Genomic DNA, 60,948 nt, shown 5'->3' on the forward strand with positions numbered 1-60,948 from the left:
GTAGAGAGATTATATTTTATTCAAGCAAATCTGAACTGCCCTAAGTGGTCCTCACAGTCACACACCACTGAGACCTGCTGAGACATGTATCCATATACGTTTTATGCATGTATCACATTGTGGTTGGTTGGATTTTACAATACATAATTCTGTATCATGCATCATTCTAGCCGGCATTCAACTGACATGGGAAACAATTTAATAAAGATACTAATAATGTCTGTGTAAAAAGCATACCAATTATAAAATATAGTTTAACACATTTTGAAATATGCGTTGTAGCCATCTGATATGTTGTGGTGAACAGCTCTTCCCGACAGAGCTACTGTAAGTTGCTATCCAGGCACCAGGTGGTGGCATTTCATAGTTTAGAGATTTCATCCCACCCTAACTTCAAATACTGGTAGTCAATGTTTGACCACTAAGTGACCACTCAATTTGTATTTTAAAAGCATATAATGAAACTAATTATTGTACAGCCATATAACCTAAGGGTACTACTATGCCATAAGAAGGATTAAACTGTGAATAGCTTTCATACACCATGAAGATGAAACCCACTATTTCCCATTACCTATTGATGAACGTAAGGCACCAGCACCACTTGACATCTCACCACAGAGATGTAATATTGGTTTATGCACATCACATGTGAGTCCTTCCCCATAGAGAACCTATGCACTGCAAGTCCGAGTGATTCAGCCACCCCCACCCCTCCTCTCCCAGAGTGTTGCCGTCTGGACGTCTACTTGAGTGCAGCGAAGATGAGTTCATGTGAAATACCTGGTCGGTTCTGTTGCTGCTGGCTTCTTTCTTTCGTTTGCTTTTCAATCTCTCCTCCATTTTGGCGCTGTGGGTGATGCAGTAGGACGGGTGGCAGTGAGCAGGTGGCAGGAGCCACAGTGAGGTTTGGTGGTCCTGGGACCATTGTCATCTGTGGAACGACTTGAGTTTCTCCACCTGCCACTGGGCTTCTCAGTACAATGGTAAGATTCAGCTGTGAGTATGTTCACTTTGTCAAGTCATTCATTTCTATGTAGTTGTTCATTGTTTTTAAGTTTATAAACAGTACCAGTCAAAAGTTTGAACACACCTACTCATTCAAGGGTTTTGCTTTATTTTTTAAAACTATTTTCTACATTGTAGAATCATAAAGAAGACATCAAAACTATGAAATGGCACATATGGAATCATGTAGTAACCAAATAATAATAATTTATATTTGAGGTTCTTCAAAGTAGCCACCCTTTGCCTTGATGACAGCTTTGCACACTCTTGGCATTTGAGCCAATCAGTTGTGTTGTGACAAGGTAGGGGTCTTATACAGAAGATAGCTCTATTTTGAAAAAGACAAGTCCATATTATGGCAAGAACAGCTCAAATAAAAAAAGATAAACGGCAGTACATCATTACTTTACAGTACATCATTACATGAAGGTAATGAATGAATGAAGGAAACTTCTGACTGGCACTGTATGCTCCTACATTGTGTGTGTGTGTGTGTGTGTGTGTGTGTGTGTGTGTGTGTGTGTGTGTGTGTGTGTGTGTGTGTGTGTGTGTGTGTGTGTGTGTGGACCACCACCATTGTGGAAACTGTTGACAAAACCCTTTCAAACATATTTTTTTAATTAAGGGCATTTCACTCATTCAAAGTTCTGGTCCTAAGCCGGAAATGGCATCTAAACGGCTTGTATCAGATCACGTATCAAAGAGCAGACAGCGTGAGACAAACTTGCTTCTTGTCAGGCAACAGAGCTCTTCCTGCACTAGCTAATCCCCATGTTCCTTTGGAAACATCACTCATTTCGCAACCATAGACAAGATTCTCAATTGTTATCAAAATTATGTTTTTAATATTGTTAGGGGGTAACCCTCTCTCAAACAGCACTACTATACTACTATCATAATCCATGCCTGGAGAGCATGACACCCGGTGGCAGGTAGCCTAGTGGTTAGAGCATTGGGTCAGTAACTGAAAGGTTGCTGGATCGAATCCCCGACCCTGACAGGGTCATTCTGTCCCTGAGCAAGGCAGTTAACCCACTGTTCCCCAGGCGCCAAAGACGTGGATGTCTATTAAGGCAGACCCCCGCACCTCTCTAATTCAGAGGGGTTGGGTTAAATGAGGAAGACACATTTGAAGGCATTCAGTTGTACAACTGACTAGGTATCCCCCCTTACCCAGTTTGCAGTAATGCCAAGTCTCATAGAATGGTTTCCTTATTTGCAGTGGCACATCTTTCGGGGCTCCCGAGTGGGGCAGCGGTCTAAGGCACTGCATCTCAGTGCTGGAGGAGTCACTACAGACCCTGGTTTGAGTTCAGGCTGTATCACAACCGGCCGTGATTGGGAGTCCCATAGGGCGGCGCACAATTGGACCAGCGTCGTCCAGGTTAGGGTTTGCCCAGGGTAGGCCGTCATGTAAATAAGAATTTGTTCTTAACTGACTTGCTTAGTTAAATAAAATAATAACAAATCTTACTGCAGTGTGTACAGTGGCTTAGTGGGTATCACAACCATTCATAAAGGTCAGAACAGATCCAGTATATGGTTTGCAGGAAGAAATCACTTTAAGATTCACTCAAATGTGTCTATATTTGTTATCTGTATTTTAATGGCCATCTGACTATACTGTCATGTGTCCCTGCTTGTCTCCTCTAGCTCGGGCACGCCTCTCCATGCCACAGTGTCCGTGTGAGCCACAGCCACACCCTGGAGGTGCTGGGGACCAGTCCGGCAGAGGAAGGCAGTTTGTAGACTCTGAGATGTGTTTCGGGTGTAGGGAAGTCCAACAGAATCCAAGAAAACCAGGTAGGACAGTGCAAATGGAAGGTTTGAGTGTGGAAGTCTCCTTACTCGTCTCTAGTATACAGTCCCTTGACAAGTCAAAATGTTGAATAAACATCATTTTAATTTACTCTACCTGTTGTCTGCTAATTTTGTTCTTCTGCCGTTGAACATTTTAGCCAAAATATCAACAGGAAAGCATTATTAAACCAGCTTCAAAACGCAGGTCTCCAAGTGTGGCTCTCACAATTTGTTTGAGGCACATGCACAAGATGTAAGTGTATACTATTGGAAGTCTTGCAGGTCTCCAAGTGTGGCTCTCACAATTTGTTTGAGGCACATGCACAAGACGGAAGTGTATACTATTGGAAGTCTTGCAGGTGTTTACATGGTTTTGCACGTGTCAGGTGATAGAAATCTCAATGGCAGTACCAGTGTTTTGAAAAGTCAGTTTAATAATTCTGTGGATATTTTCTCTCAAATTTGTAGATGCATAAGGACCAAAAGCACAGAAAACAGGTAGACAACCGGTAGTTCAAATGACATTTATTCAACATTCGGGCTTGTAGATCTTGTGAGAGAACATTTTCCAGACAAATGTACAGCATTGTCTCAGACAGCGGTATCACAGTCTGATGTATTAGATTTGTGTATAACGCATTATTCCTAATGCTTGGAGAGAGAAGTGTATAGCACTGAGCAGAAGGGATTTATCTCTGTTGACGGGCCCTGTCTGAAATGTTATTGTTGGCCTTGGGTCTGCAGAGACCATACATACTTACTATGAACTGTATGTAAAGTATGCACATATTAATATACAGTGGGGCAAAAAAGTATTTAGTCAGCCACCAATTGTGCAAGTTCTCCCACATAAAAAGAAGAGAGAGGCCTGTAATTTTCATCATAGGTACACTTCAACTATGACAGACAACATGAGAGAGAAAAAACCCAGAAAATCACATTGTAGAATTTTTAATGAATTTATTTGCAAATTATGGTGGAAAATAAGTATTTGGTCACCTACAAACAAGCAAGATTTCTGGCTCTCACAGACCTGTAACTTCTTCTTTAAGAGGCTCCTCTGTCCTCCACTTGTTACCTGTATTAATGGCACCTGTTTGAACTTGTTATCAGTATAAAAGACACCTGTCCACAACCTCAAACAGTCACACTCCAAACTCCACTATGGCTAAGACCAAAGAGCTGTCAAAGGACACCAGAAACAAAATTGTAGACCTGCACCAGGCTGGGAAGACTGAATCTGCAATAAGTAAGCAGCTTGGTTTGAAGAAATCAACTGTGGGAGCAATTATTAGGAAATGGAAGACATACAAGACCACTGATAATCTCCCTCAATCTGGGGCTCCACGCAAGATCTCACCCCGTGGGGTCAAAATGATCACAAGAATGGTGAGCAAAAATCCCAGAACCACACGGGGGGACCTAGTGAATAACCTGCAGAGAGCTGGGACCAAAGTAACAAAGCCTACCATCAGTAACACACTACGCCGCCAGGGACTCAAATCCTGCAGTGCCAGACGTGTCCCCCTGCTTAAGCCAGTACATGTCCAGGCCCGCCTGAAGTTTGCTAGAGAGCATTTGGAGGATGCAGAAGAAGATTGGGAGAATGTCATATGGTCAGATGAAACCAAAATATAACTTTTTAGTAAAAACTCAACTCGTTGTGTTTGGAGGACAAAGAATGCTGAGTTGCATCCAAAGAACACCATACCTACTGTGAAGCATGGGGGTAGAAACATCATGCTTTGGGGCTGTTTTTCTGCAAAGGGACCAGGACGACTGATCCGTGTAAAGGAAAGAATGAATGGGGCCATGTATCGTGAGATTTTGAGTGAAAACCTCCTTCCATCAGCAAGGGCATTGAAGATGAAACGTGGCTGGGTCTTTCAGCATGACAATGATCCCAAACACACCGTCCGGGCAACGAAGGAGTGGCTTCGTAAGAAGCATTTCAAGGTCCTGGAGTGGCCTAGCCAGTCTCCCCATAGAAAATCTTTGGAGGGAGTTGAAAGTCCGTGTTGCCTAGCAACAGCCCCAAAACATCACTGCTCTAGAGGAGATCTGCATGGAGGAATGGGCCAAAATACCAGCAACAGTGTGTGAAAACCTTGTGAAGACTTACAGAAAACATTTGACCTTTGTCATTTCCAACAAAGGGTATATATTGACCAAATACTTTTTTTCCACCATAATTTGGAAATAAATTCATTAAAAATCCTACAATGTGATTTTCCAGATAAAAAAAAAAAATCCTCATTTTGTCTGTCATAGTTGAAGTGATGATGATGAAAATTACAGGACTCAACTTTTTAAGTGGGAGAACTTGCACAATTGGTGGCTGAGTAAATCCTTTCTTGCCCCACTGTATGAAATGTAAAATATTGTGCATGAATGTGTTTGTATAATATTATGTATATGAGTTGGGTCTTTATACGAGCTTGGTCTATAAGAGTCCACAAAGAGCATGCGTATTTGTGTAGTGTGTGTGTACTTGTCTGTGTGTGTGTGTGCTTGCTTGTTTGCGCCTGTTCATGTGTGTGCCTTGTGTACGCTGATGCGAAGACTGATGTTTCTGGGTTAATGAATACATAAGGTAAGTTAGTCAAGCAGAAGAAGAGAGATGCAACCATGCGTTTCCCCAGGCATTAGCTTTCAGCTTCAATACAGAACAACCCATCTTGATTTTTACTGTGATGCCAGTAGAAGTCAAGCTCAACCCGGATAGTTTGAAGGATGCCTTTGTGTGATGCTAACATCACATAATAGATACTTAGTCCACAGTATCCTTAACTGGGGTGTGTTGTCTTTAGCACATGTGCTGTGATGTGCCCTTCTAGATGTGTTTATCATGGGACTTATCATCTGCTATCTGTTAATTTAGCCCCTGACATTCTGTACCTGTTACTGTGGCCCTGTTTTTCAATTCCATATTTTCCTGTTTGTTTATGGTTTACAGTTTTGGTAAATTGCTACTTTGTTTGTGCTGTGTTGTTTTTGTCCCTACCGAGGAGGATGGAACTCATTGAACCAGGCAGAATTCTATGGAGAGCGGAGACATTAGCGCTAACACACAGCTTATCTCGGAGGCTTTAATTGGCACATGAACCATGAAGGGACCCCCACTGACTCTCGCAGCACTTAGACAGGCTGTATTTAGCATTTTGATTGCTGGTGTTGACGTTGAACTGACAAAGTAGACGTTGCTCAATCATAGATAACACAGAGGGAAACATGCCCTGGAAGAGTGTTACTTGTCATGACCATCTTGGATTGAGCGTTTGAGGGTTCCATCTTTCAGACTGCTGGGCTCAGAGGTGGCCTCTGTCAGGGAATTGATTGGCTCTGGAGGCTGAGGTCAGGTCATGGGTCACTAGGGCATCTTTGTCTGTCTATAGCTGGTAGGCTTGGTCTGGTGTGAGGAGGAAGTAATTACAGTACATTTCAAACACATCCATTAACCCCCCCCCCCCCCACACACACACACACACACGTAATGATTTCACAGATTCAAACTTTTCACATGATTTTTGAGAAAGATGCTGTATTTAAAAATACAAGATTAGTGTTTGTATTTCCTATCCACACAGTGTAGGATTGGAGAATCTCTCTGACATCAATGAGACTACAGCGTTTGCTACAGTACATCATTAATTTATCTCCTCATACAAGTATTTGCTAGACGGTAGAGTTAGAGTTAAATCTAGACTTGGTGTCTTCTATCGTAATCGCTCCTCTTTCACCCCAGCTGCCAAACTAACCCTGATTCAGATGACCATCCTACCCATGCTAGATTACGGAGAAGTAATTTATAGATCGGCAGGTAAGGGTGCTCTTGACCGGCTAGATGTTCTTTACCATTATTGTCGACACAGAGCCCCGCCGATCCATCACGACTGAACTGTCGACGTGATCGCCCGATGTGGTCTCAACAGGCTATTCTGTTACGATATCACAAAGAACCATCTACTAGCCCCGACCCGCTAGCTTTTCTGAACGCTGTGTCCCCCGCTCGCCTAGCATAGTAGTGACCGAACAGCACCCTGATTCACCTATTGCTGCTCTTTTGACCCTATTATCACTCGGCTACGCAGCTGTTGCCCCCTGGACTGTTTCAATAACACGGTACCTCTTTTTGTTTACCTGTCGAACCCAGCTTCGAACTCAGGTCCTGTATGTAACTAACTGACCCGCTCTGCCCATTCATCACCATTTACCCGCTGTTGTCTTAGCTCTCCTGATCAACACCTGTGATTGCATTATGCCTCTCTCTAATGTCAATATGCCTTGTCTACTGCTGTCTTGGCTAGTTTTTGTTTTTATTGTTTTACTTCACTGTAGAGCCCTCAGTCCCGCTCAAAATGCCTTAGATAGCTCTTTTATCCCACCCCACACACATGCAGAGACCTCACCTAGGTTAACTGATTCCTCCAGAGACGAAACCTCTCTCATCGTCACCCAACACCCAGGTTTTCTACACTGTACTCACCTCCTACCATACCCTTGTCTGTACATTATGCCTTGAATCTATTCTACCACGCCCAGAAACCTGCTCCTCTTATTCTCTGTCCCCAACGTACTAGACGACTAGTTTTTATAGCCTTTAGCCGTACCCTTATCCTACTCCTCCTCTGTTCCTCTGGTGATGAAGAGGTTAACGCAGGCCCTGTAGTGCCTGGGGAATAGGAGCGGAACTGGGGGCTATCATTTGTTGGCTTCTGTAACCGTAAAAGCCTTGGTTTCATGCATATTAACACCAGAAGCCTCCTCCCTAAGTTCATTTTTTTTCACTGCTTTAGCACACTCCGCCAACCCTGATGTCCTAGCCGTGTCTGAATCATAGCTTTGAAAGGCCACCAAATTTTTTTGTAATTTCCATCCCCAACTACAACATTTTCCGCCACGATAGGACTGCCAAAGGGCGTGGAGTTGCAATCTACTGCAGAGACCGCCTGCAGAGTTCTGTCATGCTATCCAGCTCTGTGCCCAAACAGTTCGAGCTTCTACATTAAAAAAATCCACCTTTCCAGAAATAAGTCTCTCCCTGTTGCCGCTTGTTATAGACCCCCCCCCCCCCAGTCCCCAGCTGTGCGCTGGACACCATATGTGAATTAATCGCCCCACATTTATCTTCAGAGTTTGTACTGTTAGGTGACCTAAACTGGGATGTGCTTAACACCCCAGCCGTCCTACATTCTAAGCTAGATGCCCTCAATCTCACACAAGTTATCATGGACCCTACCAGGTACAACCCTAAATCCGTAAACACAGGCACCCTCATAGATATCATCCTGACCATCCTGCCCTCAAAAAAATCAAAACCCTGCTGTCTTCAACCGGGATCTCAGCTTAAATATGCATGGCCCATTCAATTAAAAAAATAAAAATAAGAACAGATATAGCCCTTGGTTCACTCCAGACCTGACTGCCCTCCCAGCTGCCCTCTGCACTGAGTCTGGGAAACAATGATACACTGATAAATCTACGACAATCGAGAATTTCAATAAGCATTTTTCTACGGCTGGCCATGCTTTCCACCTGGCTACCCCTAACACGGTCAAGAGCTCTGCAACCCCTGCAGCAACTTGCCCAAGCCTCCCCATTTCTCCTTCACCCAAATCCAGATAGCTGATGTTCTGAAAGAGCTGCAAAATCTGCACCCCTGCAAATCAGCTGGGCTAGACAATCTGGACCCTCTCTTTCTAAAATTATTCGCCACAATTGTTGCAACCCCTATTACTAGCCTGTTCAACCTCTCTTTCATATTGTTTGAGATCCCCAAAGATTGGAAAGCTGCCGCGGTCATCCCCCTCTTCAAAGGGGAGACTCTCTAGACCCAAACTGTTACAAACCTATATCTACCCTACCCTGCCTTTTCTAAGGTATTCGAAAGCCAAGTTAACAAACAGATCACCAACCATTTTGAATCCCACCGTACCTTCTCCGCTATGCAATCTGGTTTCCGAGCTGGTCATGGGTGCACCTCAGCCACGCTCAAGGTCCTAAACGATATCATAACCGCCATTGATAAAAGACAATACTGTGCATGCGTCTTCATCGATCTGGCCAAGGCTTTTGACTCTCAATCACCGCATTCTTATCGGCGGACTCAACAGCCTTGGTTTCTCAAATGACTGCCTCACCTGGTTCACCAACTACTTCTCTGATAGAGTTCAGTGTGTCAAATCGGAGGGTCTGTTTTCCGGACCTCTGGCAGTATCTATGGGGCTGCCACAGAGTTCAATTCTCGGGCCGACTCTTTTCTCTGTATACATCAATGATGTCGCTCTTGCTGCTGGTGATTATCTGATCCACTTCTACGCAGACGATACCATTCTGTATACTTCTGGCCCTTCTTTGGACACTGTGTTAACAAACCTCCAGACGAGCTTTAATGCCATACAACTCCCCTTCCGTGCCCTCCAACTGCTCTTAAATGCAAGTAAAACTGAATGCATGCTCTTCAACCGATTGCTGCCCGTACCCTCCCGCCCGACTAGCATCACTACTCTGGACGGTTCTGACTTAGAATATGTAGACAACTACAAATACCTAGGTCTCTGGCTAGACTGTAAACTCTCCTTTCAGACTCACATTAAGCATCTCCAATCCAAAATTAAATCTAGAATCGGCTTCCTATTTCGCAACAAAGCATCCTTCACTCATGCTGCCAAACATACCCTCGTAAAACTGACTGTCCTACTGATCCTTGACTTCGGCGATGTCATTTACAAAATAGCTTCCAACACTCTACTCAGACTGCATCCAATTTGCTATCACAGTGCCATCTGTTTTGTCACCAAAGCCCCATATACTACCCACCACTGCGACCTGTATGCTCTCGTTGACTGGCCCTCGCTTCATATTCTTCGCCAAACCCACTGGCTCCAGGTCATCTATAAGTCTTTGATAGGTAAAGCCCCACCTTATCTCAGCTCACTGCTCACCATAGCAGCACCCACCCGCAGCACGCAGGTATATTTCACTGGTCACCCTCAAAACCAATTCCTCCTTTGGCTGCATTTCCTCCAGTTCTCTGCTGCCAATGACTGGAACGAATTGCAAAAATCACTAAAGTTGGAGACTCATATCTCCCTCACTAACTTTAAGCATCATCTGTCAGAGCAGCTTACAGATCATTGCACCTGCACATAGCCCATCTGTAAATAGCCCACCCAACTACCTCATCCCCATATTGTTATTTATTTTTTCTCCTCCTTTGCACCCCAATATCTCTACTTGCACATTCATCTTCTGCACATCTATCACTCCAGTGTTTAATTTCTATATTGTAATTATTTTGCGACTATGGCCTATTTATTGCCTTACCTCCCTAATCCTACTTCATTTGCACACACTGTATATATTCTTTTCTATTGTGTTATTGACTGTACGTTTGTTTATTCCATGTGTAACTCTGTGTTGTTTGTGTCGCTTTGCTTTATCTTGGCCAGGTCACAGTTGTAAATGAGAACTTGTTCTCAACTGGCCTATCTGGTTAAATAAAGGGGAAATTAAAAATTAATTTAAAAAAACATTCGGCCATCAGAATTTCTACCAGTGGTCCTTATAGGACACATCACTGCACTCCATAGTCCTCTATAAACGGGTCATCTCTGTATACCTGTCGCAAGACCCACTGGTTGATGCTTATTTATAAAACCCTATTAGGCATCACCCCCCCAACCTGAGGTAGCTACTGCATCCCTCATCCTCCACATACAACACCCATTCTGCCAGTCACAATCTGTTAAAGGTCCCCCAAAGCACACACATCCCTAGGTCGCTCCTCTTTTCAGTTCGCTGCAGCTAACGACTGCAACAAGCTGCAACAAACACTCAAACTGGACAGTTTTATCTCAATCTCTTCATTCAAAGACTCAATCATGGACACTATTACTGACCATTGTGGCTGCTTTGTGTGATGTTTTGTTGTCACTACCTGCTTGCCCTTTGTGCTGTTGTCTGTGCCCAATAATGTTTGTACCATGTTTTGTGCTATTACCATGCTGTGTTGTTATGTGTTGCTGCCTTGCTATGTTGTTGTCTTAGGTCTCTCTTTATGTTATGATCAAATTTATTTATATAGCCCTTCGTACATCAGCTGATATCTCAAAGTGCTGTACAGAAACCCAGCCTAAAACCACAAACAGCAAACAATGCAGGTGTAGAAGCACGGTGGCTAGGAAAACCTAGGAAGAAACCTAGAGAGGAACCAGGCTATGTGGGGTGGCCAGTCCTCTTCTGGCTGTCCCGGGTGGAGATTATAACAGAACATGGCCAAGATGTTCAAATGTTCATAAATGACCAGCATGGTCAAATAATAATAATCACAGGCAGAACAGTTTAAACTGGAGCAGCAGCACGGCCAGGTGGACTGGGGACAGCAAGGAGTAATCATGTCAGGTAGTCCTGAGGCATGGTCCTAGGGCTCAGGTCCTCCGAGAGAGAGAGAGAAAGAAAGAGAGAATTAAAGAGAGCATACTTAAATTCACACAGGACACCGGATAGGACAGGAGAAGTACTCCAGATATGACAAACTGACCCTAGCCCCCCGACACATAAACTACTGCAGCATAAATATTGGAGGCTGAGACGGGAGGGGTCAGGAGACACTGTGGCCCCATCCGATGACACCCCCAAACAGGAAGGATATAACCCCACCCACTTTGCCAAAGCACAGCCCCCACACCACTATAGGGATATCTTTAACCACCAACTTACCATCCTGAGACAAGGCCGAGTATACGTGTACAACAGGCCTTGAGATGTGTAATTTAGCAGACGCTCTTATCCAGAGCGATTTAGTAGCAATTAGGGTTAAGTGCCTTGCTCAAGGACACATCAACAGATTTTTCACCTAGTCGCCTCAGGGATTCAAACCAGCAACCTTTCAGTTACTGTCCCAATGCTCTTAACCACTAGGCTACCTGCCTCCCCTACTTCTGAGTATTTTGTATATTGCATTACACTGGGCTGAATCTGTACCGGCACCCCCCTGTATATATTGTTATTTTTACTGCTCCTCTTTAATTACTTGTTTCTTTTATCTCTTATTCTTATCTGTATTTTTTGAAACTGCATTGTTGGTTAGGGGCTCGTAAGTAAGCATTTCACTGTAAGGTTGTATTCCGCGCATGTGACTAATTAAATTGGATTTGAACTACACTCCATTGTATTTTGTAACAAGATACTTTCGAAAGCTGTACTTTAGTATTTTCAAAATACAAAATCATTTTCAAAACCATTTCGATATAACGGTTCACAATTTTGTGGCTGTCACGACTTTTGCCGAAGTCGGTTCCTCTCCTTATTCTGGCAGCGTTCGGCGGTCGACGTCACCGGTCTTCTAGCCATCGACTATCCACCTTTCATTTTCCATTTGTTTTGTCTTGTTTTCCCACACACCTGGTTTACATTCCCTCATTACTTGTTGTGTATTTAACCCTCTGTACCCCCCATGTCTGTGTGTAAAATTGTTTGTTGTAAAGTGCTTGTGCACTCTGACTGGTTTTGCGACGGGTTATTTTTGTACCCATATTTTGTTGTTCTGGGTGCCGTTGGTTTTGCATATTAAACTGCTCCGGTTATTACCCAGTTCTGCTCTCCTGCTCCTGACTTCCCTGCAGCCAGTCATGCACCCCTTACAGTGGCTTCCTTTCACCCTGCATTGGTATTAAAAGTCTGATGGCACTATGGTGTGATAAGAGCATCTGCTAAATGGATATGTAAAAATGAACAATTGCAAAGCATGCAGAGTATTACTCTGATGAGCTCCGCCCCAAAACAAGGTCAATGACAATACCCAGTGTGCTTTGCAGTTGTTAATTTTCACATACACATTTACATTTGTCATTTAGCAGATGCTCTTATCCAGAGTGACAGTGCTCCCAGATGTCTTGCTCCCAGACAGACTAACTTTTTTGCTCGCTTTGAGGACGATACAGTGCCACTGACACGGCCCGCTACCAAAACCTGCGGGCTCTCCTTCACTGCAGCTGACGTGAGTAAAACTTCCTGACGGGCTGCCCCCAGGTGGTGAGGGTAGGTAACAACATCTCCACCCCGCTGATCCTCAACACTGGGGCCCCACAAAGGTGTGTTCTGAGCCCTCTCCTGTACTCCCTGTTCACCCACGACTGCGTGGCCATGCACGCCTCCAACTAAATCATCAAGTTTGCGGACGACACTACAGTGGTAGGCTTGATTACCAACAACGACGAGATGGCTTACAGGGAGGAGGTGAGGGCCCTCGGAGTGTGGTGTCAGGAAAATAACCTCACACTCAATGTCAACAAAACAAAGAGATGATTGTGGACTTCAGGAAACAGCAGAGGGAGCACCCCCCCTATCCACATCGAAGGGACAGTAGTAAGTTTAAAGTTCCTCGGCGTACACATCACGGACAAACTGAGTTGGTCCACCCACACAGACAGCGTGGTGAAGAAATTTGGCTTGTCACCAAAAGCACTCACAAACTTCTACAGATGCACAATCGAGAGCATCCTGTCGGGCTGTATACGGCAACTGCCCCACCCACAACCGTAAGGCTCTCCAGAGGGTAGTGAGGTCTGCACAACGTATCACCGGGGGCAAACTACCTGCCCTCCAGGACGCCTACACCACCCGATGTCACAGGAAGGCCATAAAGATCATCAAGGACAACAACCACCCGAGCCACTGCCTGTTCACCCCGCTATCATCCAGAAGACGAGGTCAGTATAGGTGCATCAAAGCGGTCCCCGAGAGACTGATAAACAGCTTCTATCTCAAGGCCATCAGACTGTTAAACAGCCACCACTAACATTGAGTGGCTGCTGCCAGCATACTGACTCAACTCCAGCCACTTTAATAATGGGAATTGATGGAAATTTATGTAAAAAGGTATCACTCGCCACATTACACAATGACACTTAATATAATGTTTACATACCCTACATTACTCATCTCATATGTATATACTGTACTCATTTAAACTGCTGCATCTTGCTGCATCTTGCCATCTTTATGTAATACATGTATCACTAGCCACTTTAAACTATGCCACTTTATGTTTATATACCCTACATTACTCATCTCATATGTATATACTGTACTCGATACCATCTACTGCATCTTGCCTATGCCGTTCTGTACCATCACTCATTCATAAATCTTTATGTACATATTCTTTATCCCTTTGTGTATAAAGTAGTAGTTGTGGAATTGTTAGATTACTCGTTGGTTATTACTGCATTTTCGGAACTAGAAGTACGTGCATTTCGCTACACTCGCATTAACATCTGCTAACCATGTGTATGTGACAAATAAAATTTGATTTGATTTGCATTCAACTAATGTAGATAAACAACAACATATCACAGTCAAAGCAAGTAAGAAGTTTTTGAGAATGTTGTTGATTTTCGTCCGGCTACTTGCAAATGTATTTTCGTATTTTTAAAATACATGTATTTGAATTAAATACAATACTTTGGTCTTTAGGGTATTTTGTAGTTGTATTTTGCCATTTATGCTCGTCCTTGTCTGTGTCCTATTTCCTGTCTAAGGGGAGGATGTTCTGGCAGGTGTCTGGTCCTGGTGGATGTGCTGACCAGCAACACCTCAGTGCCCTGCTCCAGGAGCTCATCCAGGTCCCACGGCAGCTAGGAGAGGTGGCCGCCTTCGGAGGGAGCAACGTGGAGCCCAGTGTGGCCAGCTGCTTTCGCATGGTGAGCTAGGATTTACGTTGGTCAAAATAAGCATTTAGCTATTACTGTTAAGTACAGCCCAAGGTTTTCCCCATGTTAGTCGCTGTTATATTACAAGAAGGGTAGAAATAAAAATCCAATCTGTGTTAAAAACTCTCATTGGATTATCTCCAATCTTGATGTGTGATGTTTGAACATTCTTTATGCACTTGTAAGGTGTACTTTAATCCATTATGTGAGCAGCAGACTAATGTCAAGAGAGGATTTGAGGCTATTTATACATCTTTGAGAGTAGCTCTGAGACCATGGTGGAGAGATGCAGATGCCTGAGATCTATTAAACTGAGCATCTAATTTATGATGACAGTTATGCTAACTCAAACCTTATGTCAAACATTCATGATGAATACGGTGAGACATCAGTGCCTTGTTTCTGATAGACTCTTATAGATGAGTCAGTCATATGTCTGCTGCCTCAGTCCCATCTTGACGTGTCTGAGATTAGTGTACACTAAATTGTTTGAAGGGGTCATGGCATTTTAATGGGCTGTGTTATCCGAAAGGGCTAATCACCACAGGGTCTCTGACCTTGTGCTGTCTGGCGCTTATGTGTACGTTGTGTATTTGTACATGCACACACGTTTTGCATGTCTTTGTGTAGTAAATATGTGATTTGTTCTCTGTTATGTACCACTGAAAGATACCCAGCAGTCTCTTACTCCAGGAGAATTGGGATGCCACTATAGTAGACAGGCTTTATCAGGCTCCACAGCTGGATGGAACCCAAATGGGAATAGCAACTTAATTATGTCATTTCTCTCATGTAGACCCTTAAGAAATTAAACATGGAGTGACTTTCAAACCCTTTTAATGAGAATTGTGTCCAATAATGAACATTAGTGACTCATGAGAACTTTCTTTAACATTTCTCATCATCAATTTCATGACTTATTTCTGGAAATAAAGGACTGAGACTGGAGTAATTTACTACAGCTCTACTAAGTCAGTCTCTGAAGGGAACTACTGTCCCCAGGCTGCCAGAGAGCATATGCCCTGCCTCTGGATCTCTGCTGGTCTCATGGTCCTCCTCTCCACTCTTCCCCACCATGTGGCTATAGGCTCCTGGGAAAACCTCCATCCAGCTGTCCCACTTCCTGGAGTGGATGAGCCTGGAGCTCCAGTCCGTGGTGTGGCTGTCTGTGCTGCAGCGAGTGGTCCAGGCAGAGAACGCCTAACACCAGGCCAAGTGCTCCACCTGGAAACAGTTTCCCATCAAGAGCTTTAGGTGAGCCACAGGGCCTCGACAGGTGAATGCTATTTCAACCATATAGGGAATGTCAAAGCTGCTTCCTGTCCTGGCATACTACCAAGGGCAAGGCTTTAATTTACCCCATCATTGAGTACTACAGTACACCCCAGTAAAAATTATAAATCATAGTCCACAGATGCTGAGATACGATTGTCTCATGTCCCATCTGAGACCACCAAAGTGGGGGATGTACATCCACACAATTCCAACACGTCTCCGGTACGTATGTGTCCTCTATTCATTTGAATGTGTTGACAGTTGGTGAAATTCCTTGAGCTGTGCTGAGAATTCGAAAAGTATAAAAGACAACGGTCCAATGTTGGAGAACACTGCTTTGCGTACGCATACACATTTTGGACTCTGATAAACCCATAAGACTAATTTCATTATGTCATCAGTATTTTTTGTCACTCTCAGCCCATCCCAGCTATCACCATAAACCACCCTCATTTGGTTTCCATGTGTCATATATTTTTCAATTGTGATATTTTACATACATTGAACCTTTCTAATCGTATATTTGTTATTTTTATTTAACATTTATTTAACTAGGCAAGTCGGTTAAGAAGGCATTTTTATTTACAACGACGGCCTACCAAAGGGCAAAAGGCCTCCTGCGGGGACGGGGGCTGGGATTAAAAATAAAATGTATATAGGACAAAACACACATCACGACAAGAGAGACAACACAACACTACATGAAGAGAGACCTAAGACAACAGCATAGCATGGCAGCAACACATGACAACACAGCATGGTAGCAGCAGAAAACATGGTATAAACATTATTGGGCACAGACAACAGCATAAAGGACAAGAAGGTAGAAACAACAATACATCATGCAAAGCAGCCACAACTGTCAGTAAGAGTGTCCATGATTGAGTCTTTGAATGAAGAGATTAAGATAAAACTGTCCAGTTTGAGTGTTTGTTGCAGCTCGTTCCAGTCGGTAGCTGCAGCAAACTGAAAAGACGAGCGACTCAGGGATGTGTGTGCTTTAGTATCCACAGATTGTGAGCTAAAGATGAAAATCTTTTCTGCGAGTATTATTTGACTGACTATGGCTTTCTAAATCGCCCAACACTGCTATTTGTAAGGTTCATTTTAAGAGATTTTTTTTTACCAGAATAAATGGGATCCCACTGCATCTCAGTGCTTGAGGCGTCACTACAGACTCCTTGGTTTGATTCCAGGCTGTATCACAACAGGTCATGATTGGGAGTCCCATAGGGCAGCGCACACTTGGCCCAGCGTCGTCCGGGTTTGGCCGGTGTAGGCCGTCATTGTAAATAAGAATTTGTTCTTAATTGACTTGCCTAGTTAAATTTAAATGTCAAATTAATCTAGGGATTCTGTCTATTCGCAGCAAAATCTACAGAGCTGAGATTGTTGTACGGCGGAAATAATAGTTGAAATTGAAAAACATCAAGTGTTGTTTTTGTACCAGTTCATAAACCATGTAATCGGTATGTCAAATCTCTTCCCATTTATTTTGAAACCTGTATGGTGCTGCTGTCAACATTTTTGTCCTCAAACGAAACTCTTATATTTTTCTATTTGTGCCAAATCCTTACAGCCAATTTGCATCTTTAATATATGGCAGGCAAACAAGTTCCCTACCTTCTCCCTTTTCTACTTGTCTCCTCCATTTTTTGTGGGTTATGCTGCAATCAGTTGGTTGTAAATTTGGATTGAGCAGACATTCCCATATATTTCCGATAGCTACATATTATGACATAACTCCACCGTTTCTATTCATAATATCATTAATAAATATAATGCAGTTTTAAAATAAAAAATCCATAAAGAATGTTGTTTTATTAAGCAGTATATTTGAGTTTAACCATAACATTTACTGTCTTTTCTGGAGGATATACAGAAATTGTAACCAGCTTTGTATGGCTTGTTTAAGAAAGGGCGATACTTTAAACAAAATTTTATTTTCAATTCGTCGGAAATTAGAAGTTGTAATCTGTATAAAGACAAAAAGGCCATTTTTGAACAAATCTATTGGAGAACCATTTTATGTTTAAGTATAATTTATGTATGAGTGAAGCTTTTAGTGAGAGGTTTAAAGCTTTAATATTGAATAATTTTAGCCCCCCAAACTCATATTCATTATATAAATAGGCACGTTTAATTTGTCTGGCTTAGCATTCCAAATAAAAATAAATATTGTTTGCTCATATGATTTAAAAAAGGAGTCATCTGGAGTAGGCAGTGCCATTAGTAACTAAGTAAACTGTGATAGGACCAAAGAGTTAATCATTGTGATTTTTCCATAAATAGACAAGTGTTTACCTCGCCATGGTTGCAGAATCTTATCCATTTTTGCAAACTTTCTATTGAAATTGATTGTGATAAGTTGATTTATATTTTTTGAGATGTGAATACCAAGTATGTCTACTGCACCATCCGCCCATTTTATTGGTAAACTACAAGGTAGTGTAAACACTGTCTTTTAATGATCCAATACGTAATATGGTACACTTGTCATAATTAGGTTGTAGTCCAGAAGCTAAAAAAGTGATCAAGATCTTCAATGAGACTGTGCAGGGATCCAGATTGCAGACTTAAGAAAAAACTAGAGTCACCGGCATACATTGACACTTTTGTTTTTATCCCCTGGATTTCTAACCCCTTGATGTTCTTGTTGGATCTAATTTTAATAGCCAGCATTTCAAATGGTCATAATAAATAGATATGGAGACAACAGACAGCCTTGTTTTACTTCTCTTAAAAGCTCAACACTTTCTGAGAAGTAACCATTATTTACTATTTTACATCTGGGGTTGCTGTACTTAACTTTAACCAATTGTAATTGAGATGCACTTAAATTAAAGTAATTCAGGCATTTATAAATAAATTATAGTCGTACTTTATCAAACACCTTTTCAAAATCTGCTTTGATGACCAGGCCTGGTATATTTGATGTTTCATCATGTTCAATTGTTTCAAGTAATTGTTGTATATTATCTCCAATACGTTGTCCATGTAAAAAAACTGTTTGATCAAGATGAACAATATCTGGTAAAAACCATTTTTTATTCTATGTGCTATGCATTTCGCCAGGAAGTTTGCATCACAACATTGAAGTGTAAGAGGCATCCAGATTTTTAAATGGACTGGCTTTTTATACTTACCACCTGGGTCCTGTTTTAGTAGTAATGAAATCAGACCTGGTTGAGTACTTGAAAGTCTACAATTTTTATAGGAGTAATTAAATCATGCTAATAATGGATCTTTAGGTACATCAAAAAAGGTCTGATATACCTGGTATACCATCAAGCCCTGGTGTTTTTCCAGACTGAAAAGATTGAATTGCCTCAAAGTTCCTCTTTCTGTAAATTAGTTAATTTTATGCCATCATTGTTTACTACACCTAAGCATGGATTCTAGAATATTTCCAAGGAATTGAAATGTCTGTTATTTTCTGATCTCAGAACTAACCACTTCAGGGGAGAGGATGTGATTTTGCCAAAACACTGAAGAACAAGTTCAAATGTACAGCCTGTCTTGGGGGCAGGGAGTGAGGATTATTAGTCCTAAAGCCTGGGAGGTCTTATGTGATGGAACATCTAGAGACTGTCAGCACAGATTGACACTACTTATTTTGATAGACATCTCTGTGCTTCCGTCAGGTCCAGCTCGTCCCCAAGGCTTCCCCTCTGACACACACTCCAGAATTGAGCACTATACCTGTAGTTATGAGTCAAGAAATAATTTTATAGCATCACCTGCCTGCTGATGCCCACTAGTTGAGTAGGCTTCACCCCAGGGGTATTGATCAGTTGTAACACATCTGTGAATAAGGCTCAGAGAAGTCAGAGAAGTGGGCCAGCCCTCCCAGACAGCACAGGAGAGCACACTGAAGGTCAGCAGGGTCCGCAGAACTTCATAACCCAGTTTTTATCAGGCAATGACTCCTGCAGACTATACTTTGAACAGCTGGGTTGACATCAGCAGACTGTGCATAGTGAACACTAACTTTTCCCCCTGACATTTAAGTAATCTGTAGTAGGCTAACTCCTTCATTTTAATTTGTACATTATACATGCATGCAGTCTTTATATGTCATTATATTCTGCCCTCAGCAGCACTGCCCACAATGTGCCTTTTCTCTGAAATGATCTTCTCCACACAGATGAACATGATGCCACTAACGAGTATGGTGGAGTGGCGTGACTCCTTTGTTTGGGTTTAATCATATTAAAACATTTGGTCTGGCGTGTCCTCGTTCTCTGCCAGATCATGTTTATAAAATGTAAGCAATGAGTGAAGAAGGCACAGAAATGTAATTCTGACAAAGAAAAGCACATAAACCTGACTTAGCAGCAACAGCTAGGGTTTCCCTTTTGTAATGTTAAGACTGCTGGATTTGCACTTCTTGGAATTCCCTCCCATGACACATTTAATTTTACAGTGAACTGTTTTTACTCTCTGCTTCTGTTCAAGACTCGTTGAGATGGAGAACTGCTCCTTCTTCACTGAGAGCCTGTGAGTTTATCATATAAAGCTCTTACGATACAACAAGATGAGACTGTGTTAGAAAACATTAGATTAGCTTCACTCAGGTTTCCTCACGTCCGCATGGTTCATTCTGTCCTTCCCTCTGTTCTGGTTGAGGATTCTGGTTGAGGATCAGTATCTTGACCGCCTGGAGCAGGACTCCCTGGCATCCTATGACCATTACCTGGGTTATACAGGCTGTGACTGAGGATGAGCTGCAGAAAACACTGGCCATGCTGTAAAATGAGAACAGGTGAGAGGTCACGAACCCTCATGTCCTTTTCATTTTATGAGTACCAAAGTCAGTCCAATCACACCCAAATAAAAATATTTCTGGCAATGGTTATCTATCTGGATTTTGCCTATTGGATAGGATTAAATGCATAGAAACATAATGATTAGAACAGACAAATCATTGACTTTAATGGGAACCCCCGTTCTAATCATTCTATTTTTATGAATTTAATCCTATTCAATAGGCGAAATCCAGATAACTTTTGAAAAACCGGGCCCAGAGTATCTAATCATTATGGGTTTACCTCAGATCTACGAAAGAAAACAAGTAGGTGGCCAGTACGATGCAGAAAACTTTAGTTAACTATTTACAGATAATATATACATCATTTAGGAGCCAATCAGCCTATAGTTTATATCAGTACGCACAACTACAACACGTTTCGAGTACTACAAGAGTATTCTTCAGGCAGTGTTTACCTTAGATCTGCCATCATATCAGAGCACAGTTGCAGACATAAAACACAAAGTACCTTGGGTCACAAAAGTGTAATTCCCCCCAAGGTACTGCAGGGGGAGTACTGACATCTAGAGTGGCAGCATGCTGTGGCCAGGCCTGACCACATCTGAGGGAGGGCTCCGTGGAGCAGTAGGACTACCAGAACCAGGCCTTGCTGGCTGAGGCCAGGGACCTGAGGTACCATCAGGGCAGGCTGGAAACCTGCATGCAGATCCTGGAGTACCCGAACAAGGAGCTAGAGTCAGCTCCACCGGCTAAAGGATATTCTACAACGGGGAGTCCCAGTCAGAGGTTAGCAGACAGGGGGATGCCTTGAATGCAGTCCTATCCACATGAAGGTGCATCCTTTTATTTCCTCATGATATTAGTATATGTTTAGAGAGAGAGGATTCCAAGGACAATGTATCGACTGGAACCCCATCATCAGTGTTACAAAGAGACCAGCTGGGGAGACAGCTAAGCACAGGAGCCAGCAACACTGAACCCCCAGGTAACATAGTACGCTCGTTTGATATGAGGATTAACTGTCAAAAGGCATTAGTGGCCTGTCTAAAAGGAAGCCCTCATGCCTTTGTTTTCCCTCTGTGTAAGCAGGACAGGCCTTAGGCTGGATCACCCTGCTCCAGCTCCATCACCTTCAACAGGCCATAGAGCAACTGAAGAACGTCTTTCCCTTACACAGAGCCCAAACCGGCTGCGCGCGTGCCCCATCGTGCATAAATGTATTTTGTCCCCCCACACAATGTGATCATGACACGCAGGTTAAAATATCAAAACAAACTCAACCAATTATATTAATTTGGGGACAGGTCGAAAAGCATTAAACATTTATGGCAATTTAGCTAGTTAGCTTACACTTGCTTACTAATTTGTCCTATTTAGCTAGCTTGCTGTTGCTAGCTAATTTATCCTAGGATATAAATATTGAGTTGTTATTATACCTGAAATGCACAAGGTCCTCTACTCCGCCAATTAATCCACACATAAAACGGTCAACTGAATAATTTCTAGTCATCTCTCCTCCTTCTAGGGTTTTTCTTCTCTCGACTTTATATTGCGATTGGCAACTTTAATAAATTAGGTGCATTACCGCCACTGACCTCGTTTGTCTTTCAGTCACCTACGTGGGTATAACCAATGAAGAGATGGCACGTGGGTACCTGCTTCTATAAACTAATGAGATGGGAGAGGCAGGACTTGCAGCGCGATCTGTGTCAGAAATAGAACTCATTTCTATTTTAGCCCTTGGCAATGCAGACGCTCGTTGGAGCGCACAAGCAGTGTGGGTGCAATAATTGAATAACATAGATTTCTAAATTTATTTTGCAACACATGCGACGCGAGCGGTGTGGTCAGCCTGTTAGAGAGAGAACTGTGAGTTTCCTTTCAGTCAACTTTCGTACAACATACTATGGGGAGTCACGCTCTCGTGACTTCGGTTGAAGCATCTACAATCACGCCAGACAAGGCCAATGAAATCCGCACCTCGTTGGAAGCCCCGCCTTCCACAGGTGATAAGCGTGAGGCTTGGATTCATTCCTTCCATTATTCCACATTTCACCTCTCAGGGCTGTAACCAGGGTTTGAGTTTTAGTGAGGTCCAGAACGGGGCTCCCATGATATTTTCTGAAAGTTGAAGCTCATTTTATGCATTTCTATAAAATAAAATAAAGTTAAAAATGCTATTTGGAGAACAGCAAAAACAAGCAAAAATGACCCCAGCCATTATCACCTTGGCTGCTGTAGGTTAATTCACCTCAGTCGCTCTACAAACACATAGCCTATTAGCTATACAATTCTAATGTTATATCCCTGAAAGGGGATATAACATGCCTAGTATTGTGTATTGTGTTCCCTACAGGTTGCAGAAAAGAGCAGAAGGACAACATTTGCTCTTTTAATATTTCTTCAGTACACTATAAATACTACAGTAATATCTGCAAAAACTCTACAGTAAATACTACAGTATACTACAGTCTGCAAAAACAACACATAAATACTACAGTATACTACAATCTGCAAAAACATTACACTAAATACATTATACTAGAATCTGCAAAAACACTACATTAATTACTATACTTTATACTACATTGTTATATTACTACAGTATTCATACTATAGTCAACTATAAGTACTACAGTAAATACTACAGTGAATACTACAATGAATTCTACAATATTTATACCACAGTATAATATAGTATTTTTTTGTTGAAGCACCTTTGGCAGCGATTATAGCCTTGGGTCTTCTTGGGAATGACGCTACAAGCTTGGCACACCTGTACTTTCTCCCATTCTTTTCTGCAGATCCTCTCAAGCTCCGTTAGGTTGGATGGGGTGTTTTGCTGCACAGCTATTTTCAGGTCTCTCCAGAGCTAAGCAATCGGGGGAGACGGGCCTTGGTCAGGGAGGTGACCAAGAACCCGATGGTCACTCTGACAGAGCTCTAGAGTGCCTCTGTCGAGATGGGAGAACTTTCCAGAAAGACAATCATCTCTGCGGCACAGATGAAACCTACGGCGAAGCACGGTGGTGGCAGCATCATACTATGGGGATTATGTTCAGGGGAAGGGACTGGGAGACTAGTCAGGATCGAGAGAAAGATGAACGGAGCAAAGTACAGAGTGATCCTTGATGAAAACCTGCTCCAGAGAGCTCAGGACCTCAGACTGGTGCGAAGGTTCACCTTCCAACAGGACAACGACCCTAAGAACATAGCCAAGACAACTCAGGAGTGGCTTCGGGACAAGTCTCTGAATGTCCTTGAGTGGCCCAGCCAGAGCCCGGACTTGAACCCGATCGAACATCTCTGGAGAGACCTGAAAATAGCTATGCAGCGACGCTCCCCATCCAACCTGACAGAGCTTGAAAGGATTTGCAGAGAAGAATGGGAGAAACTCCCCAAACACAGGTGTGCCAAATATGTAGCGTCATACCCAATAAGAATCAAGGCTGTAATCGCTGCCAAAGGTGCTTAAACAAAGTACTGAGTAAAGGGTCTGAATACTTATGTAAATGTGATATTTCAGTTTTTTATTTTATTAAAATTTCTGAACATTTCTAAAAACCTGTTTTTGCTTTGTCATTATGGGGTAATGTGTGTAGATTGATGAGGGAACAAAAACGATTTAAATAATTTTAGAATAAGGCTGTAACGTGACAAAATTTGGAAAAGGTCTAGGGGTCCGAATACTTTCTGAAGGCATTGTATATATTGGAATAAATAAAAAAGTATACGGACCAAAAATTGACAGCTGCGCCATACAGGTTGAAAAATAATTGGGAGATTTTCAATGTACTGATTCCATGACACGTGGTCTATGAACTGATACACAAAACGACGCTGGATTCAAACACGTAGTTTTTAAATGTAAATTATCATACAACATTTTTGCAACTAATACAATTTATATATATATGGGGGATACAACCATCCCATCTCTTCAGATTTTGCTGCGAAGAGAGAATCATTAGATCACTATATATGTAGCTTGTTTTCGGTCACAGGTTCAGAAATAGCAGAAACATTTGTACATTTACTTGAAGCTAACTCTGCAAATAGCACTGCTGGGTGATATGAAGTCATAGTAAATTGATCAATAATATGATAATAATCTTAGCAAAGGTGTTTATCTTTCATTTGCAATCTGTAAAAACTATGAGAATAGAAAGGTTCAGAACTTCTGTGAAACTTCACAGCACAGTGGAAAAATATATGGCAGCTAGAATTCAAAACTGGATGTTCTTCAGAAATAGATGGGAGGGGTTGAGGGTAGCTAAAGGCTGGGACTAAAAACAAACAAGATAACTAATGTAAAATATACTATCCATGAAATGTATGTAGTATGTATATGCTGGAAGTGGAAGCCTACGTATTGTTGTCCATTAGTTTAGGGGAGAGGTGTATTATGGGACGTTGCAAGAACATTCATGTGTCTAGTTTTCTGAGAGTTAGGGAGTGAACGTTATTTATATTAAGGGTTACATGGAGAATATCCATTGCAGTGTGTAATGCAGCCTAGTTGTATTTACATCATCGCAGCAGCTATTTTAGAAACATAACCTTGCTCTGTGCTTCTCCAAGCATGCACTTTGTAGCCTATAGGTTATGGATCATTTGATTGAGACCACACTAATAGCCTTTAGGCGCACTTGATATTGCGCATCCAGCGGAGAATCAGAGATGGGGGGCGGCGTCAGGCACACATCGATATATAGCCTAATAAGCAACTAATTCTAAAACACTGAGAAATATTGAAATTACATGACCCTCCCCATGACTAGATTTAGTAAATACTAAACCCTCCCCTTGAAATTGAAAAAGCATGTCCCTCCCCCATGTAACCATTCTGTACATGTTGATTCATCCTTTAGGAAAATATTCCATCAATGTCACATCAAACATACACAGAACATGGTGGCCATGTTCTCAGAACATAATACGTTTAGTTCTAGACACATTTGATGGGACATTGAAATGTGTCCAGTTTTCTGAGGGTTAGGGAAATATTCCATCAACTTCCCACCAAACATTTTTATTTTACCTTTATTTAACTAGGCAAGTCAGTTAAGAACAAATTTATTATTTTCAATGACGGCCTAGGAACAGTGGGTTAACTGCCTGTTCAGGGGCACGACAGATTTGTACCTTGTCAGCTCAGGGATTTGAACTTGCAACCGTTCAGTTACTAGTCCAACTCTCTAACCACTAGGCTACCCTGCCACCCAACATACTCAGAACATGGTTGCCATGTTCTCAGAATGTAAGATACAGTATTAAAGTACAGTATTAAAGTTCTACACAAAACGTTCTCCCCCCCAAAAAAATAAATGTCATTACATATCACAACTTGTTACTGTTGCCAAGACCATCAGGGCCCTGATCCACAGTGCTTTTAACATAGTGTTTTCAACTTACATGACACTTTGACTTACATGATTACATTGTGCATGTTAATTTATACAGGAATTATTATTCAACATGTCCTCACCTGGGATTTGGACTCACAACCTCTTGGTTCACAGCATTTAGATATTTCTGCTATGCCACCATGTCTGTGTCAGTTATCAGTTAATTTGACGATTCTCTCTTCATTGACTTTACATTTCAACAATTTAAGGGCTTTCGGTATAGTTGTCTAATGTTGGTGGGGCATATTAACCAGTTTTAATTATACTCCTGAATCTCTATGATCAATAAAGGTTTTTGTTGAGTATACTGTTAATTTTCTTAAAAGTGCATTCACCCTATTGCTTACTCCTATCAAGATGTTTCAGATCTACACAAGTACCAAGGGAGGAGGGGTTAGGTTTTCTTCTGGCCAGTGCCTAACTATACTGGCCCAATAAGCACATGCCCTAGAGATATCCCTTATTGGACAGTAGTTAGGGTGTTTGTCATTGGTGCTGGTGGCCTGCGTTCAATACCCACTAGAAGAGTCACCCTACTCTCAGATTCTTAGCAATATATGTTAATGTCATTATTTGGCATAAATTACACCACACCTATCTGTTCTAAGTAAAATGAGTTTCACATTGAAAGATGTGAATCGGTAGAATTCTATATAGCTGAGCATACACACCACATACCATGTAGAACAAAGTGTCTCATTAGGAATCACATCAGCTCTCATCATTGCATTTTTATCTGTAACATTCTTAAATTATTGCTGAAACATGGCCCAGGAGGTAGTGTTGCTTCTGATAGAAACATACCCAGATCATGGTTGCCATATTCTCACAATATCAAAAATGTGTTTACTTCGAGTAGCATGTCTGTACTTTCTCACATTTGCACTTTTAGCAATGAGGATGCCAGTTATGCAAAAACATTACACAACAAAGTTCCAAAAACAGATTCTGTTCCAAAAATAGAATCACTCGGGACCAGTGTTGAGTGTAATATGTTACTTACATGAGTAACTGAGTAATTAATATAAGTTCCTGTCTTTAAATATTGTAATATAAGTTACTTTTTCAAGTAACCCGTTTATTACTTTGAAGCATATCTCTACTGCCATGTTATATACAGTATAAATGTTTTATGCCTTGTCTCATGGTAATGTAATTCATGCTGTAGGCTAACTTGTTCCCAATAGGCTATCGTATATACAGTATACATGTTTAATGCCTTGTCTCATGGTAACGGAATTCATGCTGTAGGCTAACTTGTTCCCAATAAGAAACAAGTTACAAGAAAGATGGCAGGAAAAGATGGCAGCTGTGTTACCCTGCTAAATCTTTTCCTTGTGGAAATGCTCCCATTATTTTTTGTTAATCGAGGAGATCAGTCAAATACAAACTCTGGAAAGGCAGCATTGATCTCTTCATCCGGAAACACCACATCAAACTTGAAAAAACATCTGGAGGTCGTGCACAAAGCTGGTAGCCAAAGTTCTAGAAATGTGTGAAATAGGAGAAATCTACACTGAGTGTACAAAACATTAGAAACACCTTCCTAATATTGAGTTGCACCCCCTTTTGCCCTCAGAACAGCCTCAATTTGTCGGGGCATGGACTCTTCAAGGTGTCGAAAGCATTCAATGGGGATGCTGGCCAATGTTGACTCCAATGCTTTCCACTGTTGTGTCAAGTTGTCTGGATGTCCTTTGGATGGTGGATCATACTTGATACACACAGATAACTACTAAGCGTGAAAAACCCAATTCTTGACACACTCAAACCGGTGCGCCTTCCACCTAGTACCATACCCCGTTCAAAAGCACCCTCTGAATGGCACACAATCCATGTCTCAATGCCTGTCACCTCCCCTTCATCTCCACTGATTAAAGTGTATTTAACAGGTGTCACCAATAAGGGAACATAGACTGACCATGTGAATCCAAGTGAAAGCTATGTCATAGAAAGAGCAGATGTTCCTAATGTTTTGTACACTCAGTGTATTGGTCTGGACAATCTATATACCAAAAATGATTAAGATCTGATTATTTGAACGTGTATTCACTTCACTTGATTTGTGAAATGTGTAAAAAAAAAAAGAAAAGAAATTGACCTCGTGTGTCCAAAGACTAAATATAGAAAAAATATAGAAACAGCTATAGTTCAAACAACAATGAGTTGAATCATATTTGGCACAGGTACAACACTATATGCTTTTAAACAAATACATTCTGAAAAGTATTTTAAAATACATATGCTGAAGTCATTTTAATGATTTAAAAAAAATTTTTCTCAAAGTCCCAACTTTGATTGGCAGTGGAAGTATGATAGATAATGACAATCTTAATATTTCAATGTGGCCTGTGTAGACACTTGTACTATGTTGACACCAAATGTCATGCAATAACACCAAACATAATTTGTTCAGTGGTGCATTTTGATATTGTATTAAATACCGTACCCTGGCGTGAATGGGTTAATACACATTAAAATGAATAAACAGGCTAATGATGAGAATCATGACCCCGTTTTACAAAATCCATCTAACGTTACTGGATGGAAATCTGATGTGCTGTTTTATGGTATCAGGCCAGTACTATTGGTCCCATATACTATATATGTTGACGTAATATTTCATGATGTTGATATTTTTTACATTTTCAATAATTAATACATTCATAATTCAATGTTTCTAACATAATTATTTTCCACAATAGTACATTTCCACATGCAGTTATCCATGTCAATATTACATATTCTAATCTCTCAGTAATGGTTTCAGTAAATGAAAGTCAGATTCCATTGTCACAATGTAGGCTTTACAAGTCATTTCTTCATTCTTACATCCGTGAACTGGGAACAGCCATAAAAATGACTTACCTGTAAACAAAGATGGTTTAGTGTGGGTTTAGAAACCCTGTGCCAGTAATGGGTTTAGAAACCCTGTGCCAGTAATTTCCATTAAATGATTTTATCTTCTGCTAGGCGGACTTAATCCACAGGACGGCACTATTGTATTGCACAGATCTCTTCTGTTCAGCTCACTCACGTATTTCCGGTTTCATCTACATGTGGTCTCCTGACTTATTTTTCTTCCTTTGACCTCCTGCATCAAGAGTGTGCAGTCATGGTACGTTTTCGCTACCAATTGCTAATTTGTAACCCACAACTATTTAAAAAATGTATTTAAGCTAGTTTATATTGTATGTAGGAGATAATGTGTTGCAACTATTGTTCTCCCTCCCGGCCCTAGAGCGTATTAACAGGAATTGGTTAGTGAACGTTAGCTAAGCAAACACTTCCAATGCAATGTGGTTAAGCTACTTGGCAACTAGTTAACGTTACTGAAATTGCTAGAACGCAACGGGGCACATGTTAAATCGGAGAGAAGCCTTAACTATAGTATCTTTGGGACAGTCATTTACTTAATTTTTTATAATTTATCTAGGTAAACGTACCGAAGACCCGCAGGACTTATTGCAAGAAATGTAAGAAACATCAAACTCACAAAGTTACCCAGTACAAGAAGGGGAAGGATTCTCTGTATGCACAGGGTAAGTTTCTTATAGTCTAACCACAAATAGAACAACGAGACAGATATCACCGGATGTATAATTGTGAATCATCTGCATTTTGTTTCCACTCACTACCAAATATGGTACTGAGAGGAAGCCCAGTGGCAGGCAGTGGGAGGAGATGGATTTTGGCTGACATTCTGAAAATTCTCATCCATGAAACATTTGACTTGAATAGTTATCTGTTCCCACAACTATAATCTGTTATGAACAGAGTCGACTACATTTTGTGGACTTTACCTTTTGTAAAAGTAAAAAATTATTTTAAAAAAGTGTTATTTAGAAGTACTAAGGTAAATTGAGTTATTGCACATGCACCTCACAGGGTAGGCTATGCAGATACATGCTAGTAAGGGCCAGTAGGATCTCGCTAGCTCGTGCTTGGCTCTGCTCTCCTTGCATGATATGACTAATTTGTTCCCATTGGAAACAACAGGCTGTGGTCTCTTGGTTTAGTTAGAATAAATCTTTGGTCTAAAGTTACTTTCCTTGTCTGCTTGAACATTCACATGTATAATGTGTGGTATCTACCTTGGCATGCATTTATCAGGTAACTGTTTTTCAGGCAAAAGGAGATATGACAGAAAGCAATCTGGTTATGGTGGCCAGACCAAGCCTATTTTCAGGAAGAAGGTATGGAATAATCATAATGGGAAAATATTTACAAATTCACCTTGTCTTCCCCTCCTACAGATGGGACATGTTTGTTTGCAAATTGCCACTGTCTTCAGGTTTATTCTCCATGTCAATACTCAGTCTATTAGTCAGCACACATCATTTCCATCTTTTTATGTTACTTGCTCAAACCCTTGTGATTTCTCCTGCAGGCTAAAACTACAAAGAAGATCGTGTTGAGGCTGGAGTGTGTGGAGCCCAACTGTCGGCAAAAGAGAATGGTGCCCATCAAGAGATGCAAACACTTTGAACTGGGAGGAGACAAGAAGAGAAAGGTAAGCATACTGGTTCTCCCCAGTTTTGAGAGCCAACAAACTTGGCTTCTACTCTAAGCCTAATGGCAAACCAGAACATTGTTTGGAAATAAGGCAGTAGGCAGACAGTGGTGTTAATGAGATTGAGTTAATAGGTGGTGATTTGAATTTCTTTGCAACAATCTGAAATACCAATTTCTTATGTCTTTTTTTCTCACTCTTTCAGGGCCAGGTCATCCAGTTTTGAGCTCTCTTTTCTTGGGTCACTTGTCAATAAAATATGTATTCTAACTGTACCTGAACTTGTACTGTATTTACTGTCAGTTAATAAACCTTTATGCGTTGAAACATTGGAACCAATCAGATAAGGGATCTTGAGTTGTCTGGCACATGTAGTTATACATTAAAGGTGCGATATGCAGAAACTGCGCTACAATTTCCTGGTTGCTAAAATGTGAAAAGTTTGCCTAATTTCATTTTGACAAATCATTGTACCATAACTGAAATATGTTTTCCGTATCCTAAAATATTGTGTTTGAAGCTGGTATAGAAAAATGAAACTTAGGATCGGGAAGCATAGAAATAGCACACATAAAACTGATCTACTGCTTCTTAGACCTGTTTTCAATGAGAGCGACTGATCTATAACTCACATTTCTGTGAAATTTGGTCGGGTTGCCCAAAAAGATACATTGCAGCATTAAATGTGTAGTGAGGCTTGGGGATGATACCTTCGCCCGAATTGACTTTCAATGGTGCGAAGCAAATGCTACGTAGTCATCTTGCTTGGGGGCAGAATGTTTAGTTAAATAGCTCTGAAGGAAAACAAACTAGATAATGCCTATGTATTATTCAGTGTTTCTAATGGAATAGTTGTGGATTTTACATTGACTCGGGAAGATGTACTCTTCATCCTGAACTTTCATTCCGCTCTTATGTATGTTTTCATTCACTGACTTATAAATAAATACTTCCTCAATGGAAGCAAGCTTAGAAACATTGAGACATCTGCATGAATTTGTAGTGGTGACAACAGCCATGGTTTTATATTTAAACAAATTATTCATTTTCACACTAGCCATTGACATTGGAAAAAAAACATCCAAGACGAGGTGCATAAAGAAAAGAAAGACAATTAACGAAGAACATCGTCTAACTAGACAATTCAAAATGTCCAGCATTCACTTCTGTTGATTCATGTACCAATAGTACTGTCCCATTTCATAGTATTCCATATTAGGTTGAAATCATTTGAAGGGATTTATTAACAATTTGCCAATACTGTAATGTGGCAGAAACGAGTACAAAATACAATTCCGGGGAGGGGAATCCAACATTTCCATGCAGTCCTGCCTCAATATCTGGGCTTGTGTTTGCTCCATGAGTGACATTAAAAGTATCCATAGTACAAGGACTACAATATTTGTGCTAATTAGTGCATTCCATTGGAATTGTAAAAAATAGAAAGTTAAAGGGGCAATATGCGTTTGGCACATATTTTTGGCCTTAATTTAGATATACTCATTTGATTCTTAAAGCACTAGCCTAAAAAAACATTCTTAAGTTTATCATGGAGGGTCATTAACTGCATCCATAGCGGTCTACACATTTGAGTGGTTATATCTCTCCAGCCTAATCCCATGGTTGTTTACCAAATCAGTGGCGGGGTGGAAACTGCAGATTGCCCCCTTAAGGATGACACTTGGACTACATCAGGTTTGCTAACTTTAGTGAAAAAATGAATGGAACTGGACATGCAGTCAATTATTTTTCCATTGGCACAATGAATGGATTTGACATTGTCTGTAAAAGTGTTCTGTGGAAGACTAGGTTCAACTCCGTATTGGTTTTTAGTGCTGTAATTCAGTCCTCGTGTTGGTTTGTCACAGAGTAGCTCGGATGGCTTCATTCCGCAGCACTTTGTAGGTGAGCCAATAGAAAACATTGAAGCAGAGAAAACTCAGAGGGAACACAGCCCTAGATATGGTGTCGATCCTTTTTGCCCGATCTACAAACTGCCTGCGGATGTCATACAGTGGGAACCCATGAGGTAAGGCCTGAAAGATCGGGGCGTCCATCTCTGGTGGTGCATCGCCTGCTACTCCATAACTATGGAGAAAATAGGCTTGGCTCTGCTCCACCAGCTCCTGCTCCTAAGAAAGAACAAAAGGAAAAGGGCCAAATGTCTGTCACCTCAGTCATAACCTGCAATATTTTCTCCACATTACTTGCTGCATACTGGATTATGATTAAACTCTTGCAAAGTCAACAAGGCCTTTGTAAGAATTGGATTTTGTGATAAATACATTTCACGAGGTTAAACAGACAACCTTAACACTAAGTGAGATCTACAGAGCCTTCAAAGTATTCACACCCCTTAACTTTTTCCACAATTAAAGTGTGATAGAAAAAAAATATTTAATTGCAATTGTCAACACAATACTCTGAAATTGGAAGATTTTTATTTTATTTTTAATTAATGGAAAATAAAATGTCTTAGATAAATATTCAACTTCACTGAGTCAATACATGTTAGAATAACTTGTGGCTGCGAATACAGCTGTGAGTTTCTCTAGGTAAGTCTAAGGGCTTTGCTCATTGGGATTGTAAAATTTTTCAAGTTAGTTGTTTTTTCAAGTTAGTTGCTAGACAGCCACTTAATTCTTGCCATAGATTTTCAAACCTAAACTTTATAAACTAGGCTAGTCAGAACCAGTCAACATTCAATGATTTTTCCTGTGCTTCTCTATTCCATTTATTTGTTTAAAAATAACTCCCTAGTCCTTGCTAAAGAAAAGTATACCCGTAACATAATGCAGCCACCACCATGTTTGAAAATATGAAGAGTGTTACTCAGTGTTGTTGGATTTGCCCCATACGCAATTCTTGCTATTCAGGACACAAAGTACATTTTCAGTTTTACTTTAGTGCCTTATCGCAAACAGGATGCTTGTCCTGGAATATTTTTATACTGTACAGGCTTTCTTTTCACTCTATTTATGTTAGTATTGTGGAGTAACTACAATGTTGTTGACCCATCCTCAGTTATCTCCTATCACAGCCATTAAACTGTTAAAATCACCATTGGCCTTATGATTAAATCCCCGAAGGAAGGGCACCTGTATCTTTGTAGTGACTGGGTGTATTGATACAGCATCCAAAGTGTAATTAATAACTTCACCATACTCAAAGGGATATTCAATGTCTGCTTTTTTCTTTACCCATCTACCAAAAGGTGCTCTTTTTGCGAACCATTGAAAAACCTCCCTGGTCTTAGTGGTTGACTCTGTGCTTGAAATGCATTGCTTGACTGCAGGACCTTACAGATAAGTGTTTTTGTGGGGTACAGAGATGGGGTAGTCATTGAGCCCATGCAACTTGTGACTTAAGCACATTTGTACTCCTGAATTTATTTAAGCTAGCCGCAAGGGTTGAATACTTATTGACTCAAGACATTTCAGCTTTTCATTTATTAATTTGTAAACATTTCTTAACAATTCCACTTTGATATTATGGGGTATTGTGTGTAGATCAGTGACACAATCTCAATTTAACCTCAGGCTGTAACACAATGTGGAAAAAGTCAACGGGTGTCAATACTTTCTGAAGGCACTACCATTTTGTTTTTCTAAGTGAACAAACAGTGGAATACCCTATTAAACTAAACTCCAGTCAGCATGAGAAATGTAGGAGTTTTTACCCTGGCACAGACGCTGCATTGCTGAGGGCCAGGCAGGGTCCCCTGGGAGGAGTTGTTGCCTGGCAAGTTGTTACCTTTCACTTGGCTGCTCTCCCCACTTCCACTTCTCTGCTAATAAACCCAGAGCAACATGGAGGTCTATCAGGCATACATGAATACTGTGATTCAATCTAAACAACATGCAATGACACATTACTGATTTACATTCATTTTTCAAATGTACATTTAATAAAGTTGTAATAACATGTAACTGGTGGTATTTGCGGTCTGTAATTACAGAGGTGTAACAACAAATGCTTGTTACCATGCTTGTTACAAATCTGCAAGTTTCTACTAAATTCACCTATTTAGTGTTTAGTTTCTTCCCTGCTCCATCGGATTTAGTGATAACTGTCACAAGGACTATAATCTCTTGTGCACTGGGTGTCTGAGATTAAAGATTGGAGGCTCAATAGGCTCCAATTACCTACCCATGAATGTGCACTCTTCAACATTTTTGCTAGCACTTGCCACAAAAAAGTACCATCTGGGTTGACCTGGTTAAATTTACAATTACAGATCAGACATAGGTTCACCTTACCGACTAGGGTCTACCATACAAGTGTCATCCCAGATTATTTATTTACAGTTGAAGTTGGAAGTTTACATATACTTAGGTTGGAGTCATTAAAACTCGTTTTTCAACCACTCCACAAATTTCCTGTTAACAAACTATAGTTTTGGCAAGTTGGTTAGGACATCTACTTTGTGCATGACACACATTTTTCCAACAATTGTTTACAGACAGATTATTTCACTTATAATTCACTGTATCACAATTCCAGTGGGTCAGAAGTTTACATACACTAAGTTGACTGTGCCTTTAAACAGCTTGGAAAATTCAAGAAAATTATGTTATGGCTTCAGAAGCTTCTGAAGGCCGTCATTTAAAATAAGAATGTGTTCTTAACTGACTTGCCTGGTTAAATAAAGGTCAAATTAAATAAAAAAATTGGCAAATTGACATAATTTGAGTAAATTGGAGGTGTACCTGTGGATGTATTTCAAGGCCTACCTTCAAACTCAGTGCCTCTTTGCTTGACATCATGGGAAAATCAAAAGAAATCAGCCTAGACCTCAGGAAAAAATTGCAGACCTCCATTAGTCTGGATGATCCTTGGGAGCAATTTCCAAACACCTGAAGGTACCATATTCATCTATACAAACACTAGTATGGAAGTATAAACAGCATGGGACCACGCAGCGATCATACCACTCAGGAAGGAGACGCGTTCGGTCTCCTAGAGAATAATGTACTTTGGTGCAAAAAGTGCAAATCAATCCCAGAACAACAGCAAAGGACCTTGTGAAGATGCTGGAGGAAACAGGTACAAAAGTATGTATATCCACAGTAAAACGAGTCCTATATCGTCATAACCTGAAAGACCACTGCTCCAAAACCTCCATAAAAAGCCAGACTACGGTTTGCAACTGCACATGGGGACAAAGATCGTACTTCTTGGAGAAATGTCCTCTGGTCTGATGAAACAAAAATAGAACGGTTTGGCCATAATGACCATTGTTATGTTTGGAGGAAAAAGGGGGAGGCTTGCAAGCCGAAGAACACCATCCCAACCGTGAAGCACAGGGGTGGCAGCATCATGTTGTGTGGGTGCTTTGCTGCAGGGGGACTGGTGCACTTCACAAAATAGATGGCACCATGAGGCAGGAAAATGATGTGGATATGTTGAAGCAACATCTCAAGACATCAGTCAGGAAGTGAAAGCTTGGTCGCAAATGGGTCTTCCAAATGGACAATGACCCCAAGCATACTTCCAAAGTTGTGGCAAAATGGCTTAAGGACAACAAAGTCAAGGTATTGGAGTGGCCATCACAAAGCCCTGACCTCAATCTTACAGATATTTGTGGGCAGAACTGAAAAAGCGTGTGCGAGCAAGGAGGCCTACAAACCTGACTCAGTTACACCAGCTCTGTCAGAAGTAGTGAGTTGGGAATGAGTTGGGAATTCACCCAAATCATTGTGGGAAGCTTGTGGAAGGCTACCCGATACATTTGACCAACGTTAAACCATTTAAAGGCAATGCTAGCAAATACTAATTGAGTGTATGTAAACTTCTGACCCATTGGGAATGTGATGAAAGAAATAAAAGCTGAAATAAATCATTCTCTCTACTATTATTCTGATATTTCACATTCTTAAAATATATTGGTGATCCTAACTGACCTAAGACAGGGAATTTTACTAGGATTAAATGTCAGGAATTGTGAAAAACTGAGTTTAAATGTATTTGGCTAAGGTTAATGTAAACTTCTGACTTCAACTGTATATTTTAATAGAACTTGTGTACATTACCCATTATGACAACCTGAACCTCCTTGCCATCCAAGTGAGAGGATAAATCCATAAGTACAATGTAACTTCTAGGTGTGATACAGGATTTAGCTGTTTACAATGAAGTGTATTTTGAGGTGAACTTACATAGTACATTACCCATCCTGACAACCTGGTCCTCATTTTAAGGCTTCCGGAAGCACCATCCAAGTGGGAGGATAAGCACACTAGTACACCAGAATGCATGTAATATCTGTAAGTCCAATGCAATTACTAGGTGCTACACAGGATTTAGGTAGTTAAAATTTAGAGTATGTTGGGGGGTACTTGTAATTAATGTGTACTTATATTGTACGTTACCCATCCTGGCCCTCATTTTAAAGCTTCTGGAAACCCCATCAACGTGAGAAAATAAACACAAGTACACTACAGAGTACATGCAATATCTGCATAAGTACAATGTAATTACTAGGTGTTACACAGGATTTAGCTAGTTAAAATGAAGGGTATCTTGATACTTGTAATAATACTTGTACTTGTACTTGTAATAATTGTGTACCTACAAAGTACGTTACTCATTCTGACAATCTAGTTGTGAGAAAATAAACACACTAATAGACCACAGACTACATATCTGTAATGATTACATGGTTGTTGATAGTTCTTACACGGGATGTAGCTATTTAAAGTGATGTGTAACTGTACCTATAAGCAATTTCTATATAATTACTTATTACCAAGTGAAAATACCTACCAAAGAGCTTCTACTTCAGTCAGCTTTATTGCAAAATACCCTTACAATTTTTAAAAACCTTTTGTGAAGGAATTGTGCAGGTGTCCTGCAGGAATCCTGTAGAATTGACAAAATCGTGCAGTGGTATGACTGGTCCTGCAGAAATGTTGAACATTCTGCACAAACATGACAATTCCTGCAAGAATCCTGCAGTACCAAAACCTGCAGGATATGGCAATTCCCGCAGGACCAAGTAAATCCCAGCACGAATCCTGGCAAACCGCCCTTAGAAAAAAAGATTACAGTCAGAGTGCAGTATAACTGCAGTATGTTGCAAATACTGCGTAAAGTTTTTTTTGCTGCAGTACTTTAACAGTGTAACTTCAGTTACGGTGCAGTATAACTGCAGTTATTATGCAATTACTGCATCCAAAATATCATAGTTGACTGCAGTTACTGCACTTTTACTGCAGTTTTAAAATTGCAATCTTTTTTTGTAAGGGTGAATCCTGCAGGATTTTGATATTCCTGCAGGGTTTATGGCGGCGCACAATTGGCCTAGGGTCATCCTGGTTCGGGGAGGGCGGCGCACAATTGGCCCAGCGTCGTCCGGGTTAGGGGAGGGTTTGGCTGGGGTAGGCTGTCATTGTAAGATAAGAATTGGTTCTTAACTGACTTGCCTAGTTAAATAAAGGTTAAATAAAATTTAAAAAATTCAATGGCAATTCCTGAAGGACCAATTCCAGAACGAATCCTGCAGGATTTTGATATTCGGTAAGGCCATATCAGATAGTCAAACTACTGGAGGAGATAAAGTGTGTGTGTGGTGGTGAGTGCACATCATTTTGTATATAGCTAGCTAGTTTTTGATTACCCAAAAATGTGTTTTAAACTTTCCTTTACAATCTACAACAAGAAGATGCAGGGTCATGTGACATCTTGGTCACCATAACAACAGTTGAGGAAATGGCTGCCAGGAAGTTTAGCTAGCTAGTTCAAGTACTGCTAATATAACTTTTCTTTTTTTTAACAGGTAAAGAGTTAGAGAAACATACTAAAACTGCAACAAATGCCTATATAAACATGTTAGGGTTCGCGTAGTTATTTTTGAATGTTGTTTGAGGAATATTTTATGAGTAAAATAGCTATCTTAGCTAGCATGTGCTCTACATAGTGTTGACAAAACAAAACATTTAACTTTTGCTTCCATGGAAAGTGACAAATGAGGTTTGATATCCCCCTGCTCTGTCTCTTTAGTACTGTTGTCACAAGTTAAGCTATAATGTTTCATTGCTTATTGGCTTGCACTTGACGACGGTAACCAAGTCACAAGACTGATCATGACATAGGAAGTGATTGAATTTAAGTGGTAAAGGGGGGTTAAAAGCATTGTTTAAAACAATGTTCCAAATTGCATACTTGCGTTTTCCCGTTCTTTCAAGGGTGATCTTCCAAGAACACCTGAGAGATCATACCGTCTAGTATAGGAGAACACAGAGCGCTTAAAACGTACTTCGACATGATCTCTAACCTAAATAGGAAACTGCATCATCATGCAGCCGACACCAACAAAGCTAGCTTTTATGCTAGCTAGCTACATCTGTTTACATTGTAGCAACTAGTGCTAGCAATTCAGTGAACAACTATCCCAGAATGGAAATATTGAACATGAATAACAAGTAACAGAATCGAATTTCTCTGTACCTGTTAGTGAATTAAGCTGACACCAACCAGAATAATTTTAGGTTGTGTCCTCTTCTCACAAATTGCTTGGTCTGCTGCTACATCATTATTTTCTACGGCTACATTATTGTGGACGTATGACAGGTAATCTTTCAAATCAAATCAAACTTTATTAGTCACATGCGCCGAATAGACCTTACCGTGAAATGCTTACTTACAAGCCCTTAACCAAAAGTGCAGTTCAAGAAAGAGTTAAGAAAATATTTACCAAATAAACTAAAGCAAAAAACAATAAAAAAGTAACAACAAAATAATAACAAGGCTATATACAGGGGGTACCGGGTCAATGTGCGGGGGTACAGGTTAGTCCAGGTCATTTGTACATGTAGGTAGCGGTGAAGTGACTATGCATAGATAATAAACAGCAAGTAGCAGCAATGTACAAAACAAATGGAGGGGGGTGGGAGGTCAATGTAAATAATCTGGTGGCCATTTGATTAATTGTTCAGCAGTCTTATGGCTTGGGGGTAGAAGCTGTTATGGAGCCTTTTGGTCCTAGACTTGGCTCTCCGGTACCGCTTGTCGTGCGGTCGCAGAGAAAACAGTCTGTGACTTCTGTGACTGGAGTCTGACAATTTTTTGGGCCTTCCTCTGACACCGCCTAGTATATAGGTCCTGGATGGCAGGAAGCTTGGCCTCAGTGATATACTGGGCCGGATGCAGTAGCACCTTACGGTCAGATGCCGAGCAGTTGTCATACCAGGCGGTGATGCAACCGGTCAGGATGCTCTCGATGGTGCAGCGGTATAACTTTTAGAGGATCTGGGGACCCATGCCAAACCTTTTCAGTCTCCTGAGGGGGAAAAGGTTTTGTCGTGCCTTCTTCACGACTGTCTTGGTGTGTTTGGACCCTGAGCCCCTAACTCTTGACCCGCTCCACTACAGCTCTGTCAATGTTAATTGGGGCCTGTTCGGCCCGCCTTTTCCTGTAGTCCACGATCAGCTCCTTTGTCTTGCTCAATTTGAGGGAGAGGTTGTTGTCCTGGCACCACACTGCCAGGTCTCTGACCTCCTCACTATAGGCTGTCTCATCGTTGTCGGTGATCAGTCCTACCACTGTTGTGTCGTCAGCAAACTTAATGATGGTGTTGGAGTCATGCATGATCACGTGGGTGAACAGGAAGTACAGGAGGGGACTAAGCACACACCCCTGTGGGGCCCCAGTGTTGAGGATGAGCGTAGCAGACGTGTTGTTGCCTACGCCTTACTACCACACTGATGAGTCTAAACATGTAGGTATTAGACTCGGTCAGGGAGAGGTTGAAAATGTCAGTGAAGACACTTGCCAGTTGGTCTGTGCATGCTTTGAGTACACGTCCTGGTAATCGATCTGACCCCACGGCTTTGTGAATGTTGACCTGTTTAAATGTCTTGCTCACATAGGCTACCAAGAGCGTTATCTCACAGTCGTCCATAACAGCTGGTGCTCTCGTGCATGCTTCAGTGTTGCTTGTCTCTCAGCGAGCATAAAAGGCATTTGGATTCAATCTTAATCCTGTATTGACGCTTTGCTTGTTTGATGGTTACTCTGAGGGCATAGCGGGATTTCTTATAAATGTCCGGATTAGCGTCCCACTCCTTGAAAGCGGCAGCTCTAGCCTTTAGCTTGATGCGGATGTTGCCTGGAATCCATGGCTTCTGGTTAGGATATGTATGTATGGTCACTGTGGGGACAACGTCGTCAATGCACTTATTGATGAAGCCGATGACTGATGTGGTAAACTACTCAATACCATTTGATGAATCATGGAACACATTCCAGTCTGTGCTAGAAAAACAGTCCAGTAGCGTGGCATACACGTCATCTGACCACATCCGTATTGAGTGAGTCACTGGTACTACCTGCTTTAGTTTTTGCTTGTAGGCAGGAATCAGTAGAATATAATTATGGTCAGATTTGCCAAATGGAGGGCAGGGGAGAGCTTTGTATGCATCTCTGTGTTAGGTATGCGTAACTGGCTGTAAGGGAGTCAGGCGCAGGAGAGCAGAATTTGGGTAGCAAACGGAGCCTTTTATTTAGGCAAACAAAACACAAAACACACAGCACAAAGAACACTAAACACAATACGGGTCGACATAACCCAGCGCAACCAGTCTAACGTGCGCATACACAAAACAATAAACAATTTCACACACAGACATGGGGGGGAACAGAGGGTTAAATACATGACAAGTAATGAGGGAAATGTAAACCAGGTGTGTGGGAAAACAAGACAAAACAAATGGAAAATGAAAGGTCGATCGGCAATGGCTAGAAGACCGGTGACGTCGACCACCCGAACGCCTCCCAAACAAGGAGAGGAACCGACTTCGGCGAAATTCATGACAGTACCCCCCACCCCCCACCCCTCTTGATGCGTGTCTCCAGCAGCGCGCCGACACCGGCCTCGGGGACGACCCGAAAGGGTGAGACGCAGGGCGATCTGGATGGAGGCGGTGGAACTCCCGCAGAATTGAAGGGTCCAACACGTCCTCCACCGGAACCCAGCATCTCTCCTCCGGACCGTACCCCTCCCAGTCCACGAGGTACTGAAGGCCCCTCACCTGGCGTCTCGAAACCAGTATCGAGCGAACGGAGTACGCCGGGGCCCCCTCGATGTCCAGGGGGGGGGGCGCGGAGGAACCTCCCGCACCTCAGACTCCTGGAGCGGGCCAGCCACCACCGGCCTGAGGAGAGACACATGGAACGAGGGGTTAATACGGTAATCGGGGGGAAGCTGTAACCTGTAACTCACCTCGTTCAGTCTCCTCAGGACTTTAAATGGCCCCACAAACCGCGGACCCAGCTTCCAGCAGGGCAGGCGGAGGGGCAGATTTCGGGTCGAGAGCCAGACCCCGTCCCCCGGTGCGAACACTGAGACCTCACTGCGGTGACGGTCTGCACTGACTTTCTGGCGCAGCACGGCACGCTGAAGGTGAACATGAGCGGCGTCACATGTCTCCTCCGCACACCGGAACCAGTTGTCCACTACAGGAGCCTCGGTCTGACTCTGATGCCAAGGAGCCAGAACTGATACCCCAGTACACACTGGAAGGTGGAGAGGTTAGTGGAGGAATGGCGGAGCGAGTTCTGGGCCATCTCTGCCGAGGGCATGAACGCCGCCCACTTGCCTGGCCGGTCCTGGCAATAAGACCTCAGAAACCTAACCACATCCTGGTTAACTCTCTCCACCTGCCCGTTACTCTCGGGGTGAAAACCCGAGGTAAAGCTGATCGAGACCCCCAGACGTTCCATGAACGCCCTCCAGACCCTCGACGTGAACTGGGGACCCTGATCAGACACTATGTCCTCAGGCACCTCGTAGTGCCGGAAGACGTGCGTAAACAAGGCTTCCGCAGTCTGTAGGGCCGTAGGGTGACCTTGCAGAGGGAGGAGATGGCAGGACTTGTGGTGTTACCCTGTGAGGGAGGAAGATCCGTAAGGAAATCCACCGTCAGGTGCGACCAAGGCCGTTGTGGAATGGGTAAGGGGTGTAACTTACCTCTGGGCAGGTGCCTAGGAGTCTTACACTGGGCGCACACCGAGCAGGAGGAAACATAAACCCTCACGTCCTTAGCCAAAGTGTGCCACCAGTACTTCACACTCAGACAGCGCACCGTCCGACCGATACCTGGATGACCAGAGGAGGGTGACGTGTGGGCCCAATAGATCAGCCGGTCACAGACTGCAGACGGAACGTACAGACACTCAGCGGGACACTGGAGGGGAGTGGGCTCTGCACGTAGCGCCTGCTCAATGTCCACGTCCAGCTCCCACACAACCGGCGTTTCCAGGCAGGAGGCCGGGAGTATGGGGGTGGGATCCATGGGCCACTCCTCTGTGTCATACAGCCGGGACAGTGCGTCTGCCTTCACGTTCTGGGAACCTGGTCTGTAAGAATGGGTGAAAAAACATGCCCACCTTGCTTGGCGAGGGTTCAGTCTCCTCGCCGCCCAGATGTACTCAAGATTGCGGTGGTCAGTCCAGATGAGAAAAGGGTGTTTAGCCCCCTCAAGCCAATGACCCCACGCCTTCAAAGCCTTGACAACATCTCCCGGTCCCTCATGTCATAGTTTCGCTCCGCCGGGCTGAGCTTCCTCGAGAAGGCGGCACAGGGGCGGAGCTTCAGTGGCATACCCGAGCGCTGAGAGAGCACGGCTCCTATCCCAGCCTCAGACACGTCCACCTCCACTATGAATGCCAAAGAGGGATCCGGATGGGCCAGCATGGGAGCCGAGGTAAACAGAGCCCTCAGGTAACCAAAAGCCCTGTCCGCCTCAGCCGACCACTGCAACCGTACCGGTCCCCCCTTCAACAAATTGGCAAGGGCACTAGAACAGTATGCAGCACTCACTTCTGTCATCATGAAGTGCTTTGAGAGACTAGTCAAGGATCATATCACCTCCATCTTACCTGCCACCCTAGACCTACTTCAGTTTGCATACCACCCCAACAGGTCCACAGACGATGCAATTGCCATCACACTGCACACTGCCCTATCCCACCTGGACAAGAGGAATACCTATGTAAGAATGCTGTTCATTGACTACAGCTCAGCATTCAACACCATAGTACCCTCCAAGCTCATCAATAAGCTTGAGGCCCTGGGTCTCAACTCTGCCCTGTGCAATTGGGTCCTGGACTTTGACGGGCCGCTCCCAGGTGGTGAAGGTAGGAAACAACATCTCCACTTCGCTGATCTTCAACACTGGGGCCCCACAAGGGTGCATTCTCAGCCCCCTCCTGTACTATCTGTTCACCCATGACTGCATGGCCATGCATGCCTCCAACTCAATCATCAAGTTTGCAGACGACACAACAGAGGTGGACTTGATTAGCAACAGCAACGAGACAGCCTACAGGGAGGAGGTGAGGGCACTTGCAGCATGGTGTCAGGAAAGCAACCTCTCACTCAACGTCAACAAAACAAAGGAGATGATCGTGGACTTCAGGAAACAGGAGCACCCCCATATCCACATAGACGGGACAGCAGTGAAGGTTGAAAGTTAAGTTCCTCAGTGTACACATCACGGACAAACTGAAATGGTCCATCCACACAGACAGTGTGGTGAAAAAGGCGCAACAGTCACCTATAACCCTCACAAAGTTTTACACAATTGAGAGCATCCTGTCGGGCTGTATCACCGCCTCAACCGCAAGGCTCTCCAGAGGGTGGTGCACTCTGCCCAACACATCATCGGGGGAAAACTACCTGCACTCCATGACACCTACAGCACCTGATGTCACAGGAAGGCCAAAAAGATCATCAAGGACAACAACCACCCGAGCCACTGCCTGTTCCCCCCGCTACCATCCAGAAGTCGAGGTCAGTGCATCAGGTGCATCAAAGCTGGGACCTAGAGACTGAAAAACAACTTCTATCTCAAGGCCGTCAGACCGTTAATCAGCCATTACTAACACAGAGAGGCTGCTGCCTACAAACAGACTCGAATCATTGGCCACTTTAATAAATGGATCACTAGTTACTTAAATTAATGCCACTTTAATAATGTTTACATATCTTACATTACTCATCTCATATGTATACACTGTATTTCATACTATCTATTGCATCTTGCCTATGCCGCTCGGTCATCCATATATTTACATGTACATATTCTTATGTGTATTAGGTAGTTGGTGTGGAATTGTTAGATTACTTGTTAGATGTTAGATATTACTGCAATGTCAGAACTAGAAGCACAAGCATTTCGCTACACTCACATTAACATCTGCTAACCATGTGTATGTGACCAATAAGATTTGATTATCACCCAGCCTCACCCAACTAGAATCTGAAGTAAAATGTCTACTGTTTGCTGATGATCTGGTGCTACTGTTCCCCACCAAGAAGGGCCTACAGCAGCACTTCGATCTTCTGCACAGTTTGTCAGACCTGAGCCCTGACAGTTAATCTCCAAAAAAGGTCCAGTTGCCAGGACGACAAATACAAATTCCATCTAGACACCATTGCCCTAGAGCACACAACAAACTATAACTAAACATCACCACCACAGGTAACTTCCACAAAGCTGTGAATGATTTGAGAGAAAAGGCAAGAAGGGCCTTCTACGCAATCAAAAGGAACATCAAATTTGACATCCCAATTATGATATCTCAATCAGTTGTAGAACCCATTGCCCTTTGTGGTTTTGAGGTCTGGGGTCCGCTCACCAACCAAGAATTCACAAAATGGTACAAACACCTGCGTGTACAACACCAAATAATGCATGCAGAGCAGAATTAGGACGAAACTCAGCTATATCCAGGAAATAGAAGCTGTTAGAGTCTACAACCACCTAAAAGGAAACGATTCCCAAACCTTCCATAACAAAGCCATCACTTACAGAGAGATTAACCTAAAAAGAGTCCCCTAAGCAAGCTAGTCCTGGGGCTCTGTTCACAAACACAAACAGACCCCGCAGAGCTCCAGAACAGCAACAGAATTAGACCTAACCAAATCATGAGAAACAAAGATTATTACTTGACACATTGGAAAGAATTAACAAAAAAAAACGAGCAAACTAGAATGCTATTTGGCCCTGAACAGAGAGTACACAGTGGCAGAATACCTGACCACTGTGACTAACCCAATATTAAGGAAAGCTTTGACTATGTACAGACTCAGTGAGCATGTCTTTGCTATTGAGAGAGGCCGACAGTAGGCAGACCTGGCTCTGAAGAGAAGACCGGCTATGTGCACTCTGTCTACAAAATGAGGTGGAAACTGAGCTGTACTAACCTCCTGCCAAATGTATGACCATATTAGAGACACATATTTCCCCTCAGATTACACAGACCCACAAAGAATTCAAAAATAAATCACATTTTGACAAACTCCCATATACATTAGGTGAAATACCACAGTGTGCCATCACAGCAAGATTTGTGACCTGTTGCCACAAGAAAAGGGAACCAGTGAAGAACAAACACCAATGTAAATACAACCAATATTTATGTTTATTTATTTCCCCTTGTTACAACACTGTACATAGCCATAATAAGACATTTCAAATATCTCTATTCCTTTGAATAGATTATGTAATTTTTTTGTTTATTTCACTTTTGTTTATGACCTATTTTACTTTTTTATCAATGTAAACACGTTTCCCATGCCAATAAAGCCCTTTGAATTGAATGAAATTGAGTGAGTGAGTGGGTGGGTGGGGGGGACGTTGAGAATGAGCACTGAAAGCAGGCAGCTGAGCCACATGAGTGAGAGGAGACAGAGCAGCATATGTGTATGTTGTTTTACCAGTTGTATGTAGGCTATATAGATTGTCATTATGGAGACACCTATTTCCAACCCTTTTTCCATAAAACTAAAACTAAATGTGCATACTACCTCAATCAGCCTGACTAAGCGGTGTCTGTATGTAGCCTCACTACTTTTCTAGCCTCGCTACTGTATATAGCCTGTCTTTTTACTGTTGTTATATTTATTTACTTACCTATTGTTCACCTAATATCATTTTTGCACTATTGTTTAGAGCCTGTAAGTAAGCATTTCATTGTAAGGTCCACTACACCTGTTGTATTCGGCGCACGTGACAAATAAACTTTGACTTGATTTGGCCGTTGGTTGATGCCAATCCACCACTGCTTTCACTTTTCCAGGATCCATCTGAACATTGCCCTCAGCAATGGCATATCCCAGAAAGGTGATTGCAGAGCGGTGGTACTCACACTTTTCGGCTTTCACGAACAGTTGGTTCTCCAGGAGGCGCTGAAGGACCTGTTTGACATGAAGAACATGTTCTTGTGCAGATCGGAAAAAAAACAGGATGTCGTCAAGGTATACGAACACAAACCGGTTTAGCATGTCCGGAAGCACATCATTGACCAAAGCCTGGAAAACATGACCTGGTACTCATAATGTCCACTGGCTGTGTTGAAGGCTGTCTTCCACTCATCCCCCTCGCATATCCAAACCAGGTGGTAGGTATTTCAAAGGTCCAACTTGGAAAATATGGTGGCCCCCTGGAGAGGTTCAAACGTTGAGGAGAGGAGAGGTAGGGGGTAACGATTCTTGACAATAATGTCATTAAGTCCCCGGAAGTCAATGCACGGACGCAGGGTCTTGTCCTTCTCCACAAAGAAAAACCCTGCGCCGACAGGAGATGCAGACAGACGGCCCCAGTGGCAAGAGACTCCTCTATGTACTCTTCCATAGTTTTGGTCTCTGGTCCGGACAGAGAATACAATCGATTCCAAGGTGGTGTAGTGCCTGGGAGAAGAGCAATGGCACAATCGTAAGGGCGATGTCATGGTATTCTGTGGGGATAGCAGAGACATCCACAGTCTTGCTTACATCCAGAGGAAGGCGACTTGAGGAAGGCTGTGCTGCTTGAAGGCAGTGGGAATGGCAAAATGGGCTCCAACCCAGGATGGAGCTTGTGGTCCAATCAATCATCGGATTGTGCTTTTAAAGCCAGGAAAATCCCAAAACAACCGGAACATGGGGAGATGCAATGAGGAGGAACTGTATTGTCTCACTGTGGTTAACAGAAACCCGTAATTGAACGGGCACAGTACAGACAACAGTTATTATTCAACCTTCGTGAGCATTCCCCAATTGATAACCTAGCTCTTCCCAACTGCATAGGCTCAGGAGTATCCAACTCACCCGTTGTAGATTCCTGAGAGGGCTCTGTTGGCTTCGAATCCTCTCTGAAGAGCTAACATCGGAAACTTCCGGATTCCCTCGGAGGTGAACGTGCCAAAGCGGGTGCACAAGTGTGCCCGAGACCAGATCTCCTCTCACTCTTGCATTCCCTTAGGCATCCATCAATTTTAATGATAAGGGTGATAAGGGAGTCCAGATCCATTGGCAATTCCCAAGTAGCTAGCTCATCCTTCACCTCCTCAGATAATCCGTGCAAATAAGTATCAAAAAGAGACTGCGGGTTCCAGGTACTCTCGGCGGCCAAAGTGCGAAAATCAGTCCGCGTAGTCTGCCACACTATGGGAGTTGACGTAAGTCAAGCAGTTTACTGGCCGCCTTTCTCCCAGAAACCGGAGACTCAAATACCTTTCTCACATCTGCCATGAATTCCTCCAGATGACCACAAATGGCAGATTGTTGCTCCCAAACTGCCGTAGCCCAAGAGAGCACCCATCCCGACATTAGGGTAATAATATACGCTATCTTCGATCTGTCTGAAGAAAACAAAAATGGCTGTAGCTCAAAAATAAGCGTGCACTGAGAAAGAAAACCCTGTCAGGATTCACAGAATATCGCTCCGGAGGAGGTAAGCGGGTTTCTCAGGGAGCGGGTTTCACGGGGAGCCGGGATAGGCTGTACAAACTCACCACAGATAGGGGGAAAATACCTGGGTGATTACTGGGTGATTGGGTTTTTTCCAGAGGTGGCAGGTAGCCTCTGAGCTAACTCCCTGATTTGCTCCATAATAGCTTTTAACCCATGGTCATGGCGTTCCGTCAAGGACCTGAGCCCTTCCAAAAGGCCCTGTACCAGCTTCTCATGTCTCCTAATGGTGGCTTCCTGCAGGGGGAGAGTGTGGCGGAGCTGGTCCATGTCTGCTGGTCTGTCATGGCCAGTTCATACTATCAAGGCACAAGGCGAGACCCAGATGCAGACACAGGAGGCAGATGGTTGGAGTCTTAGAATGTTTAATAATCCAAAGGGGTAGGCAAGAGAATGGTCGTGGACAGGCAAAAAGGTTAAAACCAGATCACAGTCCAGGAGGTACAGAGTGGCAGAGAGGCTTGTGGTCAAGGCAGGCAGAATGGTCAGGCAGGCGGGTACAGAGCCCAGAAACAGGCAAGGGTCAAAACCAAGAGGACTAGAAAAAGGAGAATAGCAAAAGGAGTACAGGAAAAACATGCTGGTTGATTTGACTAAACATACAATACAAACTGGCACAGAGTGACAGGAAACACGGATAAATACACTGGGGAAAATAAGCGACACCTGGAGAGGGTGGAGTCAATCACAGGAAAAGGTGAAACAGATCAGGGCGTGACACCTGGAGCTGTCAAACGGATTTCATCAGTGGTGGAAAACGTATCTGTGAAATTCACCCAGTAAAATACTACCTGAGTAAAAATCTAAAAGTATTTGGTTTTAAATATACTTAATTATTAAAAGTAAACGTAATTGCTAAAATATAAGTATCAAAAGTAAAAGTATAAATCATTTCAAATTCTTTATATTAAATTAAGCAAACCAGACGGCACCATTTTCTTGTTTTTATTTATTTATGGATAGTCACGGGCTATTGCCGTCACTCAGACATAATTTACAAATGAAGCATGTGTGTTTAGTGAGTCCGCCAGATCAGAGGCTGTAGGGATGACCAAGGATGTTCTATTGATAAGCGCAGGATTTTGACAAATTTCCTGTCCTGCTAAGCATTTAAAATGTAACGAGTACTTTTGGGTGTCAGTGAAAATGGATGGAGTAAAAAGTACATACTTCACTACATTCCTAAAAAAGTAAAAGTTGTCAAAAATATAAATAGTAAAGTACAGATACTCTGCAAAAAACTACTTAAGTAGTACTATTACTTCAAATCAAATCAAATGTATTTATATAGCCCTTCGTACATCAGCTGATATCTCAAAGTGCTGTACAGAAACCCAGCCTAAAACCCCAAACAGCAAGCAATGCTGGTGTAGAAGCAAACTCATAAAAATGCAGCCTTCTGATTATGTAAGGCAAAATTATATATAAAACCAAATGCTCAGTATACATTCAAACACCATTGTCTACAGATCTCAAACAAATTTGACAATAGATGACTAGATCCTCATCCAAAGATGTCTTTGGTCTCAGATGACAGAAGAGATGACTCGGGAAAAGAGAAAATAGAGTTGTTAAAAGTACTTAAGTACTTTACACCACTGGATTTAATAAATAGGCTATTTTATAACTTCAGTTTATTGTTGTTGGAGACTTGTGTTATTATGCTATTATTAATGCCAATGTTTAGTAAATTAAATTGAAAGTTATTTAATTGTGATCATGGTTACAGTTCTATCGCAATTTTTGATATTATTTTTAATAGAATGCATTAGATTGAAGGTAACAGTTAGTCAGATTAGGCTACGGGTAAAGAAAACACTGGCTGTTGTTGACAAGCATAGGCCTAGTCAGTTCATATTATATAATTAAGTGATTGAAATGATGACCCCATTCCAGCAGGCTATTGGGCAATGGAAGCACTTCTTACGTCAATCTCCTTGCTATTCATGTTGAATAAATTAGTCTGTCAATTTGAACTAAGCATCTTGCCTAGGCTACTGTAGGCTATCTGACATGAGATGTAGGCCTATCAGGCGTTATCAGGCGTTATAGGCTACCTGCATCTAGCTAACCAAAGCATAGCAAAGTTAAATTACAATCATAAACCCAGATTTTAGTCAGTATGCCTAGCCTATGCCTGTGGAAATGACAAGTCAATCGTGCAAATAGGCCATTTATAGCGGTTTGTAGTCATAACATCTGGCACATAATAAGGGCACAATGGCTAGAAAATAGCGTAACATTTGTTTTTTGAAGTTTAATAAGGGCAAATTATATTTTCTCTTGCAACATATTCAAATTCCTTTATTAGTCACATTATAGCTTACAAGAATTATTATTTTGATGGAAAACCTTCTTAGGTTGTTAGAAGTTAAGTCGATATCCCTTCTTATTTCACTCGATAACGTTGTTGAAAAAGGGTTTATTGGCTAAATGTGGCAACTTCTCTCTTGCTGTGAAAAAAAAACATTTAGGCTAGCTTTCAGGGCATTTTGAGTAGTCATTGGGCTAGAAATTTTAACTAGACCGGGTAACTATGGGGCAAAACATACGAGGTTGGCTTAGATTATTGACATGTAAACTATATTTCATTTCCAATGTTTATTAAAAACATAAAAACATTTGCACAATGAGGACTTGTTGTCCCTCATGTTGTCAATGAGGTGGTCGGTTTTCAATTGGCTTACACTTATCACATGGTTTGTGCAGGCTGAAATATGATGCGTTTGGATGCTATCAGAAACTTTAATATTTGTAATGAGCATTCGTTGTTACACCCCTGTAATTACAGACTGCAATTACCACATGTTGTTATTACAGTGTAACTATGAATTATTACAATAAATTACAATACTTGTTACAATGTAACTATTACACTATAAGAAGGACTACTTGAAATGAAGTGTTACCAGAATTGTCATAATATTGTGGGCAGGCTCGCTCTGGAGCTACACACAAACTACTACCACAATTCAGTTAAATAATTCCTGACAAAAAAATGTTTTAGATCATTCTCTTTTGCGTTACTTGTTTACTTTCATATTTGTCTCATTATTTTGAGATGCAAAGGGAAACGGCAAGCTAAGCTGTTGTACAGAGCCCATATAGACAGAAGAAGAAAGAAAAGGACTTGAATTTAGCACAGGCCAGTGGATCTGTGGATCTCCCAGCATGAGATACGACAGCCAGCTGAACTGTATAGCTGCTGCATAACTGGGCTTAGATGGAATAGCAGGCGACAGCAGCCTGAGGGGGTGGGCTGCACAGGGGCTTGTACCAATGATTTATACACTAGATGACGGATAGGGGAGCACTGAGTTGAAGCCACCATGCCGCCACCTTGGCACTCCCCCATTGTTGTAAAAAAAAAACATCTTGGAAGCTATAGAAATGCATTTATTAATGTCTACATTTGTTTTTGCCAAATGTATTCTATTACAGACACCTAAATGCATACTTTTTTGTATAACTAACCTTACTGACACTCTACCACATTTAAATACTTTTTTGTCCTTGAAACATTTAATTGAAATACTGCACAATTCCATTCATTCCTATGGAGGATTGCTTTTACTGGGGAGTGCAAATATGGCTACCCAGTGTCGTCAAAGCCTCTCAATGGCCAATACATGGCATCAGCAATGCAATGTTTATATACATCATTGTACTGTACTCACAGTTCTCTGCCGCTGTTGTTCTTTGATCCTTTTCCTCAGTCTGAAGAACTCTTTGTGCTGCCGTGAAACAAAGTTTACTGCTGCATACTCCAGCAGTGCAGCAAACACAAAAAGAAGACACACAGCCATCCAGATATCAATGGCCTTCACATAAGACACCTACACAACCCACAAAATAAATTAATAATGGTTAGAATCACAACTTTAACATAGAGGTAAACAACATGGTGATGGTGCTCTTAGTATAGGAACGTTCCCACCACTGAAATAATGTGGGGGCCTCCCGAGAGGCTCAGTGGTCTAAGGCATTGCATCGCAGTGCTAGCGGTGCCACTAGAGATCCTGGGTTCGAGTCCAGGCTCTGTCACAGCCGGCTGCGATTGGGAGACCCATGGGGCGGTGCACAATTGGCCCAGTGTTATCCGGGTTAGGGGAGGGTTTGGCCGGCAGGGATGTCTTTGTTCCATCGAGCACTAGTGACTCCTGTAGTGGGCCGGGCGCAGTGCACGCTGACATGGTCGCCAGGTGCACAGTGTTTCCTCCGACACATTGGTGTGGCTGGCTTCCGGGTTGAGTGGGCTTTGTGTCAAGAAGCATTGCGGCTTGGTTGGGTTGTGTTTCGGAGGATGCACGGCTCTCGACCTTCGCCTCTCCCGGGTCTGTACGGGAGTTGCAGCGATGAGACAAGACTGTAACTACCAATTGGATACCACGAAAAAGGGGTAAAAAAATAAAATAAATAATGTGTGGATTGGGAATTACGTATAGAACTGGTAGCTTCTGAGTTAAAACATATTTTTAAATAAATGTTTATTGACTATATGTTGGTTGTCCAGACAAAACACCTGAGCAGAATACAATACAATTTCTCTCTGACCTTAGGCAGGGATGCCCTGGACCCAGAGCTTTGGGTTGTCATGGTGAGCACTGTGGTGATACCAAGGCCCACTCTAGCTGGGGCGGCATCCATGTTGATCCAGAAGGAGACCCAGGAGAGGATAACGGTTAGCAGGCTGGGGATATACATCTGGATCAGGTAGTAGCCCATCTGTCTCTCCAGGTGGAACTTTACTTCAATGCAGGCAAATTTACCTGCCAGCATACCAGATGGTTGGAGATGACATTTTTTGTTTTATATTTATTTCACCTTTATTTAACGAGGTAGGCCAGTTGAGAACAAGTTCTCATTTACAACTGCGACCTGTGACACTATCATAAGGATTGGACCCTTTAAAAAAAATGTTTTGCCTAAAATGACATACCCATATCTAACTGCCTGTAGCTCAGGACCTAAAGCAAGGATATGCATTCTCTTCTCCATTTGAAAGCAAACACTTTTACGTTTGTGGAAATGTGAAATTCATGTAGGAGAATATAACACATTAGATCCCCCCCCATCTTTGAAATGCAAGTGAAAGGCCAAAATGTATGTCTGTCCTGGAAATGTTCTTGTTACTTACAACCTCATGCTAATCACATTAGCCTACGTTAGCTCAAACGTCCTGCGCGGGGACACCGATCCTGTAGAGGTTTTAAGCAAAGTGTGGCAATAGCATAGCATTGGGAGTCCAGAATCTACCTGTGTTGTAGTGCTTGGTGCAGTAGCCCAAGTCTTTCTCCTCCTTCAACACAAACTGAGGAAGCATCAGGTCATCAGCCACCTGGACAGGACCAATGTCCAGCCACTGGAAACACAGGTCATTCATGGTGTAGCCAACTAGAGCACAGAGGAGAAGAAGGGAGAACATGGGTTTCTTTTATTCATGGTATAGCCAGCGACAGAGAGAGTTTATTTATAAAGTTGTCAACAGCAAAAGCCTGTCTAGTCAAGTGTAGAGAATAGAGTAGAGGGGAAAAAGAGGCATCAGGGAGTGAAACTAGCCAAGTGCAAAGAATAGATAAAAAGAGGGAAAAGAAAACTCACAGCTTTCCAGCTGCATAGAGCACGTCTGAATGTCCATGGGGAAATTCATCAGATCCATGGGGCAGGACAGGATCAGAGTTAACCTGGCTCACAGAACCAGAAGCACATAGTGAGAAGATGAATCGAAGACAGGTATGGGGAGCTTTGTACAATCTAACGTTACCTGTGGCTTCAAATTGAGTGTATAAAGTCAAAGATTTGAACTTTTGCTAATTATTGTCACTGATCACGTTATAACATTTTATTATTATCTATCATTATGAGGAGACTACTGTTTTAGAGACACCGGTCACCTGATACTGTAGAGGACATTTCCATCTTGGAATATCCGCAGCAGTTTGTTGTCTGTGGTGACTTCGTGAAAGTTTGCCCCCTTTTCATTGGCAAAGAAAAGGTCAGGTTTCCAGATGGAGTCCAACATGGAAGGATCCAGGTCCAGAGAGTCATCCGGGTACTCCTTATAGGCCAGTCGCGGGTCATTCCATTGTTGACGTAGAAACACATTGAGACGATAATCCTATGGTAGTTATTGTATAAAAGAGACTATTAAATGGAGCGAACAGCCACTGTTTGGATGAAAGGTGGATGGCGATAGTGAAAAGACCCTCACCATTGTGGTTTCTGTGATGGATCCAAAGCTGTTGATGAAGAGGTTAATGGTGACATTCACAGGAGGACCTGAAAAATCGTCCATAACAAACTCAGCCATTCATATGTAATATATCTGTAATTGAAATATAAATTCCATGTTTCACTTTATGCTGCTTTCTGAAACAGGCAATGTTCTTAGCTTCAGATGTACAGTAAAATGCATTACTTGTACATGTTCATTCATACTTGTTTATTATCTCACTGAAAAGATGCAGCATCTGTGGTAAACACAAACTGATCAGAAAACGTTTTCAGGTCTACAGTATCTAAATTGCAATGACATGAGGATTGTATTGTCTACCATTGCATAATGGAATAACAGCTTACATTCATATTGTGGCAAGTTGTCTTGTATTAGATTGAGTTATCACAAACAGACAGAATAAAATGGTGTTGTCATTTCCAATACACTCCCATTAGTATATTGTATCTCTCAACTACTGACATCCTACATTTTTCATAATATAATTTCCTAAGAGGGTATAATTTATTAATTCTACTTGAGTTACATTAGTGTATTTATAGACATCAGCAGGGAGTTACCCTGCAAGGCATGTACTGGCATATTTCAGTGATGTGGAGCAAGCATGAAATATATATGACGAGATGTGACCCCTGAGAAATGAAGAGGAAGTATGTCAGAGGGAATCTGCTGGCTTCGCTGGCTGTGAAGAAACAAAATAAACTAGGCCTGTGGGTGAACATGCATTCAAAATGACACTTCTAACCAAAAACAAACACTCTTTAGTTATTCTGGGTTCAAGTACCACAATAAATAGAAAGTGGAAATCTTTCTGATTTATGTCACATTGTGTCTTAGATTTATTCTGTAAAACTACTGTACTATACCCACCTGTTTAGGGTGTACTATACGGTAATGTGTATTACTGTACTGTGCAATCTACTGTACTATGTATTGCAATATACCTTTGAAGTTGGGTCTAATGCGGGCGTCATACCCAGATGTCCTTCCCATAAGTTTATCCAGAAAGTCAGATGGGGAAGGGGCCTTCCCTACCCTGCTAGGTAGCTTAATCTCCTTACAGGACCCAGGCCTGCCAGAGGGGAGGAGGAAACCGTAAGAGGAAAAGCAAGAGTGCTATTATCTGGAACTGATGGGCAACTACTGCTTCAGATGATGGCCATGATAAAGGGATTTGAGTCATACAGGTGAAGGTGAGGAGTTACACTCTGTATCTCAAGTGATTTTCTCCTCAAATATTTCTCAGAAAACACAAGGAAATAAGATATGCTCTTTTGTATTTGCCATCTTTTTGTGATGAACCACATGCACTAAAGTAAAGTCATTTTTGGTAATACAATTGTAATATTCATATAATTACAATTAAAAGGATGCTAGTTCAGTGGGAGTTTATATATTATATTGAAATTAGAAACACGCAGGTCATGTAGCTTGCCCCTCCCTCTATGTAGACTGTTGTATATCTCATCCAATGGACAACATCCTCCAACATCCAACAACATCCTCCTCTCCACTGTGTCTTTCTCAACATTCCAAGTCGTCTCTTTCCGTCTCTCAGCGGTTTACAAATCCTAGTTGTTGGTCATTCCTTTTACAAAATGCAATGTAAAACATGCTTAGCTCGTCACCTCAATAAAATAGATATGTTACATGTGTTCCTTAGGTACATTTAAATAACATGAACCTTTCAAATAACTATATTTCTCTGTAGGTAATTAGCCTGATTTTCATATAATTGGCAAAACATTGTAAATTCCCTATGGTTCAACAACTTCTCTCACTTCAAAAGTAGCTGATCTATATTTCTTCATTTTATTACACATTATAAATGTACACTGAAACAACATATTTCGGGTTTTTTTGTCTCCTCCCCAATTTGACTCAAAACAGCCAGAGGCATAGGCTATAATAAAACAATAATAAGTACCTAAAGGCTTAGTAAGCCTAAGGTCAAGACAATAATTAGATGTCTTACCTGCCTTGTAGAAAGCAGACAGACGAGACCCATACCATCCATGGGACCAGTGAAAGCATTCTCTGCTTACAGCAATACACATCAAATAAAGGACAATTTTATGAAGTATTCAGAGGCATATAACTCAGTGAAGAGTCTGTGAACCTATGCAGAGAACCATGGTATTGCTCCGCTACCCAGACAAATCCTTATGGAGCCCTCTGACCCTCCCGCTCTCTGCAGGTGTAACATCCAAGATGATGCTTGTCTATAACTCAAGGTCTGGGGAAGTTTTGCTATATGAGAGTTTGTGTGGAAGAACACAAGCTTTATCTCTTTTTCATGGCCACATGCATGCTGCAGGAATTACGTCAGGAATATTTAAAGAGACAGCAGCATTTTAGACTCTCTTTTCAGTGCACTTTTTGGGCCCAAAATACCTTGAGATTTCATCTAATGATGGCTTTAGACTTTGAGCACAGTTTGGATCCACACTCTTATGATGACTCTTATGATTCCTCCCCACAAATAAAAACACATTCATAACAGAGAACGTGGACATACATTCCCCAAATATATAGGTATAGATACTTCAATTATTAAAATAGTAATTCATTTCAATAATTATTAAGTAAATAAATACTAATTGGTAAAAAGGACTTTGATTTTGAAGTCTAGCATGAGAAGAGGGGCACTCAAGGCAGTCAAATGCAATAATCAAGGTTAAAGGAAATGACTTTCAAGGAGTCAAATAAAAAAGGGTAAAAGGGGAAGATATTTAGCATATTTATTTCTTATGATAAATGTTAGTTGTCTCAACTAGTTAATTAAACTCTCCCTCGAAGGGTTACATTTTCTGTTCACAGGTTAATCACTTCAGTATCTTTGAACACCTAGATAAATTAGAACACCTATGTAGTAACCCCCCCCCCCAAAAAAAAAATATATATATATATATATATATTAAAAATAAAGGCACTTCCCTTTTACCATAAGAAGGGATTGTGTGACACGGACAAGGAGTAATTAAAGTTAATGAACACCATTCCAACTAGGAAGAAACGAATGGGTTGGGGACTGTGTAAACACATAAGGTCGTTAACCTAGCATTGAACCTACAGAAAATTAGCTCTGGGGTTTTTAGATAAGACAGTGAGTGCATTCCTAGGTTTTCTGTTAATTAGAACTGTCAGCTCAGTGGTGATCGATAATGTTGAGGGGTCAAAAGTTACCTGGGAGTGTGTTAGTAAGTTAGAATGAACTTTTCACCTCACTTTGTCCCGGTCGAGAGGAGGGGATTCTGTAAAAGCAATGAAATGATGTCACGATCTATATATAAACTGTTGCTCGTGGTTAAGTAGCAGCGCGCTCTGAGAATAAATTCTGTTACCTATTATTGAAAGACTGGTCTGCGTCTATTTTATGCAAACAAGAATCTTACAAATTCTCATAAAATAGATTAAGGGTTTTCAATTAATGAAAGCACATTGGCATAATTAAATTACAGTAACAGAGGCCGCAATACATTTCACACAGTTTAAAAAAACAGTAATTATGCCTACGACTACCTTAGCAACAGGGATGTTATCTGCACATGTTGTCATAAGACCTTTCCCTCAGATCTGTAAGACCTTTCCCACCTTCCCACAAGAAGGTCTTTAAGAGCCAAAGTGTCAGCAGATGGGGAAAAATCATTACAATCATGAAGTAAGTTTTCTGCATGTAAAACCATTTCCAGTCCCATAGTGGTTAAGTAGGCCGGCCTTAATTTTAATGTGGCAGCCTTCTTTAGATCATAACGTATTCTGCAGAGCATACTGCAGACCTACTTTTCCAGTGAGTGGTTCTGTATGCTATAACCCGCACAGGTCAGGTACTCTCTGAGCAGGACTGCCTGTTCAGAGCCACTCCAAGGAGAGCCATGGCACTTTTACCAAGCCAGGAACAGTCTGTAGGAGCAGTGCAGGCAGGTTAGTAGTGATGGTTGAAATTTGGGAATGGCTCTTTTGATTAACTAAACTTTGTTTCAACATGGGTAATCCTTGCATAATAGATTCCAAATTTGAGCTTGTGTACTTTAATTACCAACATTTCAACGATGCAAAACCGTGATGTCTTAATAAAGTACATTTCCAAGAAAACATGTATCAAAGTGCTAGACTATAGTGCTAACATTCCATATCAGAACCAGTTCCCCTAACTGAGGTCATATCTTTGGACATAATAATGCAAATGGTGGGATAATTACAAATATTTTTATTGCAGCCTTTAACATAATGAAGTGCTCTGATCACACTGAAAAATAACCTCCACGTACCAGTATATTGTTAGTACTTTGTACACGTCACCTGTATTCCCGGGATGAACAATTTCACCTTGATCACAAAATGCAACATTTAAACTATAGATTGATTAGACAGGGTGAATATTACTATTCACTATCTTGAATAGAAAATTTAAAAAACAGATGCATGTGATATAAATAACCAAAATATGAAAATATTCCACCGACATGAAATGTAGATGTACAGAGTAGATGTGTCAGAGAGTCTCCCTTTTCTCTTCAAATGCATCATCATATTAGGGTCTGCCAAAGCCTGGCGATGACTGTGAAAGTTCAAAGCCTTCATGAGTAGTGACAGCGTACATCTCCCAGCATAGGCTCTGCCTCCCCAGAGGAGAGAAGACTCAGTCGTCGTGAATGTTGTAGAGCTTAGCCACTTCATTCAGATCGGCATGTTCCTCTCCATCTTTAATGATCTGCAAAGACAAGAATGCAAAGCAAATCAGTCTATATTTAACTCTGTTTTGATCTTCACTTTGGTGACACTAAGTGTTAGAACAGAGAAAATATTTATCCTCCAACATTTGTGACGGTTCTCACTTTCCTTGCGAAGGGGCATTCTGTTGAACACGTTTCACAGGATAATGCCTACCACCACTTTGTCTTGCAGATAGAAGTTCACTCCTTTCCGGTAGTCGTCCTTGGTATTGGAGGGGGTGCACGGGTGGAAGAGGCTACAAGGCTACTGGTCATTTCCTCAGTCTCTCCCTGAACGGATTCCAGTTATTACAGCAATCAGAGGAAAGACGCTCAGTCTATGTCTTCAAATCAATTGTTTTGGGGGATATTAAATATGTATTCTTGATTTGTAAAGTACACAGAGGTACCACAGAGCTAAGTGGTATCCCATAACACACTGCATTGTTTTTTAGCTTGTGCAAATTCAAACAAAATAATGAAAAGGCATGCCTAATTATGAGCCACCTGTATTTGTTTGTGTCTGATTTCGAGGCTTGACACTTGCATACAAAATACCTCCAAAATAAAATGTTTCATTGTTACTGATGTCTTGTAAAACGTTTTATTATTTAAATGTTTTATTTTTTTATTTTACCCTTATTTTACCAGGTAAGTTGACTGAGAACGCATTCTCATTTACAGCAACGACCTGGGTAATAGTTACAGAGGAGAGGATGGGGATGAATGAGCCAATTGGAAGCTGGGGATGATTAGGTGGCCATAATGGTATGAGGGTCAGATTTGGAATTTAGCCAGGACACTCGGGCCATGGGATCGTCTCTTATCGGCTCTTAACCAACCATGCTATTTTTTTTGTTTTTTTTGCATTGTTCGTAACTTGTTTGGTACATAATGTTGCTGCTACCGTCTCCTATGACCAAAAAGAGCTTCTGGACATCAGAACTGCGATTACTCACCTCAGATTAGACAAATAGTTTTTTTCAATGAGTCGGACGGGAGCGATATTCAACTGACACCTGACCAGGTCCAGATTCCCGTCCTTCACTGGAGAAGGAAATTGAGATTTTGCGGAAATGGATCAGGGTGCCTTGTGACGATCAGGCGACAAGTGACTAATCTGCCTTTGCCGTCCATCCTGCTAGCTAAAGTTCAATCGCTGGGAAAAAAATGGGACGAACTCAAAGCACGTATATCCTACCAATGGGACATTAAAAACTGTAATATCTTATGTTTCACCGAGTCGTGGCTGAACGACGACATTAAGAACATACAGCTGGCGGGTTATACACTCTATCGCCAGGATAGAAAAAGCAGCCTCGGGTAAGACACGGGGCGGGGTCTTTGCATATATGTAAACAACAGCTGGTGCACGATATCTAAGGAAGTCTCGAGGTTTAGCTCGCCTTAGGTAGAGTATCTCATGATAAACTGTACTATTTACCAAGAGAGTTTTCATCTATATTTTAAGTAGCTGTCTATTTACCACCACAAACCAATGCTGGCACTAAGACCACACTCAATGAGCTGTATAAGGCCATAAACAAACAGTAAAACGCTCATCCAGAGGAGGCGCTCCTAGTGGCCGGGGATTTTCATGCAGGGAAACTTAAATCCGTTTAACCTCGTTTCTACCAGCATGTTAAATGTGCAACCAGAGGGAAAAAAAACTAAACAACATTTACTCCACACACAGAGATGCATACAAAGCTCTCCCTCGCCCTCTATTTGGCAAATCTGACCATTATTCTGTCCTCCGGATTCTTGCTTACAA

At 41.8% G+C, this 60,948-nt stretch overlaps 2 protein-coding genes across 2 annotated transcripts; one reads left to right on the forward strand and one right to left on the reverse strand.

Annotated features, from left to right (window-relative positions):
- The first annotated feature begins 28,961 nt into the window (after window positions 1-28,961).
- Window positions 28,962-30,764, forward strand: rpl36a (ribosomal protein L36A). The gene is made up of 5 exons (XM_020464833.2): window positions 28,962-29,094; window positions 29,413-29,518; window positions 30,105-30,172; window positions 30,367-30,489; window positions 30,695-30,764. The coding sequence occupies exons 1-5, from the start codon at window positions 29,092-29,094 to the stop codon at window positions 30,713-30,715; spliced, it is 321 nt and encodes a 106-aa protein (XP_020320422.1). The 5' UTR covers window positions 28,962-29,091; the 3' UTR covers window positions 30,716-30,764.
- A 704-nt stretch (window positions 30,765-31,468) lies between these two features.
- On the reverse strand, window positions 31,469-56,715 carry LOC109873001 (glycine receptor subunit alpha-4). Its single transcript, XM_020464455.2, has 10 exons — window positions 56,435-56,715; window positions 55,404-55,531; window positions 54,436-54,503; window positions 54,119-54,342; window positions 53,826-53,908; window positions 53,481-53,618; window positions 52,779-52,993; window positions 51,902-52,060; window positions 34,169-34,279; window positions 31,469-32,621 (listed from the first exon to the last, which is right to left on the reverse strand). Exons 1-10 carry the CDS (start codon window positions 56,491-56,493, stop codon window positions 32,352-32,354), a joined length of 1,455 nt encoding a protein of 484 aa, XP_020320044.1. The 5' UTR covers window positions 56,494-56,715; the 3' UTR covers window positions 31,469-32,351.
- Window positions 56,716-60,948: the final 4,233 nt, after the last annotated feature.

The sequence above is a fragment of the Oncorhynchus kisutch genome, linkage group LG28 (genome assembly GCF_002021735.2).
Source record: "Oncorhynchus kisutch isolate 150728-3 linkage group LG28, Okis_V2, whole genome shotgun sequence".
Classification (NCBI taxonomy): domain Eukaryota; kingdom Metazoa; phylum Chordata; class Actinopteri; order Salmoniformes; family Salmonidae; genus Oncorhynchus; species Oncorhynchus kisutch.

Bases quoted from the DNA above. Each gene is read 5' to 3' on its own strand.
- LOC109873001 (XM_020464455.2), bottom strand. From the start codon at position 56,493: ATGCTTTCACTGGTCCCATGGATGGTATGGGTCTCGTCTGTCTGCTTT. The intron at 52,061-52,778 runs GTCAGAGAGAAA...TGGGTTGTGTAG, and splicing joins CCAGGGCATCCCTGCCTAAG to GTGTCTTATGTGAAGGCCAT. The intron at 32,622-34,168 runs GTAAAAACTCCT...GTTCTTTCTTAG, and splicing joins AATGCAGCGTCTGTGCCAGG to GAGCAGGAGCTGGTGGAGCA.
- rpl36a (XM_020464833.2), top strand. The intron at 30,173-30,366 runs GTATGGAATAAT...TTTCTCCTGCAG, and splicing joins AGCCTATTTTCAGGAAGAAG to GCTAAAACTACAAAGAAGAT. The intron at 30,490-30,694 runs GTAAGCATACTG...TCACTCTTTCAG, and splicing joins GAGGAGACAAGAAGAGAAAG to GGCCAGGTCATCCAGTTTTG.